Genomic DNA, 72,089 nt, shown 5'->3' on the forward strand with positions numbered 1-72,089 from the left:
AATGACTTGCCCAAGGACACTTCAGCAGGGTGCATGTTTTCCAGCTCTATAATCTGTGGAAGGCCACATTCCACTCTGAAGGAGACACAATATTATAAAGGTGCTGGTTGTGGCTGTGGAAACCAATCTGTAGTCACTGGCAGCAATGTGTGGTGATGCAGAATGCCCTAACCTGCTGTGGATATACAACACAACCCTACAGTGATATTGCATGATATGATTCTCTTATGAACGCACACACACTTTTACAGCCCTTAAGGCGCACTAGAACATGCTACATAAACTGACTTCACCATGTATGGATATCTTTACAAGACACAGCAGGGGTGCGGTCTCCTAAATATATACTCAGGCTTAGCGGAAGAACAGCAGATTTGCTGTTAGGCCGTTGTGCTGTGCATGTCTCCAGATATATCTGTTTGCATTTCAATAATAAATATTTGGTATTGAACGGACTTCTCAGACTCCTCTCAGTTCTTTCCTCATCAACCAACTCGGGGAAGTCGGCGCACTTCAACACTGCCCAAATGGTGACAATCTCCTCTGCAGATCATTGAAAGGTTGCTTGCCTGCCGCGGCAACGGTCACATCTCATGGGAGCAATAGAAGACCTGTGTAGGAGGGCATAAAAGAGATAGAGCACCCTCAAACCTGGACACAGCTGGCTTTTCTCAAACATGGACAATGCAGCCTTTGTTTGAAGAAGTAACATCAATTCCTGCACATCACTCACCTTTGCAGTGTTTAACCCGTGCTGATGTATGAATCTATGTGCACATTTCATCATAAATACCCTTAAAGCCTTGATAATATTAGAATAACAGCAAGTGACAATAATCCAATACAAGCTCAACAGCTATCACAAAACGGACATTGTCAATTTCACAAAGTGCAATACCATGTAATGTTAGGGAGGTCATGCTCATGCTTGTTCTTTAATCCAATTTTTGAGGCAGAACAGGCGTCAATATCTCCGCTAGGTGGCGACCTTGGTCTGATGCCGCTCACCTTGGACGGCGCTGCGCTTGACTGGAGCCAGACTACATGCAGGATCAAGCACAGTGTGATTCCTGAGGAACACAGAGGACAAAAACCGATGCATTGCATTTTAAGCATAAAAATATATAGTTGAGGAGCAGTTTCTATGTTTCATGTAAGCAATTTAAGTCAGGGAAGTAACGATACGGAGACTTCATTTCCTATTCAAACTCAGTGCTCTCATTCTAAGCAGCACTCACACACTTCTCGTTCGTTTTCACTGTTGACTAACAGGACATGTCCCCGCCGCAGTTTATTGGTGTAATGTCAATCGGTGACTCACAGTCATGGTGAGTTTTGCTTTGACTTTGCACCTGCATAGCTAATGTGGAGAAATGCCACCTCACACTATCACTATCATGTCTGTCTGTGACTATTGCGTCCACTGTTAAATGAGAAAGTGAGTTGTTTGTGATGTGCAGGGGGGGAGTTAATGATTATATTAGCCCCCCAACTCTCCACCACACACTATGTTTCCTATATGGATTGACGGGGTCCGCGTCAGAGCGCACAGAGTAGACCCGCCCCCTGGCATGGTGCGCTCCTTGCGTCTCTCTCCCTCTGTCCGCTTTAAATCCATATTCCACTGGGAAAGAGAGAGAGAGTGAGAGAGAGGGAGAGAGGGAGAGAGAGAGAAAAGGACCTGAGAGAAGAGCAACGAAAGAAAAAGAGGAGAGAAAAACAGAACACCGACACAAATGGCACTCATGGCAGGGATTTTGTTCACGGCCACCTTTCTTCTTTTTGGGATTTCTACATTTGTTTCGCCGGCACGGATATACCCCCCAAATGAAGGTAAGGTTGTTTGGAGAAAATAACTGCCGCGGACTTCTGACTTCATCCCCGCTCCGTGTCTGTGTGCGTTTGCGCTGCGGAGCTTTACTTCGTGGCCCCTAGTTACGAGAGTGTGGAACCACGATGAGTTTTAATGGCGAAAAACAGAGACGGTCACCTTTACGCAGCGACTTTTGCAGGGGTTTATGTGAACGGAACTGGAATGAGAAGTGGCTGCCCAAATTGCGCATCGGCTGTTTTGGTCTCGTCCGGGGACTTAGATCGTGCCAGCTGCCGAAAGCCTGAGAGTAGGAATACTTGTAGCACCCATACGCGCTGATCTCTCTGTTAAGGGAGAAGGTCAAGCCGACGTCTGCTCAAATAGAAGTTTAATGTTGCGTGGCATCCACCGAAACAGACGCGTCTTGTGGGCTACAACAGAAATTAAGTACCTTTACGAGTCAGGGGAGACTGGCAAATCCCACGGCACACATCGGACTGGCCAAGCAGCTCTTTATTTATCAGTTTCAGAATTGTTCAGAGTGATCGCTCCTGCTGTCGCAGTGTGTTTTTGGTGGATTGTGGGAAAACCAAATTCTAAAAGTGAAATTACACGCCGGATTAAACAATGGTTAACACTCATTAATAAAATGTCTTCCCTGATGCTCTACACGTTTACTGAAAAGCAATCAGTCATTAAACTGCAGGATGTTTAAATTGAGCACCGTGTGTCCTACACTAAAAACAAGAACTCAGAAGGTTGCGGGACGACAGTTGCCTGCTCGGGGTCCCGGGGTGCGGTGTATCCAGTTTCAAAATGTTAGGCCCAATACAGGCTATAGCCTACTTTCCAGTGCAGTACTTTCAAATACTTTATTGTATTTAAAACAACCCAATCGGATGCATGGAATCTGCCTCCTGCAAAATAATGTGTCTATTTCTGTCCGGCTCGACAATGATGCATCACGGTCACACTTAATACATATTAAACAAATGTTTCAGATTTAAAATGGATCAATCTGTATACCTAATTATTTATACAGTGGACTTACATAACGGGCTTATTTTATTAATTTATACTGAGCAGCAGATGAAGCATTTTGCGCACACCAATTCAAAACAACCCTAAAATAGATAGATAGATAAATAGATAGATAAATAGATAAATATAGACTTTTACATTTTTATATATTGTGTAAGACAGCCTGTCTTTCTGTCAGTGTTTTGTTCTTCATCGTTCATGCAGACGGCTCCCTAATAGATTCCAGTCACATCAAACATGCTTAAAGCCGTTGCTGAGCTAAATTATTAAATGCAATATTTAAGACACTGGGGAAATACATTTGTCACTTTTAGAAAATCTTTTTCTTGACGAAAATCAATTAACACGGCGTGCATTAACACAGCAGGGAATTACGCATAGCAAAACATTTACAGGTTTTCCATTTATAAGTCTCATTGGCCTACAGTCTATATTTTCTCTCTTTACTGACATTCATCCTGGGGTTATTTTTCAAGCTGATAAATCGCTTTAACAGGTGTTTCTATTCAATAAGCCTCTTTCTGAAAACCGAATCAATTTTTCTTCCTCAGTGGATTATAGATGCCAATGCTGATGTTGTATAGATGGACTGAGACTGCATGCTCACTTCTCCCATTCTTGTTTTCTAGTCACGTTATTGGACTCCAGATCTGTACAGGGGGAGCTGGGATGGGTCGCCAACCCGACAGAAGGAGGGGTAAGTTCAGAAAAGAAGTGTCCCCTTGTTAGGACGCATGGTCCCCTATTGAGCAAAAATAGAGAGATAATATCCATTATTGGCAGGGGCTCTGGAGTGGACGCCAAACAGATACACAGCCCTCTTTGATAAGATTTTGTCCTGGTGAGCCCTTTACGGGAATATCTTTGTTGATGATTTATTGAGCAGCTGTCTGCACTGTATGGATATTTGGCTCAGGGTGAGATCAAGGTATAATTTCCTGTATCTTACACAAAAATATGGGTAAATTAGAATTTGCCATTTTGTTGTATACAGAGACCCTCTGGAAAGACTCTCTGGAACACCCTCCAGGGCCCCATGGGGTCCCCAGAATCTACTTTGAGAACCATCAGTCTATAAGCACCCCCCTCATCCCCCAACCCCTTTCTCCTCGCTTCCCTTCTCTTGAACCACTCTGTAATGGTCAGATGCAGGGGCCGATACTGCAGCGGGCGTCAGGTTTCCTGAATAGACGTTGGATTGAATCGGTCTTTGTGGGGAAACTTTATATCCCTTTCCACCATTGAGTCGAAGGGAGGGAGAGAGAGAGGGACTTGGCAGCTGAGAGAGGGTCTTCTGGAATGGATGAATAAGGGGGAAAGTGCAGTGGGGTTCAGCTCTTGCCGCAGGACGACTGGATCTCACTATAAAGCAACGGGGAATAGGGCTGACCAAATGCAGGATCCCTCAGTCTAATTGGGATGTCTACAGTGGCTCTGATAAGAGAAAGAATAGGGGCTACACATGGGCCCACAGTGACATGCCATGCCTTAACCAAGTCTAAATTTGATCATGTAAAAAAGGCATTTAAACACTTTCTGTTTAAAAGTGAGTGGTGACCTAGATATAATTGTTTTATATAATAAAATAATTTATAATTGTTTACATTAAACAAATGACAGTGTTTTGTCAGTCAGCAGTCACTCCTCTATTTGTTCTACTTACAGACATTTGATGATGAGCACAAGTGGGCCTTTTAGTGTTTTATGAAAATTAATACAAATTAGAAACAGTCGTGTTAACTAATGAATACAAACCCAGGGGAACAGAATTTCACCTCGTGCAGCTGTTACCGGCTCTGCTCACCAGCTTTTCTCAATGAACTTGGCCGGTCCTGCTCAGGTCCTCTTCTCAGCCATTTTACCACAAAAAAAGTGATTGACAGGGTCCTGGCAGCCCCGGCAAGCCTGCATTCACCCTCTCATTATGACCAATTGGCCTTATTCTCCCTCTTCCCTGCTATCGGGGGAAAGGTGCGGCCTTATCTCAGCGCCGCTTGATTTCCACAACAAAAGGGGGGCTACAGGAAGAGAGCAGAGTGAAATGGAACAGCAGGGAATGATAGACAATTTCTCAAATCATACAGCCGCAGCTACAGTATGTTTGGCATTATCCCACCCTCCTACAGGGATATAAGGCTTTAAACCAGATTGTTTATGATAAGGCGTCAAATAAAATCTGGCGGCATAACCCATATCTTCCACTGTCCCATTATGACTATTTTTTGTGTCATTTTATAAATGGTTGGAATTATGGCAGCCAAAGGCCTGTCTGCTCTTGTTTACAGCCCAGCTCTGTCAAAGACTCTATTTAAAACGCATGGTGAAAAAGCCTCTCAAGACATGCTCGTATTTGCTCAACAGTGATCTTTCGAGAGGGGAACTTTATCATAAGTAAAACAAACATTCCCTCCCGGCAAAAAAAAAGCCAGTCCATGAAGGATAACGTAATCCATGCACTTCATGTCAGCGTCTCCCGCTCTCTTCTGTGAGTTCATATTAACAACAGCGGAGAACATGTGTGCCTGCGTCTCCCAGTCCCCAACATGTTCGCAGATGTAAAGCAGGCACACATTTGATCATTAGCGTTGATTCAGAAACCTTTTTTTGTATCCACGTATTTCCCCTGCTTTCGTTCTTTCCTCTTTCTTGTCTGATAACCTAAACCGTACAGGTCTCTAAGTGTGTAAGTGTGTGTGTAAAAAGGATTTTGTATACCACTCCCCAAGTAACTGAACTGTAGGCATTACTGAGGCATAGAACTAATTATAAATTTCTTCTCTCACAGATGAGGAGAAGCTATGAATATTAATATCTTTATAATTCTATATTAGGACCTAACAACTCTATTAGGTGCCATTCATAAAATATGCATTAAGTTTAGCCATCAATTAATTGCTCTGCTGAGACTCAAATATTGACTAATCTTTTTCGTGTGCTCTTTTGCACAGTTTCTCTCATTGTCGGCATAGACTGGCTGTCATGTGTGTTTACTTACGTAGGCCATTTGAATTAAGAGAGTATTTCATTGTGTTATTTTTCAGATTTTCTTAATCTTTAACAATCCTGCCCTGACATTATTAGAGCATTTTCCTACTGATTGGAATTTTCTTAAAATATGGTTTGGAATTCAGCATAAGTGATTCAGTTACAGGCTGCATATTGAGGTTTAAGGATATCGTTGTAACATTTTTAATGTTGTGTCCTTTCCCCAGTGGGAGGAAGTGAGTATTATGGATGAAAAGAACATTCCCATCCGGACGTACCAGGTGTGTAACGTCATGGAGCCAAACCAAAACAACTGGCTCCGCACTGACTGGATCCCCCGAGGCGGCGCCCAGCGTGTCTACATTGAGATCAAGTTCACCCTCCGAGACTGCAACAGCCTCCCGGGGGTCATGGGAACCTGCAAGGAAACCTTCAATCTTTACTACTATGAGTCCAACAATGACAAGGAGCGCTACATCCGTGAGAACCAGTTCGGCAAAATCGATACCATCGCCGCAGACGAGAGCTTCACTCAGGTGGACATCGGCGATCGCATCATGAAGCTGAACACAGAGGTGCGAGATGTGGGTGCCTTGACCCGGAAGGGCTTCTATTTAGCCTTTCAGGATGTTGGAGCATGCATTGCGCTTGTGTCCGTCAGGGTCTTCTACAAGAAATGTCCTTTAGCGGTGCGTAACTTGGCACAGTTTCCCGATACCATCACTGGAGCCGATACATCCTCACTTGTGGAAGTTCGTGGCTCGTGCGTGGATAATTCAGAGGAGAAGGAGGTTCCTAAGATGTACTGCGGGGCGGATGGAGAGTGGCTGGTGCCCATTGGGAATTGCTTGTGTAACCCTGGATACGAGGAGCGCAATTCAGAATGCCAAGGTAAAGAACTGACATTGGTCTTGTGTTTTTTGGAGCTGACTTTTTGTAGTACTATTTATAGATCCCTCTCTCCCATCAAATCCTGCCAGTCCCCACAGTATCCTACCTCCTTAAATTCTCCCCATCCTCTTTCTCTTTGTCTTTATCCACCATGTTTTGTTCCCTTTGTCCTTCCCCCTCTCCCTCTGTTGACTCGCACTCTGTTGGATATTTTTTTCTCCTGCTGTCCCACTCTCTACAGTCTTCTTTCCAGTGTCTGGGTGGGTGATAGAAGCAATGATGATTGTAAATGGAGTAATTAGTGGGCCCACTGGGAGGTGTTGTGCAATAGGATGTATCCCAGGAGAATTGGTGATACCAGGAGAGGAGGGTCGAGCTCCAACTGGTTCGTACTGCCGCTGTGTCTTTCTACCCTATACGCTCTTTCTCTTATTCCCAATGGAGCCCGAAGCTGGGTAAAAGAGATAGACAGCTTTAGAAGAAGTGAAGGGGAGAGAAAGAGTTTATCATTCCAAGCAGGTATGAGAAGACTGAAAATACACAGCTGTGAGATGGGGTTGAAATAGTGCTATTTGGTAGGGGGGAATAGCCCTTTGTGGATGATTATTCTAGTTTCAGCTCACCGTGATCCTATACCAGGCTGTTTGATAAGGTTTTAAGGTCAGAGCAGAGTGCCTCCTTCCAGATTAAACAAAGTCAGGAACACGATAGAGCCCATTTAGAGTTAGGACAGACCTCCCAAAAGGTTTCTGAATTTTTGGTTTAAGACATTTACTTACTACACACAATAGATTGCAAGGTGCAACAGTGGGTATTTTTTTAATGATATAAATTATCAGAATTATTGTTAGACACACTTCAGTAGTCGCTGGATATTGATGGGGGAATGTCCCAACTAAATTCTATGCTCTTGATAGATTGTAGTATGGGACGGTATGCAGCACTGTATTGTGGATAGCATCAAGTAGTATTTAGCAGCTGTTTTGTGGATCACGTACAGCATTTTGCCAAGCTGATTGTCAGCTGGCCAGACGAGCGGATGCCAGTTCTGCCACTATGGTTTATTGGTGTACCCCCACCCGCCACCCACCACCATCACACACAAAACCACAGCAGTGAGGGGTCAAAGGCTGGGCACGGGTGATTAACAGGGGGACGGACCACTACACCTCACTTAATTTACGACGGAGCCTTTATCTTTAGGACTAATTGCATGACAAGCAGGTCTGGTGATTTAGGGGTACTGCAGGCAGCTTGGGGGCAGAAGGCTAAAGGGGTACAAGTGAGCTGGAGGGTTGAAGGAAGGAGGCCAGAAAGTAGTTAGTTACAGACTTTAGGTAAATCTCCCTTGGATTGGCTCTTTATCATGCAATTTACTATAATAACCTTGCTTGTTTCAAATCAGAGTAAGAACCCTGATCTCATCCCGTATTTTATAACTTTGCCTGCAACATTGAAATAGACTCCTTATCGCTCCTATTTTATTTCAGTTGAGATAATTAGCTGTTACTCTCCAAAGAAAGCAACAAAGGACTCAAATAATGCTGTCTCGTAGTGTCTGCCAGCTCTGAGCTGGCAGTATTGCATTTCAAGCCCATATATCCATTTAGTTCACATATCACTTCAACTACTTTAGTTTGTTTAATTTTACAGTGCCAACGCATCCACTCCATTCACATTTAGCTTCAATACACTGTTTAAAAAGTTTCTTAACATTTCACTTTCAATTGGGAACTGGATCACATGCATTGGGTATGACACGGAATGGCTACCCGAGGCTCCATTGTGGGTCAGCTCCAGTGTCTGAAGGGTTAAAGTGTACCAGTCGCTGTCAGTCTTCAAGTGCAGTAAGGAGCTGGTTAATATTCGCAAATGTGGCAGGCTCAATGAGAGAGGGTCTCCTCTCCTATGTGACCATGTTGACCAAGTGATATGGACAGGAGCTAGTTTTGGGGGAGGGAGGGTGGATATTACAGGAGAGTTGTGGTGTAATGTGTGTGTGTATGTTAAACATTTTTTTAATGACATTTTAAAAAGTTTTAACAAGTGTATGAGAGTGTGTCAGGCTATGCTCACACTATGTGGCTTGATTTGGTCTAAATCCTTTCCTATTAAAGTTTTTTTTTGTTGAACACAAGCCCAATTGTGTGTGTGTGTGTGTGTGTTCACATACTTGTGTGTCTGTGCTTGTCTTGTGTTCGTGTGGGGTTACAAGGGCACCTTGGCCCCTGGTTCCCAGCCCAGGATGAATGGGCGCTCCTCCATCATTGTTTGGGGCAGCAGTGGAGTTGACTGAGGTTCGTGATGTGTGGGGAGAAAGAGGTAGGGGGGGAGGAGGCTGACGGAGCACGCAGGAGTAGTATTCTCCACCCATGGCAGAGGTCAGGGGTCGTCCCCTTTCTGCATCCATCTTAATGCTGCATCTGACAGGGTTGTGAGTCCAGGATTGATTAAGACGTCAGGATTTTGACAGCTGTGGCAGTGGGGTGTGTATGTGTGTCGGTGCTTGAGGTGGGCCAAGGGCTGCCAGGATGTACACCCAGGTCCAAGTCAAGAGGGGCAACCAGGGCACTAAAGGCCGAGGGGCCCCTTGATCTAAGGAGAGGGGACTCTGTCTGTTTGCATTTGGGATCCTTTTCCCTGTTAACCCCCTCCCCCCACATGGGGGGAGTCCCCTCGCTCCTCATCTGGTGACGGGGTCCCCGCTGTTGGAGGGTGGGAGGGAGTGATTAGTGAGAACTACGTATGTCATTATGGAGAAATGATAATTACCATAACTGTTTCTTTTGTCGAGTAAGAGAAACTTTTGAACGACAGCGTGCTCTGGCAGCAAGAAAATATGCAAGTTTGTCTGACAACATTGTCTGAAAAACAACAATTTTTGAATACTTTACCTGTCATGTTTTCATTCATATTTAAATTTAGATTAATTGCAAACAGACTTTTGGACATTTGATCCTTTCACCTTTGTTCTGCTCCTATTTATTAAAAACACAAAATGTATCTCTATCTTTAGATCATTACTGCATTAAGGTAGCCCTTTGTGTGTGTTCCCTCAAAACCTGTTTGAATGTGTGTGTATGGTATGATGTCAGGGTGTGATCGTAGCATTTTCTCACCTGAGACTCCCCTCCTTCACCCTCTCTATTACCAGCAGTGTATGCTGAGCTGGAGACTCTCATTCACATTGGATTAAGAGTTTTTAGGGATGAAGTTTCTCTTCTGTGCTCCACTCATTGTGTGTGTGTGTGTGTGTGTGTGTGTGGATCTGGCTCTTACATTCTCTCTCTCCCTCTGTTGACAGCGTTAAATATGCGCTTGGGAGCATCATTCTAAATTCACCACGTAATTCTATTTAGCCTGCTGGTCCCCGATGGCTTTAAATACACAGACTCAGTCCCTTGCTCTTCCTCTCCCTCCCCTATTTTCCTCCTTCTCCTTCCTCTCGTCTGCATATACACAAATTAAGTATTTACATCTTGGCTGACTTGGTTGCTTGCTTGTTTTTTCTGTCTTTTGACTCTTCAGATTTCCTTTTTTCCTTTTTTCTCTTTTCATACATCTCTTTCTCCTTTTATCTCCCTCCATTTTTCTCCTGAGTTTCTGTTTTAAATTTTCACCCGTTCACACTTTCTTTTTTATCCTCCTCTCTTTTTGTCTCTCCCTCTGTCTGCTCTGGTCGTCGAGGTGGTTAGTGTTCGTCAGCCTGTCTCTGGTGGCGGCAGCAGGAAGTGGGCTGAATAATGAGATTACCTTCACTGTTGGGAGGGAGGCGGCTAGGAGCAGCACACAGAACACCATCACCCGTCATTGTTCCCACAAACACACGCAGACACACACAAGTGTGTGAAAGTGCACGCAATCTGAATAATAAAAATCCAGACACTTGCATGGAAAGTGACAGGAACCAATATGTGCATGTACATATCCACTTGTACAGCCATGCATGAAAACTAATACAAAAATCCAAGCACACATGCGTAAAAAAACGAAATGGTAAGTAATAGACTCAAGTGAACAGATACTTTCATAAACATGCATAACAGATGCACACACACAAGCTTTAGTATGCACACACAGACACACACTCTGAGCTGAGCAGAGCACAGCAGAATGGAGGTGAATGTACTCATCACTCTCTCTGCCACCAGAGAGGCTCATTTTGTGCTGCTGAATAGAGACGAGGAATCTATTACCAACTGAGAGCAGGATAGAACAACAGATACAGAAAGAGAGGGCAAAATGTCTCATGAGCAATTCTCCGCCACCCTCGCCTTCCTGCTGGAATAATTGCTTAAAGTATTTTTTTTAATATTTTCTCCTTGTTTGGCTCCTGAAATTATGAAAAAAAAGCCCCCTCAACACTCACGAATCCTCCCTTGACTGGATGTAGGAGGGAGGCGAGGGGGGCAGTGGTAATTCAGCCGTCATTAGCTGAGGTGCTGAAATGTTTTTCCTGCTTGGGCTGCCGTCCCGCCTCAGTGTTTGTTCCCTTTGCAACTCTCGACACTCATCACCCCTCTCTCTTTCTCCTGGCGGTGCCCTGTTTAGGGCAGGAAGCCACCGGTGATCGAGCATGACCCGGGGCTGATGGCTGTAGTGCTCCCACAGCGCCAGATACTCTGCAGTGTGTAGGGAGACACTGCCACGAATATCCAGCTTTAAGTCATTTATCTCCTTTTGAGTTTTAAAAGAAAGTTTCTTTTTAGAATTTTCTGGAGCAGTGTGCTTTATTTTGCATTGTTTCAAGGAACTGAGACTGATTTCAAGGAAGTGCCAGAAGCATGTCAAACGTCATTAAAAATGAGCTGAATTATTCCAGCCTCAATTATTGTGTGGAAAATAAAAATTAGTTTTTTGACAGCGGGAAACTGTCAGTGGCATGAGATCATTTCACTGGTTTAAGTTAACTGGCAACAAGTGTCATATAAATTCTTGAAATAGGCCTATATACATCATGAAATATAAATATAACTAAATTGGCATAAAATAAGCTGGCTATTGTTTTCCAAAATCCAAAGAAAGATCAGGCTGTGTGCCAGCCCTGTCTTACAAAGCAGATTTAGATTTTTAGTTTACATGAAGTTTATTGGAGAAAAACAAGACAAAAAGAAGCATACTGAAAGACTCTTGAATGCACAATGGAAATGAGAGAGCTAAAGTGCTGGGGAAAAAGACAACAAAACATTATTGGAACGTATAAGAGAGATATCTACAGAAACATCTTGGAGAAGAAAGTAAAAGTTAATATTAAATCTGTGAAATTCTTTTGTTCTGTTTCCAAATTCAAAACTTGTCTGTGTTCCACAGTTCCAGTCTGACTGCCATCCGTTGTTGCATGTCCTGTAATTTCATACACGTATCGGCAAAATGTCAACTTTTAATGAGCTACAGCCCTGTTTTTAGCTTTGTGATTATGCATTTTTCAGATAATCTCCTGGGTATGTAAATCATTTTCAATGCTTAAAGAAACATTTGGCCCTTATTGTGGTTTATTAATTTTTTTTAAATACTAGGTTTTCAGTGGGCAGCGAGGATGCCCTAGCTTCTAATGATTAGACCAAAGTGTATATTTAGTAGTCCATTATGATTAGGTAATGTGGAGGGAGGGCTGACCATGCTACATGACCTGTTAAAATGTTTGTTGTATTAGGGCTGCTAACATGGTTGTCAGCTGGCATAAGGAACATATAGCTGTGGAAGTGTCAAAAAGGGGTTTAAAAGGATGATAAAATTTCTCTTTCGCCTCTGCTCTCCGCTCCTCTCCTCTCTCATCTTTCTAAAAAGCATCCTCTCTTTGAAGCCTGCGATGGGAAGAGGGAGCGATTAAAGCAGTCAGCAAGCAAATTAGCATGTCAAAAGGCCCTGAATCAATACCCCAGCTCTCTACCAACACAGCCCTGCAGTCCTTTCACCCCCCTCTCCCTCTTTCCGTCCCTGCCATTCCCCCATTCCTCCGGCTGTTTCCCTTCTTCTTCCTCCATTTTCTCCTGCACTCCTGCACACTCTCCCTCTTGCTCTCTTGCCCCTCTCTTTCTCTTTCGCTCGCTTGAAAATTTTTGTTCTCCCTCTTCCTCCAAACCCCTGTCTTCTCCTCCAGCCGACAGATGAAGAGAAGAGGCAGAGTTTGTAAAGAGAGATGGACGGATGTATGGGCGGAGAAAGACGGATACAGGGAGAAGTGGACAGCGATCAAGTGGGCATGGGTGGACTGTTTCAGAAAGAGAGGTTATGAAAGAGAAACAGGGCCTCTGCCACAGCCTTTGTGCTGAAAGAGAGGGAGGACAGACCTCTCTCGCCAAGGAGCGCGGAGGAGATGGAGATGGGAGGGAGGCAGAGAGAGAAAAAGAGACAAAAAACATAGGGGGAAGTGAAGTGGAAGGAGATTTAGTTCCAGTCTGGCAACCGTGCTTTTTCTACACTTCATCCGTCGGTTCACCATTGCACCACAATCCCTTTGATCTGGGGCAATGTGTTACTGATAGCGAGGACTGGGTGTGTGCGTGGCCAGACAGAGAGTATGTGTGTGTCTGAACCATTATCTGTCCTATATTTATTCTGTGCATCTGTTGCAGCAGGCATATCACATGCTGTATCATAAACTTCTATTAACGTTCCAATCGCGTTGCGTGATCTGAGCCCAGAGACAAAGCAGCCCAGCAGCTCTTCAAACGGACGGCCAACTCTCCCTCAGTATCTGACAATGGGAGGCTGATTGCAAACACCTTGAAAATGTTTTATCGCTCCCCCTCTCTTTCCCCAGCTGATTTCTATCTTAAGCTCCCTCCATCCGGCGATAGTAGGTGGTCTTATCTTCTCTTACGTCGTCATCCTTTTTTTCAGGGAGCGCAGAGTTCAGTGGCCAAATCAAAGGCTGCTCCGTGGCAATCAGTTAGGGGTTATGACAAAAAGCCTTGCAATAAAGGGCTGCTCTGCAATCTGATGTGCCCTGAGACTGGACACAGTGCCCATTTTAATGAGCTGAGATCCCCTTTTTCTAATCACAGTGGTTGAGGAAATGACACACTGGCTCATTCTCCCTGGAAGAACTCACTGTGTGATTTGTATGTAGGAAGAAGTATGATGAACACAGGCACGTTGTTGCAAGGAAAGATAGTTTTATGGAGGTATTTTGGGTATCCAGGGTTTCGTGGTGAAAATCCTGTTCATTATCGACATAGTTTGGAGCACTTCCAAGGCTTGAATGGCCATAAAACTCTCCCGGATGAATCATCACAACAATAGATGAACAGCTGCATTAGAAAATAGCTGATTCGTTGATTACGAGTTGAAGGTACAAGCCTGTGCACGGAAAAACATAACCACAGTCAACTTCTAAAGTGTATTTAGGTTAGAAACATCCAATCACACAGTCTCTAATTCTGATACACGTGCCGCTAATGGTGAGCTGATTGATGGCTGTTGCCAGCTATGAGGTCACAGAGGTTGGGACCACTGCAATTATTTGTTTAAAAAATGTACATTGTTGTTACATTATGCGACACAATACTGTTGACTCTATTTTGTTTTCATGGTGAGATAGATGTAACCAGTTGTGCACAACCTACTGTACAAAAAGGCAACATTACTACAAGATCATTGGCTACTCCAAAAGTAGCCTTACACGAGGTTCATGGTGATGAGGGAGCAAAGTCAGTCTCTTCTGGGTCATTGAAATGTGTGGTTCATAGGAAATGTACAGGAAATGAGGCACAGAGGGATAGTTGTATGTCCGGTCCTTATTACCAAAATGTTTCAGTGACACCTCATTTATTCCTTTAATCCATTAATGAAAAATACTTCTTTTTATGTGATTGTAAGTAAGAATTACATTTACAGTATTTTACTTGTTTTACATGGTGATGATGATGATGTTAATTAGTGAGCGCTGGAGGTGCTTTTAGGACAGAGCTTCAGAGAGCTCAGAGTTTCCCCTTGCGTCCAGTCTTTACATGAGGCTAAGCTTATCAGCTCCTGGCTCTAGCTTCATATTTAGCATACAGACATGAGAGTAGGATCAAACCTCTCATGTAACTCTCGCCAAATAGAGAATCAGCATATTCCCCAAAATGCTAAACTCTCACACACATAAATGCACCTATCCTTGGTTTCAGCCCAGCAGTTTGAGATCAGGAGGCTGACCCCTTGCTGCGAATACATGTGTATCAAACACACCATGGGGTTGCCTATGAGGTGTAACCTCTCTGTGGGAGAGCTGAAATGTAATTTGGGGATGTGGAGGTCTTGCAGCATTGAGCTGCAGATGTCCAGCCAAAGGCAAAGGTGTGACCATGCTAGGGCACGTCTTTGGGATTAGAACCTTGATCCCCCCCTGATCCGCAGTGAGCGTCAAATACTGCTGGAAGCGGAAGAAGAAAAAAGACGCAATCCCTTGAAGGCTCACACTTTGGAGGAATGTTAAGGGAAGAAGAAAGAGGAGAGGAGAGAAAACAGAGAAAGACGGATAGGATAGAGACTGAGAGAAAGTGACTGAAATGAAATGGAAGCACATAGATATATCCAAGTAGAGCGTGAATGTGTGTGACAGAAGGAGAGTGTATAGAGTAAAGAAGAGAGAAAGATGAATTGACTCCTGTCTAGTGGCCCTGATAAATGGCTGGAGATGTGAAAGGTGAAGTGGGGGGTTATGGGTACAGACGGCGATCGCTCTTTGAACAAGCCTAGCGTGGTCGTGTCACAACCTCTGGCAGCTGCGGTTGATATTACTGTCAATTTCACTACCTGTGTAGGGTACCGTAGGGTCGTTTCACCTGACTTTGAAGTGTTTTCATCAGAACAACTTTAAACTGAAGAAAAAGTCTGATATAAAATGTTGATAGCACACTGTAGATTATCCAGAGGAATGGATAGTCTACAGAACTGACCTTTTAAGCTATTTAAATGGCAAAAATAGCTATGTGGATTGTTTGTGTTTGGAGTGTAAAGTTATAATATTGGCAGTGTTAAACAAGAGAATAAAGGAAGCCATGAACACATTTTTGGCAGCTCTGCAGGGCATCAGGTGCTACTCGAATCACCAACAAAGCTGCCAAGTGTGCATCACCTTAACTGGTGAAAGCAACCATACTGATAAGGAGGGATAACTATATATAAATAATAAGATAAGGCAGGAAGAGAGCAGTAGACATGAAAGAAGGCGAGAAGTCCAAGAAATACAAAACATACCCCAGAAACTCGACTCTGGCCCTCTTCCAGAGGTGCCCACACACTTACTTCAAAGTTCCCCGTGCATCTGAATCTCACGGCCCTTTGTTTGCCTCTTCCCATCATCACCATGCCTGTGTGTCTGTCCTCACATCAAAGCTAAAAGCTAAGACGTTAGCAGAGTAACTCTGTCTAAGCAGCAGCCATTAACCCCAAGCTCCTGTTACATACCCTGCAGCCCCCCTGCAAGGCCAGGTTCAACTAGCCTGGGGTTAGGGAGGGCAATGCACACACCCAACGGCAACGTTAGTGGACACACATATATGCTATTAACTTAGGAATGCACAGCCACATCATGCAAAGCCATACCGTGCGAACAGGAGCGGACACAGTTTCAAGCTGGAAGGGGTATCGCTTCCAAGACAGCAATGACCTCGATGCTGTTTTCAGAAAGAGAGGGAGAGAGAGGAAGGGAAAGTGGTCTGGAGAGAGTGAGGCCTGTGTGACACCTGGAGAGGTCAAAGGTTAAGGCAGTGACAGCCACAGTGGAGACCAGCAGACCATCATTGGGCTGACATGAGCTGTTGAAGAGCTAGTGACCCAGGAAAGTTTTTATGTACTCTGGACTGAGCGCAAACACACACACACACTGTGCATATGACTGCATGTATTCACACACACAATGCAGAGGCACGATGGTGTTCATAGTATTCTCAGGGACATACACCCTCACGCACACACACATGCACAATAGAAGGTTCTTTGAGGCCCCAGACAGGCTGTCGTCTCGTCTGGGAGCTACAAGTAGATTACCTAAACAAACAACCTAAAAATACCTTTCTTTTCACTCATAAGGCGAACCTTTCTAACCCCTCCTCATAACCCACCAAGCCGCTTCTGAGAAACTGACATGCAGGTCGGTGTTAAACATGCCCCCGAGAGCACAGACAACTAATGTAGGCAATTAAAGTTTTTGTATGCGTGTTTCTGCACAGTGTTGACACATGTGTGCACTCTGATTATATCACATGTGTGAGGTGTGTTTGAACATGTTGTGCTTTTTTATTTGATTTACTACAGGGATGTAGTAGAGCTTCCAAAACTCACTTTGATCAGCTTTGAAAGTTAATGTAAATATATTGTATGTATGCCACTTAAGAGTTACATCCATCCACTAAATAAGGCATGCTCTCTAATGCAACTGTTTTTTTTGTTCCTTGTCTTAAAAAAAATCCCCAACTTTAGGTGACTTTTTTGTTTCCAAAGTTATCTGGATAGTGGGCTATGTTATAGGGAAGTAATGGCTTATTTTCACTCCAAGGTATATGTGATATGGGTTTGTAGTAATGACATCATACTGCAATCATTTCCTATCACCACCTGAGGTCACACACCTGTGGAAAGCAGGTCAAAAAGGGAAACATTTAGAAGCGTTTTAGAGCTGGATAATAAACAGAATTTATGAAATTAAAGGCATAATGAATCAACCCGAATTTACTTGTATCTCAATTTTCAATAAATATTGATAAACTGACACCGAGCACCCAAGATCTCAGTATGGCGTAACGTGTAAAATATATATGCATAAAAATGTATGTATAAAAATAATGTAATTGTTTGGTGGCTCTAAAAACTTAATTAGATCTCCTTATTTGGAGCTGATTAATCAACAGACGGAAAAATGATCAGCAAATGGATGGAAAAAATGGATTCATTGTTCACATCAAGCTAATCTTGTATCACAATATCACATCTATTGATTTATTGCCCAACTCTAGAAAGTGTACATATGCTGTGCAAGCATAAATAAAAGTACAGTTAACACAAAATAATGTGACAAATCTATTGTATGCATTGCACTGTGGGGGATTTCAGTGATTTATTATGTATTGGTGCTACAGCGTGGCACGTGTTTACAAGTTTACACTTGTTTACAGAATTAGATATGAGGCCCCATTGAGACTGCTTCCCTATCGCTTCCTCTTCCACTTCACCTATTCTTAGTGTGTGTTTATGTGTGTTTTCCTCACACATCCTCCCTTTTCCTGCCCCATTCTCCTTGACTCACTGCAAGTAGAATAGTTTAGCTCTCCCGATTGTTTAGCGTTGTGAGCGTCCCCTCGCACAACATCATTAGCATACTCCCCCACCTCCCACCCCAATTGAACTGAAATGCAGTTCTGCGTGCTAGATGCACTGCCTGCTCACACACACAAACACGCCGATGCACACACATGTCCAACATGTGACTCGAGCCTCTGTAGACCTTGGGGAGATTGGATCAAGACAATACCTTGACTGAGTTTGTTTACCTCCCATTATCCCTGCTGCACTCATGTCCCTGTGCTTACCCTGCACACACCAAGCCTGTTTGGTGGATGTGTGTGTGTCTTTGTCTGTGTTCGCATGTGTGCATGGTATTGCAAAGTGCATCTGTGTTGTCCAGAGGGCCTTTGAAGGGCTTTGTGTGCATACCTGAGAGCGTGCAGGTGTGCAGAGGTTTGTAGGCCTCTGTTTGTGTATATATCTCTGTCTTGTTTGCCTTGAATTATTGTCCATTACCCACCTGCTGTGCAAATCTTAGGTTACAAAAGGTCCTTAGTGGGTTGGCGCTAAGCCAAGCTTTGGGTGGTGCCACCCTTGCTGACCTGGCATGGGTGCAAAAGTGGAATCTGAGTAGCCCCCACCCATTGTAGCCAAGTCAAACAGTATTTCACCAAACAAAGATGGATCTGTTTGCTGACGGTACTTCTCCCTGTTCTGTCCATCCCTTTAGTTTTTTTTTAGCTTCTCATTCTTTTCCTTACATTCACCTTCAGTACCCTGGTCTCATTTTTTAAGGAGTGGTCTTGTTCAAGTGGCTGGTTGAAATGCTAGAGATTGTTGCGATATAACCATTGTACTAATATTCCTTCTTAAGGCCAGGAATTAGGTAGGAAGTTGAGGCCTACGTGTCAATAAGAACGCAGAGACCTTGGCTCACAGGAAGTCTCCAGAACAATATTTGAAGTTTTCCAGTTATGCAATCCAAACAGTAACAATATAGGTGGCACCACAGTATGCTCCTAACAAAAATGGCTCTATATTAGAGCAGGAAATGATTTGTTAGGCTTGTCTATTGAAAGAAACCTTGATATTATGCTAAAAACTGCTTCAGTAAGATTTTATACACGGTCAACACATTCATGGCAAGAAATGAATTATGAACACATATAATGCTGTGAATTAGCACATTTTAGGTGGCACTCTGGTGTTGAATTTGGTTGATCAAAAATGCAAGACATCAGCATAAAGGAACAGCTGGTTGTCCTCAAGTTTTTTGTTGGCTTTAGATTATTACTGTATGTAAGCACACTTTGCTCTCAGTGTCTACTTTTGTTGTAAATATAATTTTTACAGCATGTTTTGCTCATCTGCTTCTTTGGCTGGTGTCAGGTACAGACATTTTAATTAGGGCAGTGTCTTGGGTGGCTCCTGTGTGATGGATCGGAGCTGCTAAAAATACAGTTATAAATCATCCAGCATTTGACAGACAAACTGCTGGCAACTCTTGCACCCCCTGGCTCTGGCCACCGTCAGCAAAGCTGCAGTGATTGTCAGCAAGGTTGCCTTGTGTGTTATTAACATCGTTAGCCTCACTGGCTTTTGTTCTTAGCCTTCATTAACACCAGTAAGGATGTCAACCCAGATGTCACTACCTGACTTTTTTTCAGTTTTGCATTTTAAAGAATGGTACCACTAGTATGGGACCTTTTCCCCCTGGGTCAAGGTCAAGATGTGTGACTAGTGTATGTCATCAATCATGGTGATCAGTTTCGGTGGCCGTGTGTCCCTCATCCATCATGCTGATGGGTTTCGCTGGCCGTGTGGCTGCATGCTGCCGTCAGGGCCGGAGGTAATTAATAACCCCAGTGACGGAATTAATGAGTTAACCTGCTCCACTCTCCTGCTGTTCCAGTGACAGATGCTAATGGTCAGCAGCTAGTTATCCATGCTAAAATGCCAGTGGCTCAGGTGTATATTGATGTGGATGGTCTTTTATAATCTATATGCGTGTCTGGGTGGGAATGGAAATATATACATCCAGGACTTTTTTTTAATCCAGCCTGGGACTGTAGCCAGGGGGTAAACAAAGCACTCTTGGAATAGTAATCCTTTTTAGCAGGAGTCTCACCTGAGCAACGAACTGCTTTCCACAGGGAGAAAAAGAGAAAAAAAGAGATAGAAGAGACACAAAGGCAGAGGGATATATCAGAAAGGCAGGTTGAATAGAGATCTTTGGCTCCTCAAGGTGCAGGAGAAGGAGAGACTCTCCTTGCCCTCAGGTCCTGAAAGCTGATCGCTTCGTTTTTTGAAAGAGCGGCTTTGTGAGCATTACTGCTCCTCTGAAGAGCGCTCGCTGTCTGTTATGACTAAAAAAGAGTGACCGAGTGAGTTTTCATCACCCAAAGAAGATAAAGTGCCGCCTTGAATGAAGGGAAAATGATGCAGTTTGAACTTAATTCTCCTTTTTTGATTATAAAAAAGGCAATTGTTCTGCCTGGGCAGGCCTAGTTATTGTGTGCCGTGTGCTGGGTGTTATATTCCTGGGGTTTTTGGACGGCTATTGTAGCGCAAGTTTGCGCTCATGCTTTCAGTCCCCAGTGTATTGGAGACTTTGTTGTGTAGGCTGCAGAATAGCTTGCCTATCAGGCTTTGCATACAGGTCACTCAAGGTGGGATGCAGTGGGTGAGTGTGTGGGTAGATGTGGTTTTATTCGGCTGCAGTGTGGGGAGCGTCCACGGTTTTTCAAAGCCTGGTGTGTAGGTTGTTGCTACTCAGAGGAAAACTTATCTGGGTTTTAGTTGGCTCGCGTGTGTGTAGCTAACATTGTATCATTAGCTTTTGTGCACCTCTATTTTTTGCGCACGGCTGCGTGGACGGTTTTGTCTTGAACAGAAGTTGCCGTTTTCCCCTCCCCTCAGGCAGTACAACCAATTCAGCCAGCAGAATCTCCACACACGGACAAAACTACTCATTAACTCCCACATCCCTCTCCCTACACCCTCGCTGCCCCCGTTCCTCCAAACGTGCTTTAGCTTAGAGACAACAGGGATGGGGATGGGGCGGGGGAAAGACTGACAAAAGGGAAAAAAGACTAAAGCCAGAGAAGAGGATTGAATGAGTGAAAGAGCTGCTGGGGGAGAAAAGGGGGAAGAATGTGATGTCCTGGTCTATGAGGGATTCCATTTTTTGCCTTTCCAGAATAGAACAGTAAGTCACCAGTCTCTTTGTCTGCCTTTGATCTCTCAGCTCAGGGATTTGGCACCTGACAAACCCCTCTCTGTCTGAAAGGAGGCCTGCCGAGAGAAAGCCTAGGAGAGTGGGAGAGCGAGATAGAGGGCGAATGAGAGTGAGGAAAAATAATATAGGAGAGTTGGAGAGCGACGGGGCGAAAAAGGAGACAGTATAAAAAAATGGTGTGGAAAAATTGGGTTAGACTTTTGAGAGCTGTATGAGAGGATATGATGAGGGCTTCTCAGCTCAAATCCCATAAAAAACTAAACGCATGTGTGTTCATGTGTGTCTGTATTTGCGCCTATGTGTGGGTTTGCCAGGGCTGGCCCGGACAGTGATAAATCCAGCGAGTCTTAAGGGAGATTCCTCTCTGAAGCCACGGTCTCTTGGACCACCCACTACTGCGGTCTCTTCCCTCACACACATACTGACACTCTTAATAGGAAGCAAATTCCCCAGCTTTACTTGGATATCGACCTCTCTTTTTTCCCTCTACTGTTCCTTTCTGCAGGGCAGTCGCTGCTATAAACAAGCCCTCATATGTTGACATCACATATTCAAACACCGTTTCTGAAATGCAGAGATTCAAACCGCATATGAAGATGCCAGAGGATGACTATGGCAAACACAGATTTGGAGTTGGGCAAAGAATTCTGGGACAGCCTGTTGGGACTCTGGGGTCAGCCTGGGACAGCTTAATAATTGATGAGTGAAAAACTCATCAACCGTGCACAGTTTGAGGTAGCCTGCTCTTAGACTGTGTCTCTTTAAAGAGGCTCAGACCCAAAGGCTGTGAAGCATGGGACTCAATTAACTCTCCCTCCAGCTTTTAGCATAGGGGCATCATCTCAAACAGCTGGTTGACCCCACTCTCAACTCTGGACACTTTCCTGGTCAGCGCACATGTACAAACCCTAACAGCAACTTTGTGTTTTGTCACCTGAAGCGGTCACAGCCTCTTAAACAATACCCACAAATCCCAGTGTCCCTCTGTCTCTAGTGATCCGACTGGATGTTGAAAGATTGCTTTAAAGATAGAGAGATAACACAAAGCCCATCCCAACTAATCTCCCCTTTTTTTGAAGAAAAGAAACGGAGGCTTCACGCACCCCTGCAGGCTACAATCAAAGGGACCCTTAGCTTAGCGTTAGCGAGTGAAGCGGCAGGGATTTAGCCCTGATTGACTGAGTGGGAACGGGCAAAGAATGACTCAGCAGGTAGCAGCTAGCCTGGCTCGGTTAATGCCACGCCAGGCTAATCCAGCTGCTAGAGAAGTGCGGCTGCGGGGCAAAGAGCCTGACTTTATTACGCCTCCAAGAGAGGGATTTCCCTGTATTTTAGGGGGTTTGTGGATTTCGTTTTCTGTTTGTATGTGTGAGCATGTTGGGTGATTGGTGGAATGCGTGTTTTTGTTGGAGTACAGATCTTCTCTTCACTGTGGTGTGTTTGGATAAGCACTGATTTGATTTCTAGTGCGGTGAACACATGTGGGAGTTTGTTTATGTGACTGTTGTGTGTAGGATCCACTGATGGATTTATGACTATGGCATTTAATTCCCTGCATTTTAACTGTGCTTTTAGGTCTGGGTTGTGTATGTGCTTATGAAGACAGGAAGACTACATGTGTGTGTACAAGTGGGATCACTTTACCCCTTCAGACTATAAGTGTGTAATTATCTGATTTACATTGGTATGGATTTACCCATCTGTCTCCAATGGGTCTTTTAACATCATAACAAGACAGACAGACACACATACACACACATTCACACACACCGCCCACTCTACCAAAACCTAAGCCACCGACCCTCCGGCCTCAATACCATTTGTCGCCCACTGCCAAGCACACAGCAGCCTTATTGATTGACAGGTTATTTGGTCCAATCGGTGTCGCGACTGTCTGCACCGCACCTCTCAGAGAATTGTTCTTTTGTCCTGCTCTTCTGGTTCAATGCTCAGAGGGTGAAATATAACCCTGCTAGGTTTCCCCGGCCATTATAGAAACGGGTAGATGAGGAAGAAACTCTTGAAACACGACCCCTCCAATCAAACTGTCACTCAAAAGAAAATCGAGCACTGTCGCCAAATGCAGGAAAAGTGTCACTTGGGTTACCACTTAAGACTGAGGTGTGGGTGTAGGTGTGGGTGTGTTAGGCACCACAGAGAGAAAACAGCCTTGTGAGAGTGACAGAGCACCTGGAGTGCCAAGTGTGGTGGCATTTGTTTGTTAAATGGTCTGAAACGCCAATGGCTTTGGTTTCACAGTGACTCCAAGTCTTGCCAATAGAGCATAGCTTAAACTTGTGAAAAAGACAAGATGTAGTTATTTGATCTTTTCTCTTGTGTGGAAATAGCACCCTTTACTCCTGTTCTGCTGTTTTTGATAATAGAATGCAGGTTCGTGAGAAAGGAGAAAGCGGAGAATGCACTAAAGATGGAAAATTAAGACAAAGTGAGGGAGGACTGGGGAGTGAAGTAGAGGCCTCTGGGCAACATATTGTTTTGTTGATGCAAATTGGGGGAAAATGGGCAAGATCACAGTTTTCCATTTGAAAACAGCAATTTGATATCAAGTACAATGCTATTGCAACACCACCTTTGTATCAAAACCTTAGACAGACACTTACATCAACTTCATTTGTGATACTTGTGCTGGATGCTTTTATTAGAGATGGAAATGTCTGTCTGACTAAAAACCTGCAAAACTAATGGCATTCCCGTCAGCCAGTGTTTTTTGTGGTAATAAGCAAATGTTAGCATGCTAACTGGCTAAACTAAGATGGTTAAAACTGTAAACATCACACCTGTTAAACATCAGCATTGTCTTTGTGAGCATGTTATCATGCTGATGTTAGCATTAAGCAAAAAGCACCGGTATGCCTACGTATAGCCTTGCAGAACCGTTAGCATAGCTGTAGACTTAGTCTTGTCTCTAGAACCTTTCTCTCTAGTTTAAAAGTCCTTTACATGATATACTTGTATGACAGGTTAAAGCAGTACCCAGCTGATGTTGGCATCACATCTAACCAAACTACCCTCCTCTGTGTCCTTGTTGTCTTTTAGCCTGTAAGATTGGTTACTACCGTGCTTTGGCCACTGATGGCTCCTGTTCCAAGTGTCCGCTCCAAAGCTACTCCGTCAGGGAGGGATCAACCTCCTGCGTCTGCGACAAGGGATACTTCCGCTCTGAAACGGACCCGGCATCCATGCACTGCACCCGTAAGTAGACCAACTTGCAACGCATACAGAACATTGTAATACACAATATGCAATATTTGACCAGTAAGCCATGACGGGCTGTGATTTACAATGATTTGTAAACAGCTTAAAATATCTTGCTAAGCAAGTGCTAGTAGCTCACTAATGTTGTGGAAAAGAAGACCTAACACATATACTGAGTGATTGCTTTTGCCTAAACATGGTCAGGGATTCTGTATCTCTCTCCCTCTCATGTAATGTCAGCCTGAATAACCCCCTCACACACCGAGAAAGTCTTTCTACACACACATAAAGCAGGCGGCTGCTGGTTTAATAGGTGTCTTTTGATTCCAGGTGGTACTTAGTGATCAGTCATGGTGACAGAGAACTAATGAGGGTATAAACCGCGGCATCGCAGACTCAGTCTTCCACAGAGAGACCACAAAACAGCAGAGGAAGGCGAGGACGATAGAGAAGGACAAATAGAGATAAAATGTTAGCGGAGATGCAGGGAGGTGACGAAAACAGTGGAAAAACAAGGGCAGATGGAAAACTGGAGATGTATGCAGAGAATGGTTATGATATTGTGATAGATTAAGGGGTTAAAATGCCACAGAGAAAGAAAAGGGAACCAAATACAGGAATGCATCGAGCTGAGGTTTTTATTTCTCAGTGTGCGTCTCATATTTGGTCCACCAAGCTATGAGTCAACCACTGGTGAATGAGGTCCTTCCAATCCTCCCCCCGACTCAACATGACTGTGATAACAAATATTGTTAACAGCCCTGTTGCCTAATGACACCTCTTCCTTTTTTAGACTTCATTCCCTCTCTGACTCATAGATCTGGGAGTTCATAGTGGTAGAAATACACACAAATTAACGCACATAACACACAAAGCCTTACACTCTAATTTCCCAGGAAAATAACAGCATTCGTACTTACATATGACAGACGTTTGTATGAGGGAGCATGTGTCCTAAAACAGTTTTAACATCCAAAACATCTGTTAAGTTGCTTAGCTCATTGTTGGCTCGTCATTTGGCCCAAATGATGTGTGAAGTTCCTGTGGATTCATCACTCAGCAAAACAGTTTATTGAATCAGAGCAGCCGAACCCCTCCTGCATAACGCTTAACTGTCTAAGCAGCATCAAAACTGAACGGCTTCTAATTATTCCCCTGCCATATAGTACCTATGCAGGATCATAAACAATGCTCTATTTTGGAATAGTTTTAAGATGAAATAAAATGTGTGCTTCATCAAGATGATAATCTGCAACATCCTTGATTGTTACATTTCGGCTACACCGTTGGTGCTAAATGCTGACGTTTCTAAGTATCACTAAAAGGGTTTAAGAAAAGCTTTTATGTCTTGCGTCATAGAAACTGCCAATAGAAAGTAGTAGAATAGTTTTTTGTTTATGTGAATATGTCCCAGCAACATTGTAGAGCTGCAGCGATGAGTTGATTAATCGATTAGTCCGACAGAAAATTATTTGCCAACTAGTTATGATGGTGATAGCTGATTAATCATTTAAGTCAGTTTTCAAGCAAGAATGCCAAATATTTATTGGTTCTGGATTTTCATTTAGAATTTGCTGCTTTTTCTTGTCATTAAAATAATTTTAATATTTTTAGGTTTCAGACTGGTCAGACAAAGTAAGGCATTTGATGACCTCACTGTGTGTTATTTTGAGAAAATAACAGATTAATCAATCACCAAATTATTTTTAGTTGCAGCCCTATAACAATGTCTTGCTCTAAGGCAATGTGGGCAACCATTGCTTTTCTAACCACTTAATAGGGAACATCATCTGTATCAGTAAAAATTATTATTTGTCCAAACAAATTCTACAGCTGTTTCGTTCATCTGTGTTGCTAATTTTATTTTCAAAACCTGTTTTTAAGGTGGATTTTTGGATTGTTTGTTCTTTAGTAAACATTTTCACCTATTTCTATTAAATACATTTACCAAGAGTACTGCCTCACCAAGATTAAAAAACTGTTTTACAGGAGCATCCTGGCAAAGAAAGCTGCAGCACATAGAGCATGAAACAAAGAGGTTACTAAATAACATAGACACGAACAAAACATAAACATCACAAACTTTATTATTTTTATTAAACATTAATAAACAGCATTTCTACTATGTCAAAGGCCTACCCCCTTACGGTTTTGTCACGTATTGAGTTACTACCCCTCTTTTAATGAATGAGCTTGGAGCTCATCTATTGTCCTGTTAGTCAGTATGGCATTTACGTACGGCTGCTGCAAGCAACAGCTGTCAAAGCTCATTACTTGGCTCATTTTATAGGACCATGCCATGCCATCTCTACTACGTTCCTAACTCCACAGTTAAGAACCAAACATTAGCGGGACTCTCTCACCGACCTTTGCCCTCGGCTCGTCAGCCGATCAACATTTGATCTTTGAACCCTCACCCTGTCTGTCGTCTGCTGTTTTCCTTCCTCACGCATTTTTTTTTTTTTTTTTTTTTTTTTTTTACTTCTCACCCACATGGTAGAGCTCTGTAATTACAGCTGTCACTCACACATCCTCCTCATCCACGTTTTGTTTTCAGTCTCTCTCTCTCTCTTTCTCTCGAAACCCACTCAGAGTCATGAACAGAGCAGATGAAGGAACAAAAAATCATCTTAAAATCATTTCCCTGTTTGCCTTGCTGAAGGTCAGGCTGGGAAAGAGCCAGCATCTCTGGTAATTGGGGTGCATGTCTGTCTGTGTGTGTGTGTGTGTGTGGGAGGGGAGGGGGAGAGTAATTGAAAACGCTTTTCCCCTCTCATAGCTCCAAGTCTAGCAATGCAAGATGATGATTAAAACTGGATGTGTAATTCCGTCATTGTGTGACTGTTTGTGTGCAGGCCTGTTACTCCTGCTGTTTTCTATCTGTCAGCGCTTTCTTGCACCTTTGCTCTGCAGCAATTGTTCTTTTGATAGGTGGTTAACGTGTGCTACACTTGATCAAAACATTCCAGATTAGAAACAAGAGACAATCCAATCGTTTGCCTCCCACACAGGATCAACCTGCCAGAGAAACCTGGCAGGATCAATGAGTTATATTATTTTTTGTGTTTCCGTGCTTGCCTCTTTGCCATTTATTTTATCGTACCTTTGTTGTTGTTTTTGATTTTGTATTTGCTTTCTATATGCATTGAAAAATGCCACAAATGTTTTTTATTTGAATTTTAATTGAATTAAAGATTGTTACCCCTCTTGCGATCCATAGGGAACTGTACAAAAATGTTCTTTTAGCATTAGAGTCCACATAGTTGATAGGCAGATATTTATATAGCACACAACACTGAATCATTTTTATTTTAGAAACCATCCCTTAGAATCCATGTTAACATCCCAACAACACACATTGCAACTCAAATCATAAACATGCAGTTTAGTTCACAATAGTAAAATAGGTTCAGGGAAATATATATTTATATATACTTTCATGAATAAATGTGGGTGTGTATAAATACACACTCAAACACCACAGGGCGGTAATGAGGACCAGGGACAGACACCCGTGGGAGCTGGTTGCTCCACTGCGTTCAGGTTATAAGGAGGGGGTGTTCCCCATTTTGGGGTTTCTGTTGGCCCTTGATGTGTTTCTCAGATTTTCCTCAGTTTTCTTAGTGGCGGTTTGGTAGAGAAAGAGGGAGGGATGGAGGGAGGAATGAACCTAGATCGGGAAGGACTCGAGGGGGCATTGAATGAATCCCAGCCGGATGGTAATAGAGGGGTCAATGTTCTGGCCAATTTAGCCTGCTCTCTACCTCGGCCCTGTGCAACACTCGGCTAACAATTACTGATAGAAAGAGACAGAAGGAGAGAGGGATGAAAGAAAGAGAAAAAGGGAGACGAGAAGGAGAGGGTGGGAGCATGCAGAGAGGAAATAAGGAGAACAGGAGTGAAGGAAAAATGAGAAAGACAGATTTAAAAAGGGGGAGGTGGAAACCAAGGTGCGTCAGGAAAGAAAGAAATAACGCTCTGAACAAATTGCGAGGCTATTAATGAAAGGAAAAGGAGAAGAGGGAAAAAGAAATCACGAACTTTCTTCAGGAGAAACTTTGTAAGTCTCCCTCTGGATTGCACCCGTAAGGACTGTGAATTTTAAGGCTATGTTGAGCTAACGTTGTACGAAGGTTGTGTGAGCGTTGCGTCCCCGTTTCCCCCCCGCCACTCTCTCTCCCAGGATTAATTACCGGGTGTCAGTCACAGCCGACGGCTCTCCCACGCTCCCTTGCTCCCACTGGTGCATTCTGGGAGAGCAACAGGTACAGCCAAAGGTAGTTTGTATGTGCGTGTGGAATGCAGGAGGGAACACTGACATATGGTGGAAAGTGTTTAAATCTTTACAGTCATAGAGTTATATAACACTGTTTGCAACTCTTGCCATAGCAACAAACAAACAAAATAATCTTCCTGAGGTGATTATACACACACTTGCCGACAAACAGACTCTGATAACCAATATTTTTAAGGAAATTGCAGTCACATAAAAACTAGAAGAAGGGGGAAACAGCCTGCTCTCCAAAGGAAATAAACCACCTACCAACTCCTCTAAAGATAATTAATTAACACATTATATTTTTGTTAAATCCATACAAAACTCAAGTGTTTACCCCCGCTTTAAGTCTTTATGCTAAGCTAAGCTAACCGTTTCCTAGCTCCACCTTCATAGCTAGCATACAAATACAAGAATGTTATCCATCTTCTTGCCCAATACTCAGCAAGAAAGCAAGTAAATGTAATCCCCCTAAATGTCAAACAATTGCTTGAATTCCGAAAATCTCCTTTATTTATGCCTGTAAGTGAGAAATAACACATCTCTTCATTTGGGAGGATTTTCATGTTTTTACCCCTGCCTGGACTAAAACAGAACAAGAGCACACACATTCTCTGACGCTGACTGGCAACATTAATATTACCTTTGTCCTGTTGTTCAGTTTATGACACCATAAGTCCAGATAACAGCCAAGTAATAGCTCTATAGTGAATCTCGCACAGCACATTACTGAGGATTGAAAGGAGCAGAGGTTAGTTGAACCTAGCACACTGACAAAGACACTATTATAATGACGGTTGGGTGTAGACACCTTAATTTAGAAACCCCATCTGTAACGTGTTCCCATTGTCTGAGAAGCGAGCGGAGAGAATGAGGTGAAAAGAGAGAGGGATGAAATGTGGGCGAGGAGGTGCAAAAGCGGGGAAGAAGGGTGTGCGGTGGGGGGTGGGAGGGGTGCTGCTTTATCAGATTTTTTAACGAGAATGTATTAATAGATTTTCATGGGAGACTGCAATTCGTAAGGGGAAGTTAAATCTCGCTAATATTAACTCACTGTGGGTATTCACTGCTTGTGTGTTACACCCTCCTCACCTGCCATCGTACATTTGCGTCCCCTCCATCCCTCCCTCCATCTCTTCCTCCAACTATCCAGACCTGCTCCTTCCACACTAATCAGTGGCTTTCTGCTTCCTGGATGAACAGACGGTGTTTGTCTTCTCCTTCTGTCCGTCTCCATCTCCTTCCTCACAGCCTTAGCTTCCCTAGACTAGTATCTGCCAAACTAATGCTGGCATACATGAGTCCAGGCTATACAAATGCAGCATGAGCGTCTTGCGAAGACGCATGCACCCTGGGTACAAATGTACTTCCACGTCTCCATTAATACGGCAACACACAGCGCACAACAGCGCACTTATTCGTCCTCGTGCGACCGTGTGCACACACTCCTACACACTGTCCCCTCTGCTGCTCTCTGCGTCTCTGCGAAATCACTCATGGCCACTCCGCTCCTCCAAAAATAACACTGATAATTAATTTCCGTTGTGAAATGATTCGTCTGTGGATGGACTAGCGTTCATATTTCACCCTGCATCGATCCCCCCAGCCCGCTCGCGTGCGCTTCATTAGTCAGAGAGAGAGCGAGCGAGACAGGGGGGAAGAGAGCAAGAGAGAGAGAGAGAGAGCGTTAAGTCAATTACCATCGCTTATGTTTGAAAGCAACGTAAAAAAACACATTCATTACAATAGAGCTGACATGTAAATTGGGATTTATTAGCAGGGGAGTTTGTGTTGTGGAGCTGTTACTCGTATGAAACTACAGCGGGTAGGCCTTACATCAAAGCAGGAACTTAATAGCAGGGTCCAAAGCAAACTTTGTCTAAATTTATTGAGTGGGTGCCTTAAAGCGGGCTCGGCGCTCTGCCACCTCCAGCTGATTCGACATGTGAATGGGAAAGAAATCTGCTGGCCTATTGGATTTCAGTTAAGGTGGCTGAATTAACTGAGGTGAAATTGGATCCTCCCTCGCTGTAATGGACAGGACATTAAAAGGGAATTCAAGAAGTCTCAACTCTCAATAAAGAGACAACCCAGTCAATTACACATTTACATCTTTGTTATATGTAAGTATGGAAAGAATTAATTACCTGACCCATTGGAGACTTTCTTTCTGGCGTTTTCTATTCACAAAAACCTTATTTTTAATATTGCGATCACTAATTTAGTGTATTCTTTTTTACTAGAACAAAAATATTTTTTTCATCATGTGGTCATATAATGTAGCTCTTTCTACTCTGTAACTATGTAGCTGCTTAGCATTTGGCTTCTAACCACTGCTGGTAATAATATCAACTCTTTCCTCTTTCTTCCTCCTCCACAGGCCCTCCGTCAGCGCCTGTCCACCTCATCTCCAACGTGAACGAGACCTCAGTAAACCTGGAGTGGAGCCCGCCCCGGATCTCAGGAGGACGCCAAGATTTGACATACAATGTGGTGTGTAAGCGCTGCGGGCCCGACGGCCGGCACTGTCAGCCCTGCGGTAACAGCATCCACTTCAGCCCCCAGCAGCTGAGCTTGAAGGGAACCAGGGTGTCCATCAACGAGCTGCAGGCCCACACCAACTACACCTTCGAGGTGTGGGCGGTGAACGGAGTCTCGCCTCAGAGCCCTGGGCCGGAGCAAGCCGTGTCTGTGACTGTCACCACCAACCAGGCCGGTAAGACAGCCAATGATGGTTTGAGTGTGTGGATGATTCGGGTATGGTTAGTGGAAAGGAAAAGGTAGTACACAGGGACAAGGGTGTGGGCTAAGTTCCAACAGCTAAAGGAAGTCATCACCAAGACAGATTTCATGACAACCTCTCAGCACCTGATCTTGTCCCTGAAGTGCAGCTTTAGTTAGCTAATGCTTTGTGATAATCATATTGCTTGTAGGGTAAAGACTTTCTATAAGTGACCAGTGCAGCATTGATTCATTTAAGAATAAATAAGTGTTATGTCAATCTGACTGGAAGTGGGCAACACTTATTGGCCCGATATATTGACATACCAATATATTTTGAACCCCATTAAAATATGTCATGGTTGACACTACAAATTACATGTTTTTAGGCAATACGTGGATATGGCTTTGCCGGGATCTGCATACAATGCCATTAATCACCATGGTGTATATGTACAATAGAAGAGAAAACTATAAGGAAATAGGAGTCACTAAACAAAACGCTCCTTATAAAATGGATACAGAAAATAGCTTCTACAGATTGTTTATTAGGACACTTAACATATTTTTAATTAAAAGTTTACATGTGCATACGATATTTTAAACTATATGTAACCATGGTTACCTTTAGCCATAGTTATTTGTTCATCAAATCTTAAGTAACCCTAGAGATGAATTCAAATTGGCACTGAAAGTTCATTCTTGACATTAGAAACTACAGTTGAAAAATATTATCTCCCCAGAAGTCCATTCAGTAACTATTATGGACCTTTTGATGTACTGAATGATCGTTCTGAGTGCTTAGTCTACATTTAGGACATTTAGTTAGATTCCAGACTTGTCTCTGTGGGCATGTATAAGAAAGAGTGTATGTTGGTAGAGAGGCTTTGTAGTTGTGTGTGGGGGCTTATATTTGATGCAGAGCACAGGTTTGCTACACTGAGCGCTTGAAGTACGTTTTGGAGGGGCAAGCTGCGTGTCAAAACATGTTTATTAAAGCTGCAAATAATTTGAGTGAAGGCTGGTTGATTACTGAGGAGGATGATGGATTCTCTGCTGTGGGAAATGATTTTCTGCAATATTTCACTTGAGTTTTGCGTAATTAGGCATATGAAACCTAGGCTGAAGATAGGGGCAACGTGCTATATTTAGCTCTCAAGCTAATGAATTAGATGAGTTGTATTGATCTGTGGAGGCTTCATTACAAATGCTGTGTGTGTGTGTGTGTGTGTGATTATTCTAGTAGAATACATCCATGAAAACAGCCTCTCCTCCGGAGCTGGAGAAGAGCCCACTTGCCTGTGGGTGCGTTCAAAGCCTCCTGTTGTTTTGTCATTTAGCCATTTTGTAACTGGTTGTTGTGCAAATGGATTTTACGACCCTGGCCTTTTCTCTTCATCCCTCCCTGCTCTCCTCCACTTATAGCCGATCATTACCTTGGTCTTCTTTACTGCTCTGCTCTTGGGTGGCAAGCTAAGTGCCTTTTTGTGTCTTTTTTTTTATCACTAATTTCCGTCCCTGGGAAAAGCGAATATCTTGAATAGGCCGCGTCCTGGCAATTTAAGGGCACGGTGGCTTGATTTATCAGCTGGGGTCAGGAAGATAGAGATGAATGGATGTGCTGCCTGTGGGAGATCTGTGAGTCTTGCCAGACAGGCATGTGTGGGAGCTGTAATGGAGCACACCCTGGAGTCCAGGCTGAGGGCTCGTAATAGCATGTCAGTATGGTCACACTGACACACAGTTGTCCAAAAAAAAGTGCACACTCTCACACATGGATTCATACAAAGACGTAGGAACACGCACAGACATACACGCGCACACATACACAGCGGTGTCCCCCTGAGGTTGCTCGAGGCTAATCTGCTGACTTCAAGTTGTAAGATATAGATGATGTTGCCTTTGGCTCGTCACTGGTGCATGTTTCACAACTGTTCCCCAGGATTAGTTATATGAAGGCTGCAGCTGGAAGCTCTATTATGGTTCGTGTGTGTTTGCACATGTGCAGAACTGACTGCATGCTTGGCTAAAAGTGAGAAAATGTGCTACACAGAATGTTTGTACACTCATGGCTGTAGATGATCTACATTTGCCTCTCAAACAATGTCCTCTATGTGTCTCCGGGTGTGCGTGTCTCTATCAAATTTGTGTGCATGTGTGTGTGTGTGTTAAAGAGAATAGCTCCAGACTGATTGGATTTCTCCCTGCTAATGCTCGGTAGGGGCTTTGGAAGCTCTGGTTTCAGCCGCTGGTAATCCAGCCAGTCATCTGTGGCTGTCCCTCTCTCTGTATCGCCTCCCCTCATCCAGACATCGTGGATTACACATTTATTATGATAGATTTATTAGGATTTATAAGTGCTGTGGAAAAGGCACCGCCTTTCCATAAAAGTTCAAATTTTGGCTAGGGAGGAAGAAGTGAGGTAGGCAGGTTGGAAGGGAGGAGCACTTACGTATTTTTGCGTGAGAGGAAAACTGATAGAGGTGCAGCGGAGAAATATGCCGCAAGAAATTAGGACATGGAGTATTGTTGATTGCTTGTGTATGCATTTGTGACCAGGCATGTGTATGTGTGTGTGAGTGTGTATGTGTGCCTTAAGAGGTAAGATTCCACGTCTCGCCATGAACAATTCCTCTGTCGTAAATCAGCCAGGGTGTAACCCTTTCACCCTGACTACATGAGGAAAAGGAGGGGACAGAGGGGGGATGTCCAAGCTTTGAACTGACCCCTGGCTGTAAACTGATGTTTTTTCCCCCTTTATGGGATCCAGCACTTGTGTGTGTGTGTGTGTGTGTGTGTGTGTGTGTGCATGTGTGAGAACGAGGGAAAGAGAGTCAGAGAGTCGGAGAGTGAGGTGTTTATGTCTCCATACAAAATACTTGGCAAGCTTAGGTGACTAAAAGTGAATTAGTGCACGACAGAGAGTGTGTGTGGGCACGTCTGTCAGCGCACATGTGTGTGAGTTTCCATCTCTCTGGCAAAATGGACAGACGTACATGTGGAAATGTGTTCGGGGAGCTGGCTTTCCAGGCGTGGGGGAAGGATCTTGTACGCAGGAGCCATTTTCCTCGACACCCTGAAAAACGGCTCCCTCCTTGGCTATTTTTCCTCAGCGGCAGCAAAATCGAGTGACTCCAATCTGGCAACCACATGTGCACCCCGGCCCGTCTCTTTTAATGTCAAACTGTAATAGACCGCATATTCGTGCAACTGCTTGCACCGACCACAGCTGCTCCTCGCAACACAACTACTTTGTGATGAACATGCTCGCAAAGACAAACTTGCTCACTTCCCAAAGTGTGTTCCATGCAGAGACAAAACCTCACAACCGTCTGCAAAAAACTGAACCTCCACTATTGTCCGGGGAGGGTGATTTTTCAAAGCAAATCATTCCCAGAACTCTATTTGCCTCTGCCAGGTTTTTACTCATTATAATGTATGCCTAGGTAGTATGATTAAGTTTTTCGCTGTCTGTGTGAGATAATGGGAGTAGGTGTGTGTTTTTCTATGTGAATTTCTATCTTTCTATTTGTATAATGAGGTCCTTTTTTGTTGCTGGGTATGTGTGTTGCAGGCTGTGAATTTTTATTTTTTTTTCTTGGAGCACGCAATTCTAAAATGAGATCTGAATATTCATTGAATCTAACTTATTATTCCACCAGCGTTTTTAGCCCACGCATTCAGGAGGCAGTAAGAAATTACAGATCTGCCCCACATATTTAAATTCATCTACAGAGGCCGGCTTGTCTAGGATGGTCTGCCCAAGTTGCAACCTCAGGTTAAACTTTTCAGGATAGACGTGTCGGGTTTAGTCTTGCATCAGCTCTGTACACTTTGAGCACACATGGTTTTAGACAATATTTCCCATTTGTTTGTGTATCAGTATGCTTTTTAGGTATTCCTCTGACAAATTAATATTTAACAAGTCATAAAACTTGGCCTTGATGGATCACCTATTTCGTGTCTGGGCTGTTTTTAACCTTGCCATCTCATGTAGATAACCTCAGAAGGGACCACTCAGAAAATCACTCATCTTTATCCTCACGTAAGTCGAGGGAAAAATAAAAACGCAACAAGAGGAGGCGAACACAATTAAATTGCCATATCTGTCATCTTTGGAGGAAAGATGGATGTGTGGGTTACCTTGGGGGAACGAAGGCCTGTGACCCCTCAGGGGTTTTCTTTCTGAGCTAGAGCGTCCTCGGTCAGCCCCAGGAGGGCCTTCAAATTGGTTCTTGCTGCCGGCTAAGATTGATCGGAGGGATACAAATGGCCGCCATCTAATTGTTTAACAGAGATGCAACACATTAGGCCAAGAGGATTACACAACCTTAGGTTAATCTATTTACCAAGAGATGTCTGCAATCCCATCCCTCTCAATCTCCATCTCAACCCCCACCAGTCACAACCCTCCGCCCCCCTCCTGCCGCTTCTTCACCACACTGAAACTCAATCCGTGGCTGGTGCTTGAATTCCAGGCCTGTTTGAACTCAATCCCCAGCTAAAAGCAGGGTTTTGTTAGCATTACCTTGAGGGCTAGGCTCCCTGGAGCCCCTGGTCAAAGTGATGAGAATGTATATAATGTCATAGATAATCCAATCATAATCGGTGGACCGCGAACCCCTCATTAATCATCCCACTGTAATTGTTTAAAAGGCAGATGGTCTGGAACGAGTAAGGTTACAGTATCACTGAGGACCAGAGGTCAAAGATTTACTCCTTGTAAGAGCAGGGGCCGCAATGAAACGCCAGTGCTAGAACCCCCAAAGTGCAGGAGATGTGTGAGTGTGTGTGTTTCTCTCTTTGGTCTTTTTTATCTTAGTTGTGTGTTCATCCATGTAACCTTTTATTTCTCTGTCTATAACTCCACGTGTCCCACCATATATCTTCTTGTCTGCTCAAAACTCAATCTGATTGTGTACATGAGTGGATCTCTGTTTACAACACTATCTCTCCTACGCCTATGGATTTCTCTTTGTACTGTCAAGAGTGTGCATGACCCAATTTTAGTGTTGTCAGACTTCCTGAAGATAGAGGTGTGATTTGTGCAGTGGCGACACACTGGAGGGAGGAGACGGGTGTAAGCCATTATCTGTGCTTTAACCTTCACATGTTAAAGGCGTCTGAACGCAGATAGCACAGCTGCTTGAAATATGGCCTCATTATCAGCTGCAGCAGAAAGGCCTTGAGATAAGATCGCTCACTGAAGCTTTAATGAAAACCAATTGATTTGCTCTCTTGAAGACAAAAAAAAAAAGAAGAAAAAAAGGCTTTGAGCTCATTTCAAGCGTTCCGAGCCAAACTTTGAAGCAGCATAAGGTTTCCCAGGGTGACCTGGGTATTTGCAGAAAATGAAGTTTGACATTATTTTGCCAGCCTGTAGGAAAAGTGGCTGGGATGCTAGTATCAGCCTGCGGGAAATTGAATCTGTTTTATTGATGCCAATCATTAATTGAGAAATAGAGAAATGCTATATACTCTAGCTTTGGCAGTTCAGTTGTGTGGCCATACAGCTCTGTCTCAGATTTTGAATGGAAGCCAAGTTTAAAGACAAATGGGAGTGATTGCCTTGTGGCCTGGTGTAATGTTTGACTTTCTCAGCAGGACCAAATAGTGAGGGATTTAGAGAGATCAACACAAAGAGACTTGGTATTTCCAAGGCTGAAAACAACAAGGAGGACTGGGGGAGAAAGTCGGCTAAAATTGTTTTTTTTCTGTCTTTCTTTGATCATCTCACTAGCTCCCTCGCCTGTGACTTCCATCCTGGCAAAGGATATCACAAGACACACCATCTCACTGGCCTGGCAGCCACCAGATAGAGCCAATGGGGTAATCTTGGAGTATGAAGTCAAGTACTACGAGAAGGTGAGGGTCCCATGGGAGACTTAGTTTCTGTTGAAGAAATAATCTCCAAAAAAGCAATACATTTCAACAGACTGCCACACAAGAATACCACATCAGATTGTTTTATCTTTGTCTCTTTTCATGTCTCACCTCAGGACCAAAATGAAAGAAGCTACAGAATCATAAAAACCTCGGCAAGGAACACTGACATCAAGGGTCTCACCCCCCTCACTTCCTATGTGTTCCACGTGCGCGCTCGCACGGCGGCCGGCTACGGGGAATTCAGCGGCCCGTTTGAGTTTATGACCAACTCCGGTGAGTTCAGCCACGCCACTTCTGCTCAGCTTGCCTTGATATCATCAGTGCACTGCAGAGCTAGAGAAGCTCGCCAGCTCTCTCACACCTGTTTCGGCAAAATCCTGCAATGATAGCATCTTTTACGAGTTTGTCTCCTTCATTGTAGAGTCATTAATCAAAATAGCTGTCGTCTATAAAAGATGAATGATACTGGGCACCGGCACCTGACTGGCAACTTGAGTAGCTTCCATTATTCAATTGCACTGAGTCTCAGTGGATGTGCCAGCTAGCTAGGGTTCACCCTAAATGAGTTTTTGAAGAATGATACAATTTCTGATATTTCTTTGTTGGAAGCTGCTCATAGCTACTTAGTGACCTTCAATGTTATCATTTTAAAGCCAAAAATGAAGTATTCAATTCTTCCACCAGACTCTAAAACTCTATACGACCCTAAGATAATAACAGTAACAGCTCCCCTACATGGGTGGACAAAATTTCATTCAATTAGCCTCTAAAACCCCACTGTTAAAACCTACATAACTTTTCTTGAAGTTTCCAGATATTTACATTTGATGCAATGGAGCAGCCACAAAAAACACAGAATCCTGGGATAAGCTGATACAAAATATATTCAGTAAATATGTACTTTCAGACAGCACGGAATAACATGATGTTAACAACCTTAAAGCTAAGGGGAAATAAAAGGTGAAAAACTGAATGTTCAGCCCAGACCGATATGTAATCAAACACACCTTAGCTTAACTCTAATAAATATCATATATTTATGCTGTGTAACTGTTTATGGGAGATTATGGCATAGACAGTTACAGAGATGCACTGTAAACCCAGATGTCCCCTTTGTAATGCAGATAGATACAGAGACAGTAGCGCATGATAATGACATGGTCAAGCATGCATCCTAATGAGCTGTCATTGTCTCAGTGTTATAGGAAGAGAGACATGGGAGGATGTGTGTGTGTAGGGAGGGGGGGTGTCAATGGCTTTGACAATCACAGAATGTACACTGGCTCTTTCATGTGCGGCGACCCGATCAAGCTCAATGATATTGACTTTGCTCTTTGTCTTTGTCCAACCATCCTCCCTTTCCTTTTCTTCCCCCCATCTGTCCTTCCTTTTTCCTCAGTCCCAGCTCCCATTATAGGTGACGGGGCCAACTCCACAGTGTTATTGGTGTCAGTGGTGGGCAGCGTGGTCCTCCTGATCATCCTTATCAGTGCTTTCGTCATCAGCCGAAGGTGAGCGTCATCCCTCTTCTTCTTCCCTCTGTCCCTTCTGCTTTCTGTCTCTCCCTCTTTCCTCTCAGATGGGGGATGTCTTGCTTAGCACCGGGAAAAGTAACTGTCATGAGATGGACGTCACTCAAAACACACACACACTGAGCCAGGCAGCTAGTGCAACTCACTCACATCAGATGAGTGATAACTCGCCACACCGGAGACATGATTGACAGCTCCGACAGCTGAAAAGATGCAATCAGCGACCCCTCGCTCCCTGTCCTCTGCATCCATCCCCGCTCCTCCCATCCTTCCATCCCTCTATCTCTCAGCTAGTGACTGTAATCCCGGCCGCTAGTTATTTTCTTGCTGACCGCCATGAAGAGAATGAGAGAGGAGAAAAAAAGAGAAAGAGGGCTAGGAGGGCGGACAATGAGATAAGCGGGCAATGAAAAGTAGGAGATAGAATACAGAGAGAGACAGAGAGGCATCAGGTGGATTTGCAGTGAACCAATCTCAGGGTGTTAACCAGCGAGCAGGACAAAGCACCGTCACAGAGATGGGATTACATGCAGATGGGGCTGCCTCACCTCAGGGTGTTAACTACAACCTTGTGTGTGTGTGTGTTGGGGTTGTTTATGTGCGTGCACAACCCTATGTGAAAAGTATTGTTTTCATGTGTGTGGTGGCACTGGCGAGGAGGGGTGTGTTAATAGTTTGTGTGCTGATTCCTGCTAGTGTGTGTATGTACCTTTTATGGGCATGCGTTGATCCCTTTATGTGTGAGTGTGCCTCTTCATATGGAAACCAAATCATTGTTTGTATGTGTGTATTGGGGTTGAGGATGATGGGAAATGAAGGGGGCTGTTTATTATGTGTGTTTGTGTGTGTGTCCTCTCTTAGCCATGTGATTGCCTCTCTTCCCAGCCAAGCAGGTGGTTGACTCTCCCTTTTTTATATGCATGTGACGGCCACTGTCATTGTGCTGCTGCGGCCATCCTGTGATTGTGGGGAGGGACTGTAATCATGTAGCCGTTTACCATCATTACACAACCATAGAGGAGGACAATGACTCAGACATCTGGTCATTTCCACCACTGACCCAACACATCGATATAAGCACAGGTGTCAGGCTGCCAGAGGGGATTCAGGGGGATTTAAGTGCATCTTCTCTGGGATTGATTTGCTGCTATATGCTCAGTGCCCTTCAGAAACCTTCAGCGCTGAAGGATGTGTTTGACTTAAAGTAGGAAAACGCCAATGTAAAAATAAAAACCCCATATGATTAGCTAAATATAGTCAAACATATATACATATAAGTACTCATGCTACTTTTATATTATATCTTTGGATTATATATTATATATCTTTGGACTTTTAATGTTGAATCTGGTCCAGAAGGAGCTATACTGTATATTTTATCTAAAAGGAATAGTTTGGCATTTTGGGAAAAACACTTTCTTTATGCTATGCTAAGATAACTCCTGCTTGTAGATTTATAATTAATAGATAGTCATGAGAGTGGTTTCAATTTTCTAATCCAGCACTGGGTTAATACCTGGCTAAAAAGCGTATTTCACAAAATGTTGAACTATTCTTTTGAAGCTTTTACCCTCATAACGAAGAGACAGAAGTGCCATCAGTGCCAACATCACATTGGGTTAGCATTCAAAAGCCGTTTCTGTCTTTGTAATGAGTTCGCTTTAATAAATAATTAACATCAAACAAGAATCTCAATGTCTCATCAGTAATGAGTGATTGTGTCGCCACTTCACATAATTTAATTCATGTATAAGTGGGTTTGGAGTCTTGGTTTAAGTTTTAATTAGGGTTTACTGAATTGACGCTTGTGTTCCATTATTATTTTATATTTTTTGTTTTTACATGAGATACAGATGCTTTGTTTTTAATTTCAATTGACATTCTCCCCAACATTTGAAACTTGAAATTCTACATGAGCTGTTGTTGCTGTGAGTGACCGTCCCGCTGTTTTTCCCCCCAGAAGGAGTAAGTACAGCAAGGCCAAGCAGGACTCTGACGAAGAGAAGCACTTACATCAAGGTAACTCATAGTTAACACTCCACCAACACACTCTATAACTGAAAAACATTAGCGCTGTCAGGTGTGCTCATGTGCATGCACCCGAAACGGCAAATGAAGCACATAAAATTGGGGAAAAAGGCAAACTATTTTGAAGTTAATGGACTTGCATCCTAACACCTCATTATCAAGTCATCAGCAGTGCTATTTGTGTCCCACAAACATTTCAAGTTAATGAGCTCCATCTTCATTGGAGTCAGCCGTAGTGACATGAAAAGCAATGGAGTTAGAGTGTGAAGCGAGGTATGGAGAGAAGAAAGGAGGAGGAGAAGGAGGAGGTTCCACAGAGGAAGGCGGTGTAGCCTGCAGCATGATGGAAATAAAGAACAGATGGAGTGTATTTGCCGGAATGAATTAACCTTCACTTTTCACTCCCTTCTTTCTTTTGCTTGCTTCCTTCCTTCCTTTCTTTCCAAACCTCTTTCCTCAGGAGTGAGGATATACGTTGACCCCTTTACCTATGAGGACCCAAACCAAGCCGTCCGTGAGTTTGCCAAAGAGATCGACGCCTCCTGTATCAAGATTGAGAAAGTAATTGGCATTGGTGAGGAGCTACGTTTTTATTTTAATCCGGCGATTTCAGTTCATTCAGCCATTCTTTGGATCAATTATTATAAATGTAGTGTTATAGGGAGCGTTTGCAGTAAGGAATATTGTAACATTGGGTAAAAGCATCCGCTTAATGGGATAATTGTATATTTGGCGTTCGTTTATGCAATTATTGTGCTGCCAGCATATCGTTCTCAGTTATTCATGTTTTTGTGTGGCTGTGTTTGCTCTCATGTGCTCCTTGAGAATAAATAAAAAAAACATTGTTTTCTCAGACAATAACATTTGGTCTGCCTCTAGAGAGGCCAAAGAGTAAAAAAATCTGTGGAGGCTAAATATGTTGTCCGTGCTATTCCTGTGGCCAGAGAAAAGTCATCCAATGACAAAATAATAAAGAGAAAGAATCAATATCCATTTCCCCTCTCTCTCTGCTCCAGTGGCTGAGCGGAGGAGGGGAGTGAGGGATTAGGGACCCTGATCAATGTTTAATGTGGACCCCTTCTAACCTGCACACATACACACAAACACACACAGGCACACACCATCACCTACTCCCTTCTTGATGTGATTTATAGTCGTGCACTGTAGCATCAGAGTGCTTGTGTATCATCATTCTGCATTTTGAACCCGACTGTGTTTATTTTTTTTTTAGGGGAGTTTGGCGAGGTCTGCAGCGGCCGCCTGAAGATGCCGGGCAAGAGAGAAATATGCGTGGCCATCAAGACGCTGAAGGCCGGCTACACCGACAAGCAGAGGAGGGACTTCCTGTCCGAGGCTAGCATCATGGGCCAGTTCGACCACCCGAACATCATTCACCTAGAGGGCGTAGTCACCAAATGTACGTAAACCATGTGATTCTGTTTACTTTTTATGTAGAGAAAGATGTAGGACGAGAATTTTTTTTCCAAATGATGGATAGAACATAATTTGTTGCATAATTAATTTGCTTTTTGAGAAGCCTTAAACTATTTTGGAGGTATGGAATTGCTACAGGAAACTGCAATTCTACTCAGCTCACACACACACAAACCCATTTACACACACAATGACTATAATATTATAATGACACAGAAAGGACATTCATTTCTGCTGTCCCCTTTCTCCCTTAAAAAATCGTAACAATAAATCATTACAAACTACGTCTGCGGTTTTGGGTGACTTTGGAGGGTGGGTGTAGGGACAAACCAGTCTTTACTAGCCAAAGGTGTGTGTTTGTGTGGCGTTGTGTGTTTTAATGCTTGCATACCTACAGTATTTACAGATCTATGACCACTTATGTTGCATGTGTTCTAGGATATATGTTTTCGCACATATATGTGTCTGTATTTGTGCACATGTGTGTCGTCCCATCCGGGGTATCCCCAGGTGGGCTATGTCCAGATGGAAAGCGTCGAACATTGGTGGGGAAGTGGAGTTAGAGGTAGCTGGGCAGTTGGGAGGGGGTCTAATGGGTCCAGGAACAGGCCCTGTAGCACGGCACCAGGCTCATTAATCATAGTGTCAGCTGCAAATGTGTTTGGGGTTAGGGAGTGATACCCTATCCCTCCTCTATCTGCTGCTGCATGTCCACAAAACACTGGCCAAATCTCCCTCTCTCTGCCCTTGGCACTCTCTCCTCTCCATCTCTCTGTTTCTCCCTACCTTTTACACCTTCCCTCAATGCTATTTGTTAGGGTAGAGATGTATGTGTATGCATGTGCGAATGTCTTGTCAGCACATGTCGGCGTCTGTGCGCCTTTGATTGCACACATGTGTGCGTGAGTGTTACCATAGCTGATGGCCAGCCTCGGCTCGGGTTAGATGGATGAAGTGCCTTAATGTGTCGTGACACAACAGCCTGGCCCTATCTGTGCTAGATAACACTGTCTCTTTCACTCTTGTACACACTGTACACACACACACACACACACACACAGATAGATGCACACATACACGCTCAGCCCAGACGGAGCTGAAAGTGAACAGCAGCACTGGCAGAATTGCTTGTCACCTATCACACCTCTCACCGGGGGGAATGACCTTTCAGACCTCGCAGAGACCGAGTGAGAAAGACAGAGAAAAGGCGGACATATGGACGGGAGGAAGGAAAAGAAATCGGAGACAAGTGGCAGAGAGGGAAGGTGCAAATAGAGACGCGGAGAGACAGAGACAGGAAGTGGTTAGGAGCTGATAGATTAGAAGAAAGACAGAGAACAACAACGGGGAACAACAGAGAGAGAAAGCAGAGGGTGGTGGAACTACTGAACCGAAGGCTGAAAAAGAAAGAGACGGAGCAAGACAGAGGGAGAGAGATGAAGGAGAAGTAGATGAGCTAGGCGGCAGTGACCAGGAGCTGACATGAAAGGATGGTGAGCCTGAGCAAGAAGATCATCCGATAACTCCCACTCCACCTCCTTCCACTCGTACTTTTGAGAGCTTGACACAAGGTTTGGGCAAATTAGTCCTTCACACTTGAGTGTGTAAGTGGAATCTATTAAAAATCCATTATTTGAATTGCACTCCCCTCTCTATTACAATCAAGTTAAAAGGAATTCTCAATCTGGCCTCAGTTTGCTGGCATGTCCAACCGAGCCTCATTAATTATGGAGGAACTCCAAATAGGGCCTAAAATACATAAATGTGCAAAAATCTCTCACTGAGGACTTTTGGCTGTGGTCCACCATCTTGAAGCCTGTGTATACCATTTTTTTAAAAATGCTAGCGTGTAATTAAAATCTAGCCTCCATTAGAGCTCGAAATCAGACGTGATATGTTTAACAGCTGATTTAAGAGCATGCATATTTTAAAAAGACCTGCGTTTAAAAGCCACATCTTTGTTCACTGCAAACATCAGGGCCTTCGGAGAGCGTTGCCCAATGTTCCCCCAATATTGTTCCGCTGTTGCGTCTTTCCCCTTCCCCGGTTTTGTTGGCAGGTGATAATCGGCCCATTGGCGGGGCCCTTGCCCAGAGTTCATTGCCAAAGGCAGCAGGGCGTATTCAGTAAACAAGGAATTAGCATGCAAATGGGAAGGGAGGAAGAGGGCGGGGTTGGGAAGGCGAGAGTTTAAGGTCGCAGGTCAGACGCTCCTCAGACTTGATTGGGGAGCTGTCAATCACCAGCGGCCCTGGGGCAGAGGCGTGCAACAAAGGGAACAAAGATGGTTGACAAAGAAGGCCCCTGCTCCCCCCAACTTTAACTCCACTTCCTCTTTTTGGGGTAACGGCGGAGCGCCCCATAATTAATGGAGTGCCAATCACGCGGCGGGTAAGGCGTTGACTGACGGCCTCTTGGCATGGCTAGATGCCCTGCTGTGGAGTGGAGGAACTTCACCTTTGAGACCTCAGCTGCCAACTGCTTGGCTGGCTCTCTGCTGCTTTAGGCATTCTGCTGGAGTGCACAGGACATTTTATACAACCTTCTCACATGGCATTAGGCTTAAGCCAGCACTTCTCTTCAACGCAGTAAGCTAAGTCCACCTTAACTGTGCCACTTGAAATGGAACGTGAAGAACGGCGCTGTTCTAGGAGGAATTTGTGGCAGAACTTTTCAGCATGTGATGTTGCCATGGCTGGTTAGGCACCAGCTTGCTGCCATTTTGGGACAAAAACAAGCCACCCTCCCTTCCTTTCCCTTTTTCCTCTCTCTCTTTCTCTCTCCTCCTCTCATCATGCCGTCTATCCCAACTCATCCTAAGGGACAAAGACAGACAGAGACCCACCAGGGAATGTCCACCCTCCCCACCGCCTGCCCTGGCTCAGATAAAGACACAGACGCTCCCCCAAGAGAGACGGCGAGAGAAAGACAGAGGGATGGGATGAAAAGGGCCAGGGAGGAGTTGGAGGGATTGGAGGGGGGAGGGTGAGAGAGAGAGAGAGAGAGAGAGAGAGAATATGAGAGAGGGAGGGGATAGCAATAGAGATGAGCTAGCAGGAGAGTGACAGATGCGTCAAAAGTTGGCAGAGGAGAAAGAGGGCAAAGGGACAGTGAGTGACATAAATAGCGAGTCAGAGGGATTCTGGATGGTTGACTGTGATGAGACTTTGGATATAGCATCCAACGTCAGTTCATATTTGCATAAACACAAGATGGTGTGTGTGTGTATGAAGTGGTATTTTGTTTCAGTGGAGATGCCTTTGCATGTGCAGGGAAACAAGGGGGACGTCAGGGCAACCGTAATGCTGAGCTAATTAAATCACTACGGGACAGAGATGGATGGCTTAACACACACACATACACACATTCCCTCGAGAACCCCCCCCCCCCCCCCCCCCCCCGCTGTGTCAGGCTGTGATGTGCATCGTTTACCTCTATAATCATCTGCCTTTCATTCTCTCACTCCTTCCCTCTCTCTTTCTCTCTCTCTAGGTAAGCCAGTGATGATTATCACAGAGTACATGGAAAACGGATCTCTGGATGCATTCCTGAGGGTCAGTCATGCGTTTCTGTCTGCACACATGTGTGCATGTGTGTGAGTGTGCGATACGACTGTAGCATGCTGATCCCATCTTATCTCTGTAATGTCATCCCCCAAAATTACAAGTGTTCACAAACAGTCGCCCTAATCTTTATCCTCTCCTTGGTCGACTTAATGTTTTTTTCCGACAAGGAGGTTGACGCAGGTTTAACCTCTGTGTTTCCAGGGTTCACTACACTTTGGGTTTTGGATGATGCTTAGCTACTTTGTCTAGTGAATGTACATAGTGTTAGAGCAAACATAATGATAAATGAAAGGCAACACTAGAACTTGTAGAGGTTGTGTTGTCATGGCATAAATTTTGTTACGTAAATAAAAACTTGTTGCGCAATGGTAGTTGTAAGCAGATATAAGGATGTTTGTATATTACTGTTTTTGTCAAAAACCACAAAACCATTATGCATCCATAACTGGTATGAATACAGTTAATGGACGCTTAATAACATAATGCAATATAGATAGATTCAATATAAACAGTTATAAACATGTCTGTGAATGATTTGTACAGGTGTTTAGATGGGTAGATAGATAATAATGCTAATGATATATAACAGTGTAAGATTTGTTCATTAATAAACTCAACAATGTATTTTTAATATGTCATCCTATTTGCTTACAGCTACATCATGTGTAGTAAAGTATATATAATAATATGCAGTTTGTATATGTCTATAAACTGGTAATGAATGCGTCATAGCACACTATAAAGTTGTGTTTATGTGTGCATTCATACAGCTATACTATACTGTGCTCCTTAACTGTTTATACAAGAGGAGTTATAATAAGAGACAAATACATTAACAGACATATAAACATGTATGAAACAAAGCAAGTATATAACTTTACAAATGTCCCTATATTTTATTAAAGGTACACCAAAGTGTGTATTGTCTGTTGCAAACCGTTCAGAAAGGCGATTTTACTCATCTATAGCTGAACAGTACTGGGCAACAGAAAAGTCATTATGGCCACTGGGATTCTGGATGGAATATTTGCACTCAAATGTTAAAAGAATTCAACACATTTACGATGCCAGTATGATGACATGATAAACAACATTTTCCTTTTTTTGCTGCAGAAGAACGACGGTCGCTTCACAGTGATCCAGTTAGTCGGCATCCTGCGTGGAATTGCATCTGGCATGAAGTACCTGTCAGACATGAGCTACGTTCACCGTGACCTGGCGGCTCGCAACATCCTGGTCAACAGCAACCTTGTGTGCAAGGTGTCCGACTTCGGCATGTCCCGAGTGCTGGAGGATGACCCTGAGGCTGCGTACACCACCAGGGTGAGTGTGTGTGTGTGTGTGTGTGTAGGCGAGCATGTGTCTGACTGAGTCAGTGGTCTGTCTGCGAGTCACCTTACTTGTCGGCTTTGTCAGCTTTCATTAACCAGCCCATCTCTCAATTACAGGGAGGGAAGATCCCCATCCGCTGGACAGCTCCGGAGGCCATTGCTTACAGGAAGTTCACCTCGGCCAGCGACGTGTGGAGCTATGGTATCGTCATGTGGGAGGTGATGTCATACGGCGAGCGACCATACTGGGACATGAGCAACCAAGACGTAAGTCTGGAAAAATTTAATTATATGCAGACAGTCATAAATAATATACACTCTAAATTAGGGTGGAATATTCAACAATAATTCCCAGTTGCATGTGTGCTGTCAACCAATTTTTAAAAGATACTTCATCATTTTAACTTGGTTATATAATCAAATTACCTGCTGGGGTGATAAAACACCAGCAGTAAATTCCATTTTCTCATTATACATTGAATTTACATTTCTAGTGCCACTAATGATGATAAAGAATTTAATCTATGCATAACCAAATGTGTTGCGTAGGCGCCTAAAGTAAGGTGATTCAAAATTAAGCTATGGGTATAAATTTGAGAGGTAAAACCAGATAGCTTTAATCTACCTACAGTTTTTATGATTAACAAAGTGACTTACAGCTCCATTGATATACTGTCTAGGTGATCAAGGCCATTGATGAGGGCTATCGGCTGCCCCCGCCCATGGACTGCCCCGTGGCACTCCACCAGCTAATGCTAGACTGCTGGCAGAGAGAGAGGGCCGACCGGCCAAAGTTTGGACAGATCGTCAACATGCTGGACAAGCTGATCCGCAACCCCAACACTCTGAAGAGGACTGGGGGGGAGAGACCACTGTCAGGTGGGGCAGGAGGGCAGGACACAGACAGACGCAAAATACATATGTTAAAGGGTCAGTTCACACAAATCACAAAAAAAAAAAAAAAAAGTTTCTCATTTACCTCTAAACATCTAGCCATGCAGAAGGTTTTGGTTTCTATTTGCCCCATTAGAGTGCCAAGTTCCAGTCCCATCATTCACAGAACACTACAACAATCAACAATCCATGAAAAGGCACAACTTTGATTTCATAGAAACTGCTTTTTCACTGAAGGAACAGTGCCTATAAAAATTGTAAAGAGCATGGATAGATACCTCTAGAGTTTACTAAGTCTAAAAATATGTTATGGAAAGTAAGCTGTGGAATTTCACATGAAGTTCACAATGGAAACCTGACAATATGTCGTGTTAAAAAGCTAATGTGACACACATATGCAGATATTTACTGCAGAATGCATTAGGTGCGCAATATCCTACCTCTCACACCAACACAGACACACACACGCTATCCTTTTCTCTCACTGGTGTTTGCATTCACCATTAAACATTATCTACCAGCGACGTGTGGCTCCTTTCAGCACAAACACCCTCCGTAATGGATTTCTCTGCAAACTAGCTTTAATGGTGCTGTACACTCAGGAATGTAGCCGCTCTAACAAGGGGGGAGAATTACGATGTAACACCGAGTTAAAAACAAACATGACCCTACAGCACCGACACCATTACTCTGGAGCGGCTAAATGTGTTACGAATGACCCACGTGTGTTTACAGACTCGATGCAGGCCAGTGGGAGTCTGTTTAAGTTTAACGAGTATGTGAGCGCATGCAAGCGGATTGCACGCACACACACACACACACACACACATACCTAATGGGACACAGTAAGAGTGAGAGTAGAGTCCTCGTGGAGTAATTAGCAAAACTCAATCCTATAAATGCAGCTTTTACAATTACAAGAGGGAAGGCGAAAGTAGAATGTGTGTGTGTGTTTGAAAAGCGAGCGCTGTGCACTGTGTTTTCCACCTACTGAGTAGAGATGACTTATTAAAGGGTCTGTCATCCTGTTCTCACAGTTCGACTCAACATCCTTTTTAAGAAAGAGAGAACGATAAAGAGTGACAGAGTGAGAGAGTCACCAGAGCGGGACGAGACCGCCACCAGACTCTGCGGCCCCATGTAAAAGTTTCATGGCCGACGGCGCTGCTGCAAAGCTCAACAGAAAGGAAGGATAGGAAAACTGATGAATACCTGAATGTGAGGAGGAACTCCACCGTGCTGTAAAATTCACCGAAGTGTGCCCGGGTTGTGTGTTTTCTGTAAAATAAGGATTAACTAACTGTGTCAGTCACACCCAGGAGGAACCGTGTTTGACTTGGCTGTGTTTCCGGATAGGACCCGCAAAACAGCGTTTCAAAACAGAGCTGAAGACCTGCTAGGCCCATCAAGGTGGAAAAGCAAGAGAGGAATGTAGCATGGTGAATTTTACAGCTCGTGGGTAGCTCTCTGTCATCGCTCAAGGTGCATGTGTCATGCCCTCCTGTCGTGCTACAGTACGGCATCATAGTCAAGGATCAGGAAACGTTCATTCCCGTAATGCTGTCGTTGCTGTAGTGGTCATGAATCAGTGGTGTTCCAGACTGCGTAAGAAAGTGGATCATTACCTTTTAAGTCAAAAGCAGTTAAACAGAATGTAACTTTTATTGTTTATTTGCACAGACAGTTGCACACATCATGGTTGTGGGCTAAATCATCAAACACCGATTGGAAATACAGCCTGTACAACCTAAAAAACTTAACTTCATGAAATGAATTCTCTTTATTTTTCTCTCCTCCACCCACTAGGCCTAACACCACCCTGCTGGAGCCAGGGAGCCCTGAGGCGTCCCCGGCCGTGGGCACAGTGGAGGACTGGCTGCAGGCCATCGGCATGGAGAGATATAACGACAACTTCACCGCCGCCGGCTACACCACTCCGGAGGCTGTGGTCCACATGACACAAGAGTGAGTAGGCAGGATAGGAGGGGAAGAAGTAAACAGAGCAAAAGAAAGAAGGGAAAAAAAGAAGGTACAGGTTAGTTAACACAGCAATAAAACTTTTCTTAAAGCAAGTGAATTCTGTGAACAGAGTGGGGCATTTTCTTATATGTACTATCATTTGACACTGTGACGGTGTCAGCAAAGGAAAGAATTAGGCAGGTTTGAGAAAACGACTGTATACACTTCCAGAAAATTGATGAATATGTCTAAAGTTAATGTATGTCACAATTTATAGGCTGAACTGTTTACTTATTTGAAGTACAATCAGATGAAGCATAAGGCAAAATTACAAGAACATTTTTATTTTTTGAAAATATTTATATTGTGACTTTTCAAGGAAAAAATCATGTAATGATTTATTTTCATTATTATTTTGAAATAAATTGAAAATAAATTTACTCTCACTTAAACTTGTTAAAGAAACAGGGCAATATTTTGGTAAATACACATTGCTTTTTGCAGAGAGTTAGATACCACTCCCTCACGTCTAGATCCTAATATGGCCGATCTTTATCTGTATTGTTTTTGTATTATTGTCTCTTGGGTATTATTGTCTTTACACTTGTTAAAGCACTTTGTAACTTGTTTTTGAAAAGTGCTCTACAAATAAAGATTATTATTATTATTATTATTATTATTATTATTAATATGAATCTATATCCAGCAGCCAGGTTAGCTTTGTTAACATAAAACATTGTGAATCAGTAAGTGTGGCTCAGTGCAACAGTAAATAATCTGCTTAGGAAGTTTAACATGTTTTAACTCATTATTTTTAGTTCATACACAAATGGAAAAATGACACATAGTGGTTTTACATAGAGTTAAATGCTGTAAATATTCCCAGCATGTAGCTAGCAGTTTACCTTTGCTTCAAATCTTAATGCCAAGCTAAACTTAGATATTCACCTGAAAGAATTCCAGCACCTATCTGACCATAGCGTAAAGCCATGAGATTGGTTACAATCTAACTCTCTGCAAGAAAGCAAATAAGTGTATTCCCCAAAATGTCAAACTTTTCCGTTATGATTAGAGCAGAATAAATTTGTGACGTCTTTTGCAAAGTATGTTTTAAGTGTTTGTCAGTCTTTGTCAATTGTGTGTATTTTCACATTTTCATTTTTCACCAATAAAGAATATAGGATAAGGGTTGCTGTGATGGCAAGTGAAATTCCTTAGACCAGTTTCCAAAGGCTGTAAAATTCATCATGTGGATCAAGCCTACGTGTGTTTGTTATTGTTGTCCCGGGTCCTAAAAGGTCTCTTTTCCCTATTTGTTTCAGGGACATGGCTCGCATAGGTATCTCCTCGGCAGCACACCAGAACAAGATCCTGACCAGCGTCCAGGGAATGCTGTCCCAAATGCAACAGATGCAAGGCAGAATGGTTCCCGTCTGAGAGATTTAAACAAAGAAAAAGGAAAAGGAAGCAAATCGACTTTGTTTCTTTTGAAAAAAAATTAATAAATAACAAAAAAGAATAAATATAAAAAAAGAGACAAATAAACTATGAAGAAATAGTTTACCTCATCCATGCACTTTAAATTGGATCTAAAAGAAAAGAAGATGTTGATGAAGAAGAAAAAAGTGGTGAAAATGGCACTTTTTAAAAAAATCAGACCTTTACTTTGCCCTTTTTTTTGTTTTGGAGAATGGGACGCTTCTGTCTGCAGCATTTATGGATAGATGGAGGAAGGACGGCTGGAAAAGTGCTTCCGAGAGGCCAATCTGGAGTGCCTTTAATGGTCTGGAAGGAAAAGCGAGGAAGGCGGGGAATCGTACCTTTCTTTTTCCTCTTGGGCAGAGTATTGTTTCTGGAACTTTCTTTCTGGAATAATCCGAGGAACAGATTTTTTTGATTTCCTGTGACTTTGTTTATTGTACATGAATTGTTTCTGTGGGACTCGCAGGCTGCCCCGGCCACCATTGTTCTCTCTCAGCTGGATCTGTTTGATATCTCACAGACAAAATGGAAGATCCTTACTGTCATAAACAGTGAATTACTGAGAGGTTGAGGGTTGGATTCCGAGGGAGATTGCAATGCAGGGAGGGCTTATTTTAAGGAGCTTTTTTGTGTGTTTTATTTGCTCTGTTCTGGACCTGTTTTTCTCCCAGAACGCTGTATTTTGTTGCCCTCAGGACGTTGCTGAGAATGTCTTTGATCTTCCAGAGGATCTTTCCCACTCCCCTGTCTTCCCAAAATGCCCTCCTACACCTCTGATAAACACACAATTTAGATTCTTCCATTCATCTTCCCATCTGAATCAAAGCCCAAGCCCCCCCGCTACTGCAGGACCCACCTAACTCTTCCTCACCACTTTTGATGAACAGCTGTATGGACCAGTAGATTTGGCTTTGAATTTATCGGCATGTTTTATTTGGACAAAAAGATGCAACAAAGGCCATATGGATGCCGAATGAATCAGAATCACTGCCGCCACGAAAATACACAGAGGATTACTCCATCATCAAGGTGAGACTCAATAGTATTTTGTTCTTCTAACTGTATGTGACTCAGCTCTAGAAGGCCCTGTTCAAATAAAACAAATAAAACAAATAAATATATTAGATTAAACATTCCCTTATTATTGCAGTATGCTTCTAATATTATCTATGTCCAGCCCCAGAGTGCCTAAAAAGATTCATTAGACCCCCCCCCTCTATCTCATCACTGGCCCCTCAGCTCCAGAAACTGTGTTAATTAACAAGCCAGTCGCACCACCTCAGGCATCCAGAACAGATCAATAGCCACTGGTCTGTGATCAGTCTGCAGGCCCAATGCTACTGGCATGTTAATGAGAAAAATTAATCAGCCGCTGTCTCCCAGTCAGCCAAACAGAGCCCACCACAGCTCAGAAACACATTCCAGGCAAGAGGAGAAGGTGCTCTGGGATGGCATTTTGTCTTGAGTCAACACACCAATATGTCATGGTGCCAGGAAGGTCTCAGATAGCTCTCATTGTGATTCACTTAAATGTATCAGATACTAAATATTGTTTTCTCTTTTTGGTTAATCCATTACCAGATTTACATTTTTGCGATTTTCTGATTGAAAGATCATAATTTATGCACACAAACACACACATGGCCTCAGGTTATTAAAGCATGGATTTAGCTTACTCAGCAAGTTCTGATATTATCCACTTACATAATTAGTTTAATTTATGTGACAGCATTGATTCATTTTACACAATTAGCCGCCAGTTAATTAGGTACTGTAAAACTAGCTTAAACTAATGCAGTCCCTGCAATAAACGCTTCCTTCATGAAGGTTATAATGCTCATATTTAGTTATTTAGAGTTTCAAATGCAATTTCATGGTCATTTTGGTCATTTGAGATGAGATGTTGAATAGTGCTGTAACTAACACTTGATCGAGTAATTTATAAAAGTGGAAAAACAGAATAAAAGCAGGATAGAGCGGTACATTTTTCAGTATAAGTATTTCAGTTAAGTCATGTAATACAAAGAGAACAAAAATCCTGAACAAGCCTTTTTTGAACATGAAACAACACATAATGAATTGGATGTTGATGTGATATAATTAATCAACATTTCAGCTTTATAGCCCTACAAAGGATTTATTTCAGTTGGCATTATAAAAAAGCATGCTGCGGTTGCACTGGCTGTTGAATCTATACATAGAGTATTCATTTAGGAGCTAGTTAAATGTCTGCTTTTGATGTGTGCTAGTAAGTCAAGGGCATGTTTCATATATTATGTACACACAACAGCATGTGGTGCACACAAGTTAATACATCGTTGCCACGAAATCCATATTTTCTCCCTGTAGGGCGGCCGCTCGCCGTCTCCGGATGCTCTGGCTTTGGCATTCGATTTTGTTTAGCAGATGAGTCGAATGTTCCATTGGGCTGGAGCTGCAGAGCTGTATTGTTGGTCAGGACTGGATGCCAAGCAGAAATTGTTTATATTCAAAACCACCATGACTGATGCAGCCTCTCTTTTCCTTCCCCCCTTTCCTTTCTCCGCAGCTGCTGCCGTCCATCATGAACAGGATCCTTGCTCCTTGCAACACAGAGCCTTGCTTGCCACGACCAGAATTCTTCCTCCTCTTCCTCTTTGTCTTCCTCCTCCTGCTTTCCCCTGCTCTCCTTGGAGTCTCCTCTGACACCGAGATGACAAATCCACCCCGAGCGTCTGGGACGTCCACCGTCACAACAGGTCAACTTGACAAACTAGCTGCCACATGCTTGTGGCCACCCAGCAATGTACTGGAATTACTATGAATGATTTAACAGCATAAAACAGAGACAATAAGAAGAATGTAATATAATCGAGAAGCCCTGCTCCAGCGGATAATGTACTTTTGATTTGAAAGTTTCTTTTTTTGTGTGATATTTTTGTTTTGCTTTTTATTGTTTTGTTTGCATGTCCAGTAACAAACGTTTGATTTGAGCGTGCGAATGTGATGAAGAGTGTGTGTGTGTGTGTGTGTGTGTGTGTTTGTGTCTAGCTGTATGAGTGGCAACGTCTTTGAAGTACTATCAGTAATTGTGTCGATTTTCATGCCACTGTGGAGAAAGAAGAGATAACAGAGATGTATTGTTTTTGACATAAAAAAGAAAAACCTGGACTTTTTTGCTTATGTGTCGTCTAAAAAACGATGTAAGGTGTGTTGCTCCCGTCGTGCGGCAACAGCATTTATTACACAGCTTTCCGGAATGCAACCCCTCTCTGCTTTGGGACTGGCTTGCAGATGGACACACAGAGACACAGACAAGTGTGACTAAAAGCGTCCTGTGCAAAGAAACACACCGAAGACAGATGGGAGTTTGGACTCTCCGAGCTCATGACGAGGAGGAAATGTCGGGAGCATCTCTCTCCATATGGAAATGGGAGCAGTTTAGAATGACGCACCTGTAAACAAGAAAAGGATAAGAGAAGTGAGGACAAGGTGTTTAAAAAGGGAAAACCGGTGGTGGTTTTTATTTTTTCCAGAGCACATCATACAGCTACAGGTTTAACCCAATGGACTATATTCTTTTTGTTCTTTTATCTCTTTAAACTATACTTATGTGAATGTTTTTGAACTCGCAAGTGATGCTTCATATAATACAAAAACACCTCCGTCCTTAATACAGCTCTACTGCTCTTTCCTTTTTTGGCAATGCGTCGTTCTTTTGGGTTTTATCTATCGAAAAAGGACCTGTTTGGAAATATGCAAGACATGTTGGGAAGGAGAAGGAAACCAGAATGTACTGTAAAATACTTTTTTCCTTTAATTAAATGTTGGACAATTTGAAAAAACAAAAAAACAAAACGCAAGAGTTAATGTTTGTCATTGTATGCCTTCCGATGCCATATGATCTAGCCATGTAGATCTAACATTCTCTCAATCTTTTTTTGTACTTTTTTTTGGACATGATCATGTTTTTTTGTTTGTTTGTTTGTTTTTTGCCTTGTTTTTTGTCAAGGAGCTCTAGGTACATGTAACTTATGTCATTTATTTATGTCCTTTTATATCTAGTTTGTAAAATAATAGCCTAAAGTGAAGAAAATAAAGGGGTGCCAAAGTGCATTCTTAATAAAGTAGAAACCATATAATGATCTCCCTGCCTCTCATTCATATACACATATGCACTGGAGTGTTTGATGCACAGGCCATCAGCATTTTCATCAGTTATTGCAGTCATTATGTCTGTAGGAGAGCTGATTACCTAACTATCATGCACTGATTACTGCATTATATGATTGCATATAATGGAGGGCTTATGTAACAGAAGGAAGAGGCCAAGGTAGCACATCAAGCAGTTCTTTGGCCTAATTTTTGCTTTATATTTTTCACTGTCGCTCTATGTGACACAGAAATAAATGGCCAGTCTGTTGGCAGTTTGTCCCGTCTGCAGCACATGCTCAGGAGATATCATGACTCCGGACTCCAAGACTTGGCCCTCAACTCTTGTCAGACCTTGAAGCAGCAGCAAGCACCACTCACTTGGCATGTGTGTGTGTGTTTAATCAGAGCAACATCTGCTTCCTGCACTCATTTCCAGCAGCGATAAACCGCTGATTGTCCTGAGTCTTTGATAAGGGCCCGGGAGAGGAGGGGGAAGAAAGGACAGTTTTAGAAATGGAGCTCAGGCGAACGTTGAGCCAAATGGCGTTTTACACATTTCCAGCACAAGGCATGCATGCATTTAAGCTCTGAAGTTTGCAGTGGGAGATGTTTATCAGCCTCGGAGGGAAAGTGTGCCTCTTTCACAAATTGTTGGCAAGTGTAGAGGGGAAGACGAAAGAAGATTAGCGAGGCTGAGTTTGATAAATTTGCCCCAGTTGTTTACAACTTGGCAAGGTATTTGAATGTTCAGAAAGTGTATGTCTGTATATACAATGGTTGTTGTTTTTTTTAACCCTATAAACAGTAGTTTGACCAAACCAAAATCTTGTCTGGGAACCATGTCTGTACAAAATGTTGTGCACCAAGGAACCTTGACCTCTGTAGGAAGCAATAGGTGACTGAAGCAAGGAAAAACGTCCTTTTAAGAGGCAGAAACCTCGAGCAGAACCATGGCTCAGGGTGGGCGGCTATCTGCCTCCACCGATCCATTCAAAGGTTGTCAAGATATTTCACTCTGAATCCCAAATGTCATCCTCATGGTGGTGCTAAACGAAAAATCTGGGGATCACCAAAGTCGTAAGGATTCATCATCTGGGGACCATGAATGGCTGTACCAAATTCCATACTGCTTGCCTGGCTGAAAGGAAGAATAGGGTGTGTTGTTGAAGGAGACAAGGGGAGCAGGATAAAGAAAAACCTTGAATGCAAGCAAAAATGAGGACAGAAAAAGACAAAGTGAGAGGAATAAACCCTGACAGGCAGAGTTTGGGAGTGCAGGTCACATGGAAAGGAGCAGGAAAAAGCCTAGTCATGTTGAAAGTTCAGGTAGTGGCCATTAATCGGCTGGAATGCTGCCTCTCACTTAACAATATTAGCACAATCCAACGCTTCTGACAGTAAAGCCTCTCTTTTTACCTCGACTTCTCAAGAAGACGGACCAAGAAAATGATCTCCCAGGTTCATGATCCTTACAGGAAGAAATACAGCATAGATGGTGGAAAAAAGACCACCAATCTGCCACTAATGTGAAGCTGTGCACAATAAGAAAACAAGAAATTTATGTTATATAGCTTATGGTAGCCTGGTATTGTACAAATGACATGCAAATTGAACAATTGCACAGCTGACGCTTTAATTTCAGTGCCAACATTCAGAGTCAGTGCTGACAGCCCTTTAAATACAGGGTATCTACACTCAAATGTATTTTGATACGTTTGAAATCAATCATGATATTGATATGGATATTTTTCAAGTGTTGATAGGCATGCAAAACCACATTTGAAATGATCAAAAAATGACAAATAAAATATTTAATGCAAATGTAAATAGTGTTCCACTGTTGTGCATTACATGGAAAATCCAGTCACACATCTAAAACAAAATCTTAAATAAAACATGTTGTTAACTTTTTCGGTTGATGTGCTTAATTTGGACTTCAGAATTATGTAAAACAATAAGCAATTATTTGCAGAATAATTCCTTCAAGGATGAATTAAGTTCTATCTGATCTCATTTTCAGGTTGTAGGTTTTGGTCAACTGGGTCATTTGTGTAAATCTTAGTTGGGGTCGGTATTGGCAGATATCAAAGGACTCAGATCGGGATCAGGGCTGCCCCTACGCACCCCTACTTTAACCATAGTTTATTTGCCGAAGTCTCAAACTTTCCCTAGCCTTAAACATTCCCCAGTGACCATGTACAAGTAGAAAGCTTGAATTTGAAAAAGACTGCTATTAAATTGAATCCAGGGTTTTGCACAATCATCCAATATCGATGTTCTTGGGAATAGGGCTGTTTTATACACATTAATGATAGAAATTAACTGACTTGCATTTCAGGGCTCCTTACCTTAAAACATTGTCAGCTGTTATATCTCAATCAAGGCTCAATTCAGTGAACCCTCTCACACTTAATACCCACACAAAGGCAGAAGAGACAACAATCCTACCACTTCAGATCCTCTTTTACACACACACACACACACACTGCTGGGAGCCTCAATGCCTTTGTCGACCAATCTAATTAAGAAACCTTTAGGTGAAGTGCTTCAAATCTGCTTAACCCCGGCAGCTCCATACTGTCACTGCAACCCTTTTTATTGGGTCATTTTCTTTCATAATTCAATTTCCTGATTCGAAAGATAAAACCCCTCATGGCCCGTCCTCTAAGCCAATCACAATGGGGCGCAACTATTCACACTGACACTATGATTACTCTGTCCTTTGTGTTGTCATTCTTAAGTACGTCCTTATATCTGCACAATATTATAATCCATAATCCAAACGATTCAATCTTAATCCCCAGATGCTTCAACCAATTCTGATTCAAGAGTTCTCTTTTCTCCAGGTGAATGGTTGGCATTTTTGTTGTGGTGAAGGACAGTTTAAGAGGAAAACTGAGTGCTGTTATGACGTACAGGGAAATATCTGACTGGCGAAAAAAAGAGAAAAACTGGGGGAAGAAAACAACGAGAGCTGAAAGCTTCAGTGGGAAAATAGCCAGGCAGAGCCTCTCAAACGTCTGGGCATATTGATCGAGAGGCTTCAAGCATAGAGTTGACCTTGTGTCTGGTCTGAGAGGTATTACTTCTGAGGACTTTTGATGGACAACACATATGCAGCAGTACCCATAAAGGAACTGAAACGTACCTGTGTTGGAACAAAACAGGAGCAAATTCTGGCAGCATGACAGCATGTGTCTTAATTTAGCTGCGTTTGAAATCTCTCAGATCACATACGCTGTCTGTGTAGCCGTCAAATGCAGCTTTGGTTCAGCAAACACCAGAGGCAGAAACTATCTCAGACAAACACCCGACAACATGAAAAAGCACTTACAGTGGGGAGCACCCTCTCTTGGTAGCAACCCGGCCTAAAGGCAACTTTCTTTCCCCCCATAGTCTCCTGTGAGGAATGGAAATGAACGGGAGACGAATGAGAATCAGAGAACAAAACAAACACGGGAAAATAGAGCTCTGAGTCGGCGCGACAAAGACAGAGCGAACGGGGAGACAAAGGAGTGAGGAAAGTGAGTGAAGATGGATGGGAGACAGCTTCAGAGACAAAGCTGAGAACATCTTTGAGTTGAGAAATGTACAATTAATTGGCAGTAGATCTGAGAATATTTAGTCAAGGATGCTTGAAAATAATAAAAATACTTATCTAAGAGATGTCTTTGTGAGAAGGTTCACTGAATATGTAATATTGAAAGAAAGCAGAGGAGATATCTGCCTTCTTTTGCAAGGGAAAAAACAGCATATACTTAGACGTTCAGAATTTTTGTGAGCAGCATAGCTCTTTGGATGGCAATGTAGTTCTGATGGTCTGACTGATATTTAACAGAAACATCTGAACAACTATTTAGGATTTAGTACAGATGTTCATGGCTGCCAGTTTATCCTACTGGTTTGGGTGATCCCTTGACTTTTCCTCCAGTGCCAGTGTCAACTCTTTTGTTTTTTTGAAATACATGGTTCCCCAAAGAACTATTAAAAAATAAGAACTTCTAGCAACATTAGAACCAAATTTTAATTTGACCAATACCTTGATTATGACCATTTATCAAAACACCATGGTACTTAGGTACAGCCTCACGGAGCTGCAACCATGGCTGTAGACATTTAGCCTTGTTCTGTAATGGCTGGGAGTCCAAACTGGGAGTTGGACAAAAAGGGATGATAAAGGGATTTCGGGAGAGATGGGGATGAAATGGTATAGGTTAACTCTGTTTATGAACACCCTATTTCAGCACCTCATAAAACATGACTGTTTTCAAATATGTCATGGCCCTGAACATCTGTCTAAAGGTTAGGAGGACAAAACTGAAAGCCAAACTATGTGCTGGTCGAACACTCAACCAGTCAACGCATTCTGCAGCTGCTTTTCTGGGAAAACATAATCTACTGTTTGACAGTGACGACTGAAGTAAACCTAAATTGTTATGTTTTCTTTCAAGGCTACAGTCACCAAACCAACAACAAGAAGAGCCTTTAAGTAAGCGGCCTTTGCAGCTCTCCCCACCTGCTTTGTGTGGGAAAGCTCCAGGAGCATAATCCTCAGTGACTGTTGGTCTGTTGGGAGAACGTGAAGCTTTATCAGCCCCACCAGACTAATCTCACCTCCGGGCCAAAGGGTACCAGCCTGTTCCAAAATGAAGGCGAAGGGAGGTCGACTACTTGACCACTCAATTGCTCCTTATCCAGGTCCACTGGCCACACTGCTGGTCCTACCTGATAGGCTGATCTTTGACCTTACTGAACACACACATGCACACCACAGCGAAATCCACACACACACAAACATGCTAATCTCTGGAGCAAACCCCTCTCCCTTCTCTTTCTGGGGAAATTGCATGTGCAACTGGGTGATGTGTATGAGCAAGATGAAGGTTAATCAACTCAACCCCAGCCCTCCTCTTCCTCCTCCCCCTCTCTGTCTGGACGGCAGCCTGATGAAAGTACAGCAGGCTATCAGCTCAAGCAGAAACCTGGTTATCACAGTGAAAGCAATGTTCAAAATCCCCTTGATAACAGCCTGATAGACTGAGATGGACAGACAGCTATGTATATATAGAAAGACAGAGGGAGAAAAGTAGAAAAGAGAGACGAAAAGAAACCTGTGGATAAAAGGAGACGTTGAGAGACAACCAAGTGATTTAATTCAAATTCTTTGCAACTGCGCCAAAGTCCATTTTCTAACCTTATTTTATTTAAAAGTTGGAACACAAAAGTAAAAAGAGGGAATGAAAGAAAGAAAAGGCCCCTTGTGACATGACAGCCATCCATCATCTGCTGGTTTGAGCCCAATGGTGAGAAAAAGGAGCATAGATTAAAGGAGGCAGAGAGCGCCGGCTCGGGGATTTTCTCTGTTCAGCGCAGCGTTGGCCTTTGGACCGTTGACAGCAATAAGATTCCTATCACTGCACACATGCGGGCTACAACACATGCAAGCCAGCATACACATGCACACACACACACACACAAATATGTGGACATGTACACACGATCCACACTGTCTTAATCCTCGGTTTTCAGCAGGTTGGAGAACGGAATTAAAATAGCACCCATGCCAGGGGAATATAGTACAACATTTTGTGATAAGATCATAGATAGAGAAAAACAGCCCAGCTCGTCTGTATGTAAGACTTCTTACATGCCTGGCAATGGTTTACAAGGGATGTGTGTGTGTGTGTGTGTGTGTGTGTGTGTGTGTGTGTGTGTGTGTGTGTGTGTGTGTGTGAGAGAGATGTAAGATAATGTTGTCTTTTATTTCACATTAAAAATGTATTACAGCTCCTACAGTAATTCTAATAGAAATGCCAATGCTAATACTATATTTGCTTATGTTTGGTTTTTATTGCTTCGCACAACAATAAACACATAACACACTTTAACACAAATAACTTCAAAAAGAAAAACTGATTCAATGACACAGTGAAAACACTGAAAGAGTTGTAATTTATAACTATAGTTGCCCTGAAATTATTATTAAATTATTATTGCTTCTAAGGGCCCTAAGGGCACCACAGGTGGCAGGAGATGCACAAATAGGTGTGAGGTTCATTCAAATGAGGGAGGGCAAAGCGAGTTGTTGATCTTTGAGAATTGAGAAGAACTCGGTATCTTGCCTGTTTATAAGGAATATTGGATTACCAGAGCTCATGTATCATGTGTGTCGCAGGTCCCTTTCCAATTTTTAACTGAAAAAAAAAAAAAAATCAGATGCATTATAATCATTGCTGTGTCACAGCTTCACCAAACAATTAAAATAATATTTTTAGATCTACTGTCATACTAATTAACCGCTGGAAATTGTCACCCTGCCTCACTGTGATTGGCGCAGCTGTCTGAAAGTGCTGAGACCAGTGATGTGACGGGCTTAGAGTGAATGTATTAATCATCACATCCTCTGATCTATATTTCACTTCACCCAGCCGTTTTTCTACAGCACATGAACCAAAATAGCAACAGTGCTTGGAAATACACACAGTACATGCAGCCAAGACTTGCCACTTTGTACTTGTCATTGCACTTGCACGATTAAAATAGAGCCCTAACACTACTAATAATAATCTCATTATCTATTATTATCATTTGATTAGATAGTACTGAATGTACACTATGATAGAAGCCAGTACATGTACAGTGCATGTACATCAATAGATAATAGGTGCAAGATTGCTCTTGAATATTCAAATACAGTTAACTGTAACTTCAATATATTTACTTTAGAAAACACAATGTATGTAGACTGCGCTCTGTGTCACTGATTCACCTTTTCAGCCTCAGCATCATGCTGACTGTTCTCATGAAGATATTTTAAAAAACCTAAAACATGGTGTGATTTCTGTTGCTTTTAAGTGCATAATGAGCACATAGCATTATTGAAAGCACTTGAATTGGCTTTGTGTTTGAAATGCACTATATACTAAATTAGCTTGCCTTGCTTTCCAAATCAGGTTGAGTCTTCTCACATGTTAATCAGGGAGCATAATTCAGATGAAGCAATTCACATTTTCTCTCCTCATTTAAAATGGTAGTGTTAGTTTCCTATCTACTGGTCGCCCTTAAGAATAAGTTTTTGCCTGAGGGAGACCAGTCTTGGTTAAATCAAACCAATGAAGCCTACCATTTAATGGAGCTTTAAATGTGGTCACCCTTCCATTTTACTGGAGTCTGGATTCTGCTGGAGTGTGGTTTCGTTCATGCACTCCAGTATCAGCCAGCAATCCAAAAACTTGCAGGTTACATTAACTACAGATTCTAAATAACTCATATTTACAGTATGTCTGTCTGTCTCAGCTGGGTGATGAACTGCTGACTTCTCATGTGTATTTCCATTCCTGCTGCATGATGCATGCTGGGATTGGCTCCAGCTCCTTGATTCTAAATTAGTGTAAATTATTGAAAATGAATGACTTAATAAATTGACATTTCCTGCCATGTTCCTCACCTTTGTCTGCTGATTAGAGATCAGCAAAAAACCCTGAACTAGAGATCACACAGAGTGACATAATCGAATGTGAAGCAGGAGTGTGTTTTTCAGAAATAACAAAGCTCAGCATGCGTCCTTTGGACAGTGAAAACTGAGTACTTAATAAAGCTGTGTAATAAGCAGGGCTGGTATTTGCCAGCATATTTATTTGCAGCTCGTTCATCCAGCCTAGCTCAGCTTGCTTCCTTACATCCTATTTAAGACATCATTCAGTCTCTGAACTTCAGCCCCCACCATCATGGCTCCTCCACCCCCCTCAGAGTGAGGGATTCTGGGGCTGGGCCGGGTTCTTCACCCATACACGACCCCATCGACTGAGCTGCTCTCCACCGGCTAAATGATTGATACTAGCCTTTGCTAACTAGACTCCTGAGTCCAAAAACAACTAAGGTTGACCGGCCAGTCGGCTGCAGCGTGTGTGTATGTGTGTGCGCATGTATAATCAACCCAGGAGACTCAGTAAAAATATGTGTGCAGGAACGAGGCAGAGTGTGTTTGTGTATGTTTGTGAGAAAATGTGCTTGCGGGTATAAAAGTTTAAAATAGCAAGCCTTTTGAGTAGTTAAGGTGTGTATATTGGGGGAGTGTGTGTTTGTGTATTTCTTGTGAGCATGTGTTTGTGTAAGACTTAGCACAGTGTTGCTTTTTCAGCTTTATGTTTGCCCTCAAATCCCAACAGTACATGCACATTACATGAGCTCTTTGACATGGAAATATGTGTGTGTGCGTGATTTTGTACATAAATTTGACTTAGATTCAGTGGGACCACACAGTATTGATGGAGTCAGAGCTTGGTCATAATAAGGTTACAGCTAGGCTAATTGAATGAAGTGCTTCGTGCTTTGGTTCACCAGTTGGCCTGCTAACGCTTTTTGAACCCATGACACTGATCGTACAGTCCATTAAGTAGCTATAAAGGGCCAGTAGCAAACATGGCATGGGTTGCATAACAAGAAAAGTGAAGAGCTCGACCTGGATATATAAGGGCACAAATATGTCCAGATGACGTTAATGAAATGTTCCCATTGTCTTAAGATTTAAGTTTTTATTATCAGAAACCTTTATTTTCTGCTCAGCTCTTTTCTATTCGGTCCTTGTTAACCCTGAGGCTCTGCACCTATTAATAACTGTTATTGACGTATCTCTACCATCATTACTGCAGGTCAGTGGACCTATCTAGGGAACGTATGGCTAGACTATCACCATGGTAACCTAAGTCTTGCCTCTTATTAATTGGCAATTAAACTGGGTCAAGAAACCTTTCTTAACAAATCACAGAAGTCCAATAACTTAAACTCTCTTCTCGTCCAATGGCCACGCTCTGTCTCATGGGTATATGTGATATTTCTAAAACAGCAGTAGAGTCGACTTCAGCTCACCAATGAAATGTGAATGCAGGGTTGGGTTTCAGTGAGAAGTGAAAAATGGACATGAAAGAAAGAAAAATTAAATTTTACCCAACTACACTTGTCTCACACACACACACACACATTATATATATATATATATACACACACATATATACACACACACACACATATATACACACACACACATATATATATACATATACATACACACACACACACACACACATATATACACACACACACACATATATACACACACACACACACACATATATACATACACACACACACCACATATATATACATACACACACACACACATATATATACATACACACACACACACATATATATATATATATATATATATATATATATATATATATATATACATACATACATACATACATACACACACACACACACACACACACACACACATATATATATATACACACACAAATGCAGTTTCCAAGCTGTGTGTTATCCGTCATTACCGAGGAGAGATTAACTAGAAGATGTCCGCTAAGTAATGGAGTCAAAAATAGCATCACTGCAGTCTGGAGGACCTTCACCCTGTCTTATTTGTATCTGTTTTTCTACTTCAAACAAAGGTTCATACACTCATATGCACATGCACACACACACAAACACAAACACAGTTAATTCTCCGCAGGCTGTTGCAACAGCTATGTGTAAATTCAAATGTTTCTCGTTAACATTTGCATCATACTGTAGGTAAAACAGATTTTGGCTCCTATTTTGTCAAGAAATTCTCTAAGCTGAAGCATAATTTTCTGCAACAATGTTTTGATTACAGTTGACTGAGTTACGTTAAGGCGTGATTACAGTTGGTGCAACTGAACAAAGTGGCAAGTGTAGTGGAAGCTAACTAGTTACCAAATAATGTTTACATTTGCACTTAGAATCAAGCTTGCGATAAACTGGGGTGACAGGCTGCTGTGCTATTCTTCGAATAGGATGGATCTCAAGGAAGTTCATGTATATATTTCTGCTGTCGTATGAAAACCTTGTAGCTGAGGTTCTGGTGATTTTCAGGTTTTCGTTTCATTTGAAGAATTACATTATTTCTCTGTAGGCAAAACCAGTCTATGACCCTCCTGCTGATGAACCACTTTCAAAAACCACCTTGGATACACTTGACTAATACAAGCCTGTTTTTTGTTAGTTGTTGAAAACTAGACATTTGAACATTTTTCATCCAGGAATACACATGCACATACATCGATTAATCAGTGTGATGAATTTCATGCTAAAATTTACTTTTCTCACTGCCTTGTATTTCCCTTCACCTCCCTCCCCCGCAATACTCCTCCCTCCAACCTCTGCTTACACTCTCTCTCTCCCTCCCTCTCTCCCTCTCTCTCTAGTCTAAATAAAGTGTCTGCTGGGGTAACTCAGTCCCTGAAACAGTGGAGATTAACATGTCCTTTGGGGACAACAGTGAGTAGAGGGAGAACAAGAAGAAGAAGGTGTACTCACTGTGTGGAATTCAGTTCACTTAAAAATAGACCCCTGGCTTTTGTCTCAGCATTTTTAGTTGAGGGGTACAACAGTGCTGTGGATTAAGAACTATTACTGTATCTTAACAATGAAACTGTCAATTGATAATGTTTGCGCTAATATTATTTATATTCTGGCGATTTGTCTGATTAATGGGTTAATTATGGAGTCAATAAAATGGCAGACTGAGAAATGCCTATTACCATTTTCCCAGAGCCAGGGAGACATCTTCAAATTGCTTATTATCTGACCAACAGTCCAGAACTCAAAGAAAAGCAGCAAATCCTCATATTTGAGAAGCTGGAACTAATGAATGTTTAACGTTTTAGCCATGACAGAAATTTTGGGACCACCGCTCTTGCTCCCCACAGGTTAAATTGGGATAACTTGGAGGTCTCTTTTCGTCTGGCACCATCATCATTTCAAAATGTTGATATTTCTGTTTATGACCAACAAACCTACATGCAAATCTAATGATATCGCTGTCAGTCTCCCTTGGCTATACTTTGTATTTAGTGCAAATAAGCAAATTCTAGCATCCAGCACACTAAACTATGGTGAATATGGTAAACTTTATACTCGCTTAACATATGCATTGTCACTGTTAGCATGCTGACATTAACTGTGCTAGCATGGCTGTAGATAGACTTGTTTGATAGATGACTTAAACAATAAATTAGTTGTCAAAATTGTTGTTAATTACTGATTGTGGATTGACTAATTGACTAATTATTTCTGCAATAACATTAACATTAAATTTAGAAGGTTTTTGTGTTTTCAGACCATGTTTAGCATAATTCCATCAAAATCCGGCATTTTGCCAGGTTCAGGTTAATGCTGACCGGTAGTATCAGTCAACCAGTAAGATGGATAGTGCATACTAACGGATGTATTTGTAAACAGCACTCAGTATTAATTTGGTCTAACGTACTAATCCAGAAACACACACATACTGTATGTAGACACACGTACAACCATCACATCACTATGGTCATATTTCACTCCTCACATACTCATTGACACGATCACACTTAAGAGCTAAGCTGCCGGATGTAATGACACTTTCCTGTGGTGTTAAAATGTAACTTCAACAAGAGGGGAGGGGGTGGAGGGATAGGTTGTTACCTCCAAGCCAAACACTCCCAGCCATCCGAGGAAATCAAACAGGCGGCTTGACAGACAATCCTCCCATTTATTTGGCTCACAGCGTGCTACCGGCGGAAGGCGAAGCTAAAATGGAAACTCAGTAACTGACCTTTAATGTAATACGGCGCCGATGGCTCACCAAAGCCTCTGGAGTAGCGGCCGCTGTGTGACTCTGAGTATGTGTGTGTGAGAGAGTGTATGTGATGAGTTATGACCAGCTCTCATGTCGGCATTTGGGAAGTTGAGAGCCAAAGCCAGGTGGATTAGGACAACTCGCCTCTGTGAGAATGCTCAAAATGGGTTTAAGAAAGTAGGAGTGTGTGTGTGTGTGTGTGTGTGTGTGTGTGTGTGTGTGTGTGTGTGTGTGTGTGTAAGGGAGAGAGACAGAGAGAGAACAGAAATACACAACAGAAGCAGAGACATAAAATCACCGCCTTCAACAAACAAAGCTATATAAAGAAGGCAAAGCGCTGGCACTACATGGAAGATAAAACATGTAAAAAATAAAATGTGACTCAGTAACACTCATGCTTACAAAGACAGAAAGACTAACCCAGGAAAACTAAACAGTGGTTTGAGGCCCCAAAACTCACAGGTACACACACCCTCTGCCCCTTTACTTGCAGGTCATGACCTTTCTGACCTCCAAAACAGGTAGGTCAGCAAGGCCTTACAAAGTCCCTTTGTTTGGTTGAAGCAAATGAAACTCTAAACACTCCTTTCATCCCTGCAACAGGGATTGTTGGCTAATGCGGTGGAGTGGGAAGGAAAATTGACCTGAGAACATTCCAGGAGGAAAAACATTCAGCAAAATGCAGAGGATAACTTTCACACTAACAATTTTGATAGTTACTTAACATAATCGCATAAAATATACTGTAGACTAGCTAAGTGAACATTTCCTGTTGCTTTCATAATGTCTGGCCCTTGGTAATTGAGTAAATAAAGAGGTTTAGGACCAAAGCTGCATCACATTAAAAGTAGACCAATCAAACATTTCTATGATCTTTGAAGGATCAGTTCAAATTATTTATATAGCCAAAAGCCCTCACAAAAGCAACACTGTGTGATTCATTTTTGTGTTCTTTTGATATGGTTGGTGCTAACATAGTGAGTTGTGGGGCTGGTTGGCAAGCTACTGTGGCTGCAGAGCTAACTAGTAACATCTTAGGGCTACACAGCAATAATAGCTCACTAGCCAAGATTGACAGTTAGCAGGCTAGCTAGTTTGGTTGCTAACCGTACAGTAGGTTTGCTCACTCCAACTCACAGTTCACTCAAGAGACGTATTTGTAACATCAACCCATTCTTCTAACTGCTCCACTACAGTATTTCAATGATCAATGCGGATAGTGTGATGCAGTTAATATACAGGCCTCTATTTTGAAAAGGTGACCAGATTTCTGAAATAAAAACCGGGGACATTTTTGGTTTGGTGGTAGTAATGCCATTAAAAAATATAATGTATGAAATAAAACCGGGGACAATTTCGGTTTCATAATCTGTCAAACATAACTCTTCTGAAAGTCATTTTGAGGCAGAAACTAGCTTTCAGTCAATAAGTAGAGGCTGCAGTCACTTTCTGGCAAGTGGAATACTACATTTTATGTGTTGTTTTGGCCATTTAATGGTATATTAACAGGTAAAAAGGACTGGATTGGTTGGTACAAAGCAAGTTAAATAATGTAGAGTAATAAGAATAATTGCAAAAGAGATCATGTCTTTATTTTATATGTAACTCAGCAGTAAGTCATATTAATTATAGGCTACATTCCGTTTTCTAAATGTAAACAAGGATATTAGACATACGCCTACCAAACACATATTCCATCAGCAGCAACAGGCTTCTATTATTGCCTATAATCACGTAAAGGTCAGACCTGGTTACACTATAAAATGCAAACACTTGTTTGGCCACAATTGTAATTATTCTGTTAAAAGAACTGTTAAAGTATCACAAAGACATACCTTTGCGACATAAAGTGATGTTTATTTGCATGTTATGTCTGTTTGATCCAGGTAAAAGCAGCTGTAGACGTAAAGAAACTGGGCAATAACGTTACATGCTGCGCGTGCTCCCACGTAAAATCTGATTTCATGTCACACCTTATACAGTCTCAACACACAGTTAAAAACGGGGACATTTCCGGGGACAGCTCCAGACAGAAAACGGGGATGTCTGGTCACCCTACTATTTTGGACTTTCTATTCCCTCAAAGGTCAGACAGTCAAAAGAGTGGAAAGTTGAACTCAACATTAAAGATCCTGAGTCGCAAGCAGATCGACAGATCGCAGACATGCAATGAAAATCAACTGATTTTGCTCCGTAATGGTGTTGTTTTAATTTGGCAACCCCACTGGTGGTATGAAAAAATACACAGTGGCAGACAGCAATGGACAGCAACATTCCCTCTTTCCACAGATTTGACACTGTGAATTCATTGACATTATCATTTTTTTTCTACAAACAAAATCCACCACAATAATTGGAAAGATGCTCCATAAAAAGGCATAAAATTGTACATTGTACATGCTGCTTTAAGTGTTCAAGCAAGTGTGACAGGTGAAGACAATGACTTTATTTGACTTTGTATTAATATTGTAAGTGTTATTAGCGTCTACATTACAACTTTCAGCCTTTATTGTAATCCAGATACTGTACTGTTGTTACATGCCATTACATCAGTTTCTCCCCTTTCAGAAGAGACACTCCACTTTCATAGTGAGGAGAGAGAAAAAAGGGCTCCAGTCAAGGCTTGTTCCTTTTCTTTGTCCTTTCAGGCAATGAAATGAATTAACTTATTCATCTGTTTATCCGTTCAGAGCGACACATGAATACATTCATCAAAGCTACCCTAATCCTGTGTTTTTGCTCACATGTGTTTTTGTAAGCGCGAGTGATGTTGCATTGGTAAACATTATTATCCCGAGACGGGGTGTAAAATGACAGCGAGACACAGGGAGACAGAGAGAGAAAGAGACGAGGGAGCTGCTTAGAGGAGATATCATTCGTGTCAGTCGAAGTGAACACCTATCGATTTACATCCAGCGCTCTTCCACGCGCCACAGTGAGAGCTCATGTATAATTCATGACGGACCTATGAAAGAGCCATAAATACAGTCACTCTGCTCGTCAACATAGCACACTCTCAGCACTTATGGTCCCCCAACATGGCTAGTTAGCAGAGGAAGTGAGGAGATGCTGAAGCAAAGATCTGAATGATATAATATAAAGTTCTTGCTGTCTCCACTTGCTTATGGACATTCAGATTCAGGGCAGATGCATGCTCGAGCACCATATGCAAGTGTGATCTGCCCTTTAACATAGGTGTACCAGAAGGGGTTCCTAATGACTGCTAGACGTCTTTTTGTTTTGTTTTTTTAGAGTTCGACCCCAGAGTCGTAGAGGCCTTCTTTAGCTCAGCCGCCTCTGCTTTCACGACCCAGAGGATTTACATTCCACTCCCCGTCATAAAACAGCCACTTGCCTTTCATTCCTTCCACCCAGCCTTTACGATCTGGCGTGGAAAGGGTGCCTGAGTTATGGGTTTTGTTTTGGGACAGAAGAAAAATAAAAATGGTATACAGCCGTAGCATGTCAGAGATGTCAGGGAGGATTGTCTGCCTCGCATGTGTGGTGAATTTAGAGGGGACTGACTGGGGGATGAGGTGGTCGTATGTACAAGTGTGTGTTGCTGTTGCACGTGTGAGGTTTTCCTCAAATCGTCATTACATCCAATTAGGTTGACAAATAAATCAAGCAAATGCAACACATGAACACGACTCTGAGTAAAATATTTGAACTGAAAGTCATCAACCATCAGGATGGGGTTACAGAAACTGAAGTGAGGCCGCTTGTGCACTTTTGGAAAAGAGCAAAGTATGAACTGAGGACTCTCCTTTCACTACAATACAGAGTCTGTTTGCCTCTGTAGTGGTGGAACGGGTGCTGTCTAATGACTTGAAATACACACCTCTTCATTTGTCAAAAGAGCATGTTGCCCTTATACACTTCTCTAAATCTCCACACTACTGAGGCCATCACCTCAAAACGGCCATCCCTCTCTCGTCATCTATCTCCTGAAGCTCTGCAACCCCCCCGATGAAGTGCACTTTCTCACACAGACAGACACAGACACACACACACACACACACACACACAAAAAGTAAAACAAACCTTCATTTCAGCTCCTTTCCACTGTGAAGCACCTAACGACCGCTCCGTCCTTGAACGTAAAAGTATTAGGGAGACATATGAGGCGTAGGAGGAGGAGTACGAGAGAGAAAGCAGAAGCAAAACAAGGTAAAAGAAAGGGCTTTTTCATACTGACAGTCAGCTTAATGAAAAAGCAGTTAGGCCTCGTATATCTGCTAGCCCCAAGGTTCAGCCTCCCCCTCGTCCACCGGTAAGAGCAGCCTGGGCCGACGCAAGCCGCGTTGTGCCAGGCCTGGCCAGGCTGAGGAAGGTCAGGATCCGTTGAGGTAGAGTCAAGCCAGGCTGGCGAGGGTCAACCAGGGCCGGGGAGGGTCAGGATGGGACTTGGGGAGAGGAGTGTCGGCCTTAAGTGCGGAGCAGATGTGCCCATCAATCCACACATGAAGGACGGAACATCAGTCACTAGAGCTGCAAACCGCAGAATGCAGCACACCGAACACACAGTTACACACATTGAAGAGCATGTACACACAGGCACAGTCATTCACGCTCACACAAACACTCCCGTCCACTTTTCTTTCTTCCTCTGTTGCTTCAGATCTCTGCCAGTTCTACACTCTCTAACACTCAGCTCTTCAGTAACTGATGCACTGCAGAGTAAAACCCAAAACAACTAATTAGCAGCTAACGAACACATCACGGAGGTCCCTAGCTGTGAACTACACGGACAAGTTACAAACCTTTTCATTTAACATTCCTACAGTGT

The 72,089-nt window shown here is 42.8% G+C and overlaps 1 protein-coding gene across 7 annotated transcripts; it reads left to right on the forward strand.

Moving 5' to 3' along the window:
* Positions 1–1,644: 1,644 nt before the first annotated feature.
* epha4l (eph receptor A4, like) lies at positions 1,645–55,629 on the forward strand. 7 transcript variants are annotated; one of them, XM_038692988.1, is made up of 18 exons: positions 1,645–1,833; positions 3,484–3,551; positions 6,067–6,730; positions 24,237–24,392; positions 31,052–31,387; positions 37,133–37,257; positions 37,392–37,551; positions 38,684–38,789; positions 40,774–40,829; positions 41,299–41,412; positions 42,070–42,255; positions 45,765–45,826; positions 46,952–47,161; positions 47,287–47,436; positions 47,850–48,099; positions 49,870–50,028; positions 51,345–52,533; positions 54,053–55,629. In XM_038692988.1, the coding sequence occupies exons 1-16, from the start codon at positions 1,737–1,739 to the stop codon at positions 50,019–50,021; spliced, it is 2,892 nt and encodes a 963-aa protein (XP_038548916.1). In that variant the 5' UTR covers positions 1,645–1,736; the 3' UTR covers positions 50,022–50,028; positions 51,345–52,533; positions 54,053–55,629. The 7 variants fall into 7 exon arrangements, with proteins under 7 accessions (XP_038548916.1, XP_038548912.1, XP_038548914.1 ...); XM_038692984.1 differs by having other exon boundaries at positions 1,646–1,833; positions 38,678–38,789; positions 40,771–40,829; XM_038692986.1 differs by having other exon boundaries at positions 1,646–1,833; positions 38,678–38,789.
* The last annotated feature ends 16,460 nt before the right edge of the window (positions 55,630–72,089 follow it).

This window comes from Micropterus salmoides, unplaced genomic scaffold (assembly GCF_014851395.1).
Source record: "Micropterus salmoides isolate LMB-PRFRI ecotype aquatic unplaced genomic scaffold, ASM1485139v1 Ms_hic_scaffold_3, whole genome shotgun sequence".
NCBI lineage: Eukaryota > Metazoa > Chordata > Actinopteri > Centrarchiformes > Centrarchidae > Micropterus > Micropterus salmoides.

Excerpts from the sequence above, each read along its gene's own strand:
- epha4l (XM_038692990.1), top strand. The coding sequence starts at position 1,737 with ATGGCACTCATGGCAGGGATTTTGTTCACGGCCACCTTTCTTCTTTTT. Across the intron at positions 3,552-6,066 it reads CCAACCCGACAGAAGGAGGG|TGGGAGGAAGTGAGTATTAT; the intron begins GTAAGTTCAGAA and ends TCCTTTCCCCAG. Across the intron at positions 40,830-41,298 it reads AGAGAAGCACTTACATCAAG|GAGTGAGGATATACGTTGAC; the intron begins GTAACTCATAGT and ends CTCTTTCCTCAG.